The 72089-nt window shown below is 41.5% G+C and overlaps 1 long non-coding RNA gene across 1 annotated transcript; it reads right to left on the minus strand.

Moving 5' to 3' along the window:
* Nucleotides 1-26869: 26869 nt before the first annotated feature.
* Nucleotides 26870-49573, minus strand: LOC311595420. Its single transcript, XR_014778439.1, has 3 exons — nucleotides 49459-49573; nucleotides 46128-46267; nucleotides 26870-26918 (listed from the first exon to the last, which is right to left on the minus strand). It is a non-coding gene; the product is annotated as an uncharacterized lncRNA (long non-coding RNA).
* Nucleotides 49574-72089: the final 22516 nt, after the last annotated feature.

A 72089-nucleotide genomic window follows, 5' to 3' on the forward strand; every position in this document is an offset into this window, starting at 1 on the left:
TTGGACAAAAAGAAAAGCAAGCAAATTAGAGGTTGAAGAGAGTTTTTTCAGTACCCTGCTTCCCTGAGAACATAAAGACTTGAGCTAGAGTCCCAAAACTCATATTTTGTTTGTTTGCTTGGTTGGTTGGTTGCTTGGTTTCCTAAGTGTGATGTGAGGCTGTGAAGGTGGCTCAGTACGTAAGAACGTTTGCTGCCTAAACAAGAGGTCCTGAGATCAAATTTCCATCATCCATGTAAAAACCTGGGTGTGGATGCACAAGACCAGTAACCTCAGCACTGGGGCGGGATCCACCAGCAGGGCTTCCTGTGTAGATAGAGACCTTATCCTCTGGGAATAAGAGGAAGAATGACAGAACAGGACACCCAGCAATCTCCTCTGCTTCTGGATATACCTGCACACACATGTACATACACTATACCACTACACACACACACACACACACACACACACACACACACACACGAAGAGAGAGGGGGGAGGGGGAAAAGGAGGAGGGGAAGAAATACCTAAGAAATCCCAGCACACAAGGAGAAAGAGACAGACCCACTCCCTGGCCAGCCTAGCCTAACTGAGTCATCTTGAGGCTAGTCGGAGACTGTGTCAGGAAACAAGGTAGGCAGGCTCTTGAGAGGCAACACTAAGGATGATCTCTAGCATATGCATACACGAGTGCACGCACACATGAGCGCATGCACACATGAGCACACACGTGCGCACACACATGCATGCTCACATGCATGCACACATACATGCCAGCCAGAGAATAACCATACAAACCAGGCATTCTTAAACAACTATGACACTACAGACAAGATGTTATGCCACCCAACCCTAAACTCTCTCTCGTGTTGAAAACCTAATCAACAATGTGGTAGCATTAGGCAGGCCTTAGAGAGGTGATAATGGGGTTGCTGGGATTAAGTCCTCATAGGAGATTTGTCCTTTTCTACCAGGACTAATTACAGGACTGTCACCAGACACTGAATCTGCCAGGACCTTGGCCAATACGTTTCTCTTATTAAACCACTCCACTTATGATACTTTTGTGGCAGCTCAAATAGACTAAAGCAAAAGGATGAACCCTTCAGAGAACAGAAGATGAAGGAGCACTTAGGGAAGAAGGTTGAGTGTAGGGATGAATGGGAGGAGGGTCATGTTTGGAATGCGGACTTGGAGGCGGGCTGGGCTGAAAGCTCTTCAGTAGAGAAATAAGACAAGCATTCCCTGCCCCTCCCCCAACCCTGAACTAACATGACTTTGAGATTCTCTCTACAGCATTAGGGCAACTTTGTCCAGTCATGCTAGTCCCTTCAGTAGCCTCTAAATCCTCAGTTCCTTCCTGCGCCCTTGTTTCCTTGCTGTGCCTCCAGGACACAGCCTGTCTCATTTTCAAGGTCACAGAAAGCCTCACTTCTTACAATGCCCTCATGGTTGGCTCATGGGAAGCTCTGATTCCTATACAGTGTTGGACGGCAGCTACACAGCTTACACAATTATGTAGGTTGCAAGTTTTGAATGAACAGGTGTCATGCCTTCTACTTCTTGTGGGTCACACAGCTTGCTCACAACAACACTGGATGTGTTGCAGGTTCTCCACAATTACTTCCTGGACAAATCATAAAAGGAAGCCTTTCTTCCAGCTCCCTGTATATCTGTCCTTGGACAGAGCCGGAATCCACAGGAGTGGACCTGAGATACAAAATAATGATGGTGATATCAATGACAACGAAACTTAATTGGTTTTTTTTTTTTGGTGTGTGCATGTGCAAATGTGTGTGTGTGTGTGTGTGTGTGTGTGTGTGTGTGTGTGTGTGTGATGGCATGTGCCTGTGTGTTCATGTACACCCACCTATGGACATATGTGTGGAGGCCAGAGGATGGATATTGGGTATGTTGCTTTTTCGTTGTCTACCTTATTTATTTTGAGAAAAGGTCTCACACAGAACCTGGGGCTCACCATTCTAGCTAGAGGAGCTTGTAGAAAAGTTCCAGTCTCTTCCAGCCTTCATCTTTCAGGTACCAGATTACAGTCCTATATGTACTTTCATGCCTAGATGCTAAGTTGGTACCAGAGATCTGAACCTTAGTCAATGGAAAGCCACACATCCAAGAATATACGGGCAGCATGAATTGGTCTTGATGGGTTAAAAAGAAAAAGGCACAAAGTTGGGTAGATAGGGGAGTAGGGTGTGTCTGGAAGGAGTTGGTGGGGGAATTAATACAATCAAAACACAAAGTATAAAGTTTTCAAAGAAATTGGGCATCAAATGCTGATCATAAGAAGCCAACTTCTTTTTCCTGTACCAATGCATCTTCTAATGGGTATAGTGCATACACAACCTTGAGTTTTAAATTCATTTATATTTTTTTAAACATAGGGAATACTTGTTCCCCCTCCCCACATTTAACCCTTATTCTACATTTAGGCTTTCTTTATCCACAGGAAAGCAGACATGGGTAAAGACTCTAGCAACCTGTAAGTCCTTGAACTAGAAATCCTTCACCACCAGTTCTCTGCCTGCTCCCTCTCTGGCCCCTCCTACTCTCACCAAGGAAAAAGTGAGATTTCTGAGTAAAATTTTTGAGAGGAGTTTCTGAGCAGGTGCAGCTGGACCCTTCTTTTTATTACCCGGTCTCTGCAAGCTGTGTACCATTTGCTCAGTTCTCTCAGGACCTGTGTTGAGTAGCACAGACTGCGCTGATGAGCTGGTGAAAAGCATGGAGTCTGAACATTACTTAGAGACCAAGTCCATAACCCTAACTCTGAAGGTTAGGGCGAAGAGCACACTGTTGTCAAAGGTCTGCGCCAAGATTTCAATAATCCCAGCAGAAATGCAAGCAACGCTGGAGTTGTGCTCTGCCCGCCTCCCTCCCTAGTGTTCAAGACATTTGCCATTGGTTATGGTGCTAGCGAGCAGAGATGTTCATTTAGCTGTCTAAAAACTCTGCAGTGAACTAAAAGTGTTTTGTTTTGTTTTTACATACAAGAGGAATTGACAATAAGAGTGTTTAAGGCCAACGCTCACATTCAGTATTTAATGGTTCATTTTCTTAGCCAATATTTTGTTTACTCTTTGCATCTACTCCATCAAACACTTTTATAAAAACCACACTGTTGGAAAACAGTTTTGACTCTTAATACTTTCTGAATCTGTTTTCACCACTTATTTTTCTTTCCTAGAATGATATCTACTCTGTATACATATAGCTGCTTTTTGCACCGCAAATGCTTTGTGCCATGTGAAATGTAAATTTAGTATTCAAATAGGAAAAAAAGGGAAAAAGATGAATATTGTATTCCCATAATAAGCAAATAATGCTGCTTTCAAATGTTACCGTATTAAAAATCTACACTTGAATCTTTTTCAATATTATAAATGTATTTTAATATTATGCTATGTCAACCACACATAAAACGTCCTCATTTAGGTATTTTTTGGTCCTATAAAAATTATAATTCCTATTTATTTCATTTAAGACAGACATTAGCAAAAATGCAACAATTCTGTGTTTGTGGAATTATACAAAAAAAAAATTTTAAGCCTCAGACTGACAAGAACAAAGAGTCACTTTGCTAGCTAATGTATTAAATATGTTGTCTATTTATATAGTAATTGTTTGATGGAAAATCCGTCTCTTTTGTTCCTTCTTATCTTTTTCTTTCCTCTTGTCCGTGTGGTGCATCTATGAATTATGCATGGGACCATAATTAAAAGTAACAATTGGTGAATTGCACTCCACGGACATTGTTCTATGTTTCAAGTCTTATTTAGACTAAACCAAATTTATGCAAAGAGGAGAGTTTCTAATTAAATTCATAACCATCCTTTCTGGGAAAAGTTTCCTCTGTGTAAAAAAAAAAAAAAGTGTTACTTGCTAGAGGCCATTTCTCTGACCAAAGGCTTTACATGCCATCTTTAAAATAAATAAATAAATAAATAAAATAAGCCAAGAGCACACAACTTAGCAGCAATGCATTTCTTCCCAACGAAGGCTTCTTACAGCTGGGCTAGCCACCATTCTTTATCCCGGAGCAGGGTTAGTCTCAGCCTTGTGCAACTGTTAGAAATCAGCTCCTCCCGTGACTTTGTTATTTGAAAACTCAGATAACAGACAAAACAGAGAATGATGGATGAGATCTGTTCTTCAGGATTCTTTGATTATGCCCACCAGTGCCCCTGGCACTTTTGATTGTTTTTTTTTCTTGCTTGTTTGTGTTTGTGTTTTAAGTACAGGAATTCTGGCCAGGCAAAAGTCAGCTGAAACATTCAGGAAGATCATGTCCTGGGCCCAGGAACACTTATTTGTGTGTGGAAAAGAGAGCGCTGTAAATATCATCCCAGGTCCAAGCTTTTTCTTTCATCATTTGCATGTATTTTAAGTATTCTGTTTTATGTTATTTTTTTTAGGATGAGGCATTTTATTAAGTGATTCTATTGCTCTCAGACTCTGACCAAAACCCTCAGCTTAATTAGCCTCATGCCCACATTTATTGAGAGTCAGTCGCCTGTACTTCATCATCTATGGAAGCCTGGAATACTCTGCTCAGATTCCATCCCCATATTTTACTATCACATACTGGGAGAATCTGTTTCCTGACCTACGTCATCCTTAGCAATTTCTCTCTCTACTCTTACTATGTTCCTGAAGCAAGCAAGCAAGCAAGCAAACAAACAAGCAATCTCTCCCTTAAAGATGCCACATGATGGATTTGTAGTAACTGATAGGCTCTTTCGTCCCACTGTCAGAAAATGATCACTTCTGAGTCTAAGTCCATTGCTCTGTGATATGGCGATGCCCTGTGGACGGATAGACCTGAAGCAACCACAGGAAGGCTGCTAAAGTGACGGAAGTACGTGATGTGCTGTCACTACATTTGGCACTGCTTTTCAAAGTGCGGTTCGGCCTCCTCCCTCCTTCCCCCCGCCTCTGCTCTTCTTTTCAGCCATGAATTGAAATATGTCATGTTTAAAAGCTTTGGCTGGCCCACCGTGTCATCCACTTGCTCCATCATCATCACAGTTCATCTTTCTCTCTATTAAAACTGAGATATTTGTATTTCTAGATGAAATGAGAGAAACCTGGGACTGACAAATGACTTCCTGCTGTCACGACTGCTTGATTGTGTAATATTGGAAGGGGGTACAGCCATGATCTAGTGGCTCTGCCTTCTGGCCTGCCAGCCAGACTGTCACTCATAGGTGCCTCCTGTAAAGTTCATTTTTAAGAGTCAAATTGTTAATACAAACATCACACATCAAAAGGTAGTGGCAGGTGACACAGGACAAAGGTGACACAGCTTACTGAGGAGAAGCAAGGGTTCGCTGAAGTTACCCCCAAAGTCTGGGCAGTTGAGTGGAGTTGTGTTTCTTATAGATCTTAGAAGATTGAAACAATTGTTCCGGGTAGTGGTAGTGTTTCAAAGTACTGTTGTGTTTGTCCCAGAAACCCCTTGGCATTGGGGGATGTAACCGCATCATACTAAAGACCCTCATCAGAGTCCAGAGTGCAGACATACTGTGACCCTTTGCAATGGCCCAGTGGTCCAGAAGAGAACCTTGGAAAACACTAGACACAGCAGTCAATACCTTGAATCCCACAGCAAGGAAAACTTCCAGGCTTCCTCTTTTCATCCCTGCCCAGCCTACCAGTTAGACCTGGGAGCTCTCCTTTATCACACAGCTCATGAACAGAGCTTCGACACCCTGGTGGGATCTGGGTAAAACTTGGCAGTGACAGTGTACATTTTATTTTCTTTGCCGTTACCTTTTATTTATTTTAAGCAAAACCAGGGTTCTGGTTATGAGAATCCTGTGAGGTTTCTCTATGAACTCATTTAAGCTAAAAAAAAAAAAAAAACCAAAAATCCGGTGAATTTAAGTACAATATGGGCAATAATAAACTGAGTAAAATTCTCAGTTTTAATAAACTCATTGAAGGAGATACAAAATTTAAGTACTTGGAAAAAATGATTAAGACTCTACATAAGTGAATGAAATCTGGAATATTCTGGCTTAGAGTAAAACCAAAATACTTGTAAAATGTGTGTCAAAAGCACACAGAAGACTGTGTTTATTCCCTTACACAGGGATGAGAATACCAGAAAACAACGCAAAATACATGCTGATCCCTCTCAGCGGGTAAAGGTGCCTCAGGCCAAGAGAGAACCAATTCCCCAAGTTCTCCTCTGACCTCCACATGTGCACTGTAACACACACACACACACACACACACACACACACACACACACACACACACACTTTTTAAAAAGACAGTTTAAAATCAAATCAGTACTGATGTCATGGAGAAAGGGCCTGATGTTTCAAGCTCTGTTCACAGGGTGTCACTTACAGTTATTAGGTGGATGTAATAACATAGGTAAGATGTTTTCCAACATCTAATGAAAGTGTTAGGAGTATTTAATTCTTTGTGCTTCCTGTATTACAGCTTATGGAGAAACTTAGGACACTCAGTTCATTCTTACCTGGAGGTGGGAAGTCCAGGGTAAGAGCTTTACTTTAAATTCAGGGCCATTCAGTACAGGAAGGCATAACAAAGAGAGAGAGCTTGATAGAGTCCTCTTCCTCTGCTCTGAAAGCCCGGATGTTAACAGTACCATTTCTTCTTTCCTCAAAGAAACATCGTCCTTGCTAAGCTACCATCTGACCTCAGAGGTCACCCACACTGCCTCAACTCCGGGGACCCATCCAGCATCTCAGCCACGCGCTGCGGCATTTGTAAACACTGAATGAAGAAAGGGTAAATAAATGAATGAACTTTACGTTTTCGTGCAAGCTCCAGTCCTGTGAGCAGAACAACGTAAGAAAACTAGTACTACTTCCTATGCCAGAAAATATTAACCACGGAAGCCACCAGTATCTCCTACACACACACACACACACACACACAGACACACACACACACACACACACACACACACTATGGATCTTAAAAGTGAAGGTAGGGGTCATGGTAGTTCAGTCTCTGCTTTATGCTCGGGACACGAGTTTTGTTCATCTCTCTGTGAAGCTGAAAAGATTATAATGAAAATGCCCAAAGAGAGAAGGGAGGGACAATTGTAAATAGTTTTCCTCTGACAACTGGTATCAGCATTCTCTCATAGCCTCCCAATTGTTCAGACTAGAATGACAAACGTATTACAAAGAATAAATGAGATCTTTCTGTCTGGATGTGGATTAAAAATTAAAAAAAAAAAAAAAACAACAATACTGTACTGATTTTTCTCTCTAAGCATTGTCTGCTCCCCACAATGGCTGAACACTAGCGGAGCTCGGCTGTTAACACCATTGATAGGAAACAAAGCAAAACTCGGGTGACATGGGACAGCCCAATGCTTGTGAATGCCTTAGATTTACAGCGCAGCTTGGCTCCACCCCCACAGGCCTTCACTATTCTGCCAGTTGCCATCAGAAAACTGCATCTTTTCCTCCTGGTCACTCATTTAGTGTTTTCTCAAAGAAATTCCTACTGGTCTGGGACTCCTTTCAGCTTGAAGAAGCCTCTTGGGTGTCACGAATCCCCGTTTCCTGAGGCTTCCCTGTGGTCCTAAAAATAAAGTAGAACACACAGGCCATCATTCTGCAAACCGGAAGGACCCTGAGCATCCCCCAACATGGACTCTCTCTTTTTTTGCTTCCCTTTGGCTTCCTGTCTGCAGAACACATTTTTACCAGCTGTCCATGAAAGCACCACTTGAGGAGAGTCTGATGTGTACTTCAGTATATCCTAAACAGACATGGAAGCAACTGGACTATGTGTGTAAACTACAGCATGCTGGACAATAAGCTAGCTCTAAGATTCCTCGGACGGTTGCCCTACAGTTGAGCTTTCAATATAGGCACAGTGATTTTCTCTGACCCAGGCAGCGTAGTGACCAGCAAGGCTCCAAATAACCTACACACAGCCCTGCAAACTATTGGACTTTCATTTCCTGACGAGTCATCCACAAGGAGCCAGGAGAGTCTTCTAGGCCAAATGAGTCACCACCAAGTCCTTGCAATACGCAGGGCTGCAATCAGTCACGCCGCTGTGGAAGGGAAGGGGTGATTGCAGGGTGCTTTTCAGTTGCTCTCAGCAACTTTTTTTTTAATGCATAAAAGGCTACAGTTTTGAAGATCAAGATGCCCATTCACCCTACCAGAGTCTGAGGACTCCAGCAGGCCTGGCTTCAAACTGACTTGTCCAAACGTCTCTTTGAAACGATGCTTCAGTAAGCAAGGACCAGCTCGGGCGTGGTGGCACATGCCTTTAATTCCAGCATTTGGGAGGCAGAGGCAGGCGAATCCCTGAGAGTTCGAAGCCAGCCTGGTTTACAAAGGGAGTCTAGTACAGTCAAGGCTACACAGAGAAACCCTGTCTTGAAAAAAGAAAAAGAAGAAAACAAGGATCCTCTTTGGAGATGCTACATATACCTCATGAGAATATAGATGCTGGCACCTTGAAGTCTAAGCTTTTTTTTTTTTTTTTTTTTTTTTTTTTGTCTTAGGCAAACACTAACACAATTTGATAGCACCTCTGTTTTCTCGTTTGCAAGTGCTAGGGTGGGACACAGTAACCATGCTGCAATTGTGTCTACAATGCCAATTGGGTTCAAGGAGTTTTGTTAACCATTACACCATGAGTAGTGTATTTTCTTAAAGGTGTAGATGAACGTGGCTGTCTCTGTTTGTCTGTTTTCCAAATCACCCTGCCCAATTCTGCCTTTGGTGTGTTTAATGAATTGCACTTGCATGATATTTCACAATAGTGCCTTGGTTTCCTGACTGTTGTATAACTGACAGTTAGGACATTGCCTAACACAAATGCTGTTCTTCCTTCCTGAGTTAGACCTCCAGTTATAATCTCCCAGAATGCCCTGTGCTCACATTTGAAAGCACTTGCCTGTTTTAAGGTTATGTGGCATATGCCCAGTTTGATTGGCCACTAGACAGCAGACGAGCCTTCAGGTACCTCATAGCTTAGCAACTGAGACATGGCATGTCCCCTTAATGCCAGCCAGCAAATAGTCAATCTGAGAAACAGATCTGGCTTTGGTGGAAACATCAAGCCAGTTTTATTTCTTCAGAGACATTTGTTATGGTTCATTTGTTTTTTTTCCCCCTTCCACCAATAATGGTCCATTTTTATTTCAGTCTCCCTGTGTATTGGATACCATGATCTCGTCACCTATTGGATGATCAAAACCTCACTCTATAACACAACTGCTGACTCCTTAGTTGGGATTTCTTTAAAATGACAAATAGTAAGTTTGCCTTTACCCCCTGTTTAGTCTTTTCAAGTAGCTAGCAGAATTTCTTTTCCTTTTTTTTTTTTTTTACAAAGCACTCAACACTCCTAAGATACAATGGTTCTCTGTCAAGCCAGCCTTCTGAGTTCATGAGGAGGGCTCTTCCTAATCAGAACGGCTGCTTAAAGTGCACATTCTCCCAGGATCCATCTTTCTCCTAGGGCTGCAGTGTGAAGCCGGGCTGATCAACCACTTAGAGAAGAATCCACATTTCCCCTCCTTGACTGATGTGGAGACGGGAATGACTCCGCATCAAATACTGACTACAGAGATAAGAGGTACATGCTGAAGAAATAATAATTAGTCTGTGCTATGCTCCCGGCATCTTTAGTTCATCTATATTTTCATTATTTGGCTGCACAAATCTCTTCTGAGAACATGCTCAGAATATAAAAAAAAAATCATTTCGTGTATCTGTCACACAAGTATATCTGGATAATCTATGCAAGCCCATTTTCCCGTGGCTTTTGCCATGCCCACCCCCCTCATGGGAAGAAGCCAACATTTCTTCTTCCCATAAAGATGATTAAAAGCCAATGAGATCTTCTCAGAAGTCCTTGCTTTTTCCTTCCCATCCTTACAAAACACACTCTGCTGAGTTTCACTTTAACATAAGACACCAAATAAGTTCACAGAAGTCTAATAAGACCAGGTCAGGGCAACAAGCAGGATAGATCCGCTAATGTCAACCTCTGAAGTCAATAGCAAGCAACAACAAACTTTCTCCAAGAGTTAAAACACTAAGGTTCACAACAGTTCCAGTCAGACATAAGTTTATGGAGACTTCTGCCCTGGGACAAACAGCATAGCAGACTCCTTTTATAACCTCACCTAAAAGAAATAAGAAACCAGACAAATACCAGACTATTAGGTAATAAATGATCATGATCCCTGAGAAAGAGGAAATAAATAAGATGTTTGTCCCTGTTTTCTGCCTTGACAGTACATAGCTATAGTGTAGAGAAAACAGGAGAAGCCCAGCTAAATCTTTTGAGACTAAGAGACAGAGCTGAGAAGTTGGAGGGACCAAGGTGTCTAGCAGTGAGCTCCCTCTGAGTATGCAGGACATTGCTGTTCTGTGTTACACTTGAGCAAACTGGCTGTGGATGGTTTCTTGTGAAGGGTAGGATACAGGGTCTGGTCCCACCAGCCAGCCTGAAAATCTTATAATTCACACAGTATTGGGTAGATTACATAGAACTGTCTCACGGTTATAGTAAGAAAATACTTAGCCCTAGGCTAAAAAAATACCCTAGGCCCACCTAACAAATATAAGTAGGAGGTTTAAAAATACCAAGCTGTTTCCAAGTAACATAACTATTTCCCATAACCAAATTCAAAGCTATTTATAGAAGCTCAGGAAGAGCCAACACTTAATGAGGTGCATTTACAGTAGCTGTCATCCAATAAAGATCAGGCACCCAAAGAAGGAGAAAAATAAAATACACCATTAAAAAGAAAAATAAAAGCTGACTTGGATGTGAGAATTAGTAGTTGTAGATAAGAATGTTCAAGGAGCTGGTGTTGTGTCTTATGCTCTAAAAACTAAGTAGAAAAGAAGGCCTTTCTAAATGCCCCAGTTGGCATTGTGGTAGTGCCAGCTACCACTTCTGAGGTAAAAAAACAAAAAACAAAAAACAAAAAACAAAAAAACAAAAACAAAAAAAAAAACTATCCTGGACAGGAATATTGGAAAGTATAAAACACTGCAGAACCCAAGAGGAGGGGAGTTTGAGAACACACAAAGAAAAATATCCCTCATGAAAGTAACAATAAGACTAAAATGATCAGAGAAGTAAAATGTAGGATAAGTTCCTGTTGTCAAACACACACACACACAAGATAAAGATACAGATATAGATTAGATGTAGATATGGATGTAGATATTTGACTGAACTCACTGAAGAAATACAAAGAAACACATGGGCAGGAGCAGAACTTGAGTGTAGAATAGCCTCCAAATTTTAAATTTTAGGAATCCATGAAACTCAAGGGATTCCATGTCTGGAGGAAGAAGGGGTGGGGGAAGGGAAGGAGAAAGGGAGAGGAAATTATCAGAGATTCATAATATCTACTCAAAAACTGGTGGTAAACTACAAGACCCCTGAAAGTACCTACAGAAACAAGGATAAGAATAACACACATTTCTTCACCTGTAAAGTAAATAAGACAGAAGAGCAACACCATTAAGAAAAAAAGAAAACAGTACCACTGTAGATTTCTGTTGCAGTAGCATTTTTTAAAACATAATCAAACATAGAGAAGATAGGAGAGGTCACCTGCTTCCCACCCTCAACACGGGAAATGCTATACAAAGTCCTACAAGGAAAAAAGTAAAATTATTCAATATAGAACACACCCCTACACCCCCACCAAAAATGAACAAAACACACACACACACACACACACACACACACACACACACACACACATATATATATGAATGCATATATACAAAGATTTTCCTCGCTGTTCACCTTTAGAATATAATTGACAATTTAATGCTTAAACTACAAACATGTAGCATGAGATATGAAAATACCGAAGATAATAAAAGCATAAAGGCCAAGAAGATGAAAATAGCAGTATACTATTATAACGGTCATATACTATGTTTAGAATAGTATTCTATCACTAGAAAATAAAGGCTAGTAGACTATATTCAAACACCCATTAAATTAATAAACAAGAATGATAGCCAACAAATAAACAGGAGAGATTAAATCAAACCATGATCCCAATGATGAAAAAGAAGACAAGAAAGAGCAAAAGAGAAACAAAGAAAAGATGACACAGATGAACAAAACCCAAAGGTGATGGATAGCCCTGCCATGATAGTATTCACATTAAGAATATACTATATAATCTACTAATTTAAAGGACTAGACTGTCACAATGGTTTAAAAAGTGAGACTCTACTAAACACTGAATGTCAGAAACACATGAACAATTGTTGGGGTTGGTCTGGTGTATTTTGACGCTAATTAATAAAAAGCCATCCCAACTGGGCAGGGCAGCTAAAATAGAGGTGTGGCTAAGGTTCCCAGCCTGGAAGGACAGCGGAATCCTGGAAGGAAGAAAGGGAGAGGCCCGAGGATGAGGAGAAAGGAAGGTCATCATGGGTTAGGTGGAAGAAAAGCACGTGGCCGGCATGGATGGAAGATTAGGCCCAGGTCAAGAACATGAGCAAGTATTTGGGATTGTGGATGGGAGGTAGCTTGATAGAAGTTATTAGAAGCAGATGGCATTGGATTATGGAAGGTACCACATACCTGCCCCACTATGGGAGGTAGTTTCGAGGATTAATGTCTGCCCTGCCCCAGGTTATCTAAGGCTATTTTAAAATATAGCAAGTGTCGGTGTCTTCATTGATTGCTAGTCAGGCATACTAATAATACACATAATTTTAAAACTACAAGTGGTGCCCAAAGTAGAACACAAACGCATGACCCTGAGATTAAAAGCCTCATGCTCTACCAACTGACTTTTACTTGGACAGAAAAGAGGAATTGTTGGGGGATGGCCTGATGTAATTTGATGCTAATTAATAAAAAGCCATCCCATCTGGGCAGGGCAACTGAGATAGGTGTCCCTAAGGTTCCCAGGCTTAGAGAGAAAGTCAGAAAGGAATCCTGGGAAGAACAAGAGACTGAAGAAAGAGAAGAGGAATGACCCGAGGGTCCCAAGAAGAGAGGAGAGGAAAGTCGCCATGGGTTAGATGGAAGAAAAGCACGTGGCTGGCATGGATGTAAGATTTGGCCCAGATGAAGAACATTACCAAGTATTTGAGATTATGGTAAAGAGGCAGCTTGATAGCCACTGTTAGAAACAGAAGGCATGGGACTGAAGCAAGTATGGGATGCCTGCCCCACTATGGGAGGTAGTTTAGAGGATTGATATCTGCCCTGCCCCAGGTTAACTAAGGCTATTTTAAAATATAACAAGTGTCAGGGTCTTGATTGATTGCTATCGGGGCATACTGAGCTAATAATATTGATCATACAGATAACTTCAAAACAACAAACAATAAATACGTACATTAGGTAAAAGTGAAGAGTGGAAACATGTGTTGTATTGATGTAAGTCAATAGAAAGCTCGGGTGTCTATAGTAATATCAAAGACATTGTAGGACAAAGCCTTTGATCAAGAATAGAGAAAGCCCTCAACCAGAAGTAATGGAGTTCATCAGCAAGACACAATTCCAAAGGTTTACACGAGTAACAATATAGCTGCAGAAGACATGAGGCAAAGCAGAGAGCTCAGATATAAAAAGCAGGAAGATCCACAGGATAATTACAAAAGCATTCTTTCCACATCAAGTACACAGAAGATATAGACAACAGTGTCAGTCAGGGTGACTTAATAGATGTTTCTTAAACACCTTACTTGATTTCAGTCATACTTTCTTTTCAAGCACACAAGTTGCTCACAAAGATATGCCATATTCTAGCCCCTAAAAGGGAGCTCACTACACTTCAAAGGTTTCGGGAAAATGAGTTATGTTTGCTGAACTATCTGGTAAAGGTCAAATAGAAACAAATGACAAAAAGAACTCTGGGAAATTCCCACGTATTTAGAAACAAAATAGCACAGTTCTAATACCCCATAGGCCAGAGGTGAAATGACAAGGGGTGTCATAAAAGCATTGGAACTGAAGGAATACAATCGCCTCATGCCGAAAAATGTGGGACTTTGCTAAAGTAGCATATTTGGGGGAAATTTATAGCATCAAACTTTATTGGAGATAGAAGAGGAGGGAGGGAGGTGACAAAGAAAAGAGAGAGGAAGGAAGAGAAAAATATAAAACCAAAGTAATAGTGATCAGAAGCGCACAGCACGAAACAAAACAATAGACAAATATGGAACCTAAAGATGATACCTTGAGCTCACCATATTGGTAAACATCCACTCACAGTAACCAGTACTCCACTCATTTGTCTTTTGAAAAAGTCTAAAAGGTCTAGGAGATGGTTCCATGAGTGAAGAGCTTGGTGCAGACCTGAGTTTGGTGCCCGAGACCCTCTGTTAAAAGACTGAGCATGGGAGCATGGGAGCATGCTTGGGATTCCCCACGCTGAGGAGGCAAGTGTTGTTCTCTGAGTTCACTAACCAGCCAGCCTAGATGGAAAAACCTTGTCTCAAACAAACAAGCAAAACAACAAACAACAACCATGGTGGATGGATGGCTCCTGGAGAATGGCACTCAAGGGTAACATGTGCAAGTTTATATACAAGTACAGCTGCATGTGCACATGTACCCATGTGAACATGAACCCACATGTACATACACACAGATACAAAGATCCCTGAAAGAAGCACATGACTGTCTCTATAATATAACTTGTAATCCTAGTACTGGGGTGGGGGGTGACAAATGAAAAAGTGAGGCATTTCGAGGCCAGCTAGCTGTGTCATAATATGCTTTCTTAATAACAATGAGGATAGTGGTGTGGCTATTCTAGACTACTTCACGATGATTCATTTGAGATTTATTACATTATTATTATTATTATTATTATTATTATTATTATTATTAATTTAGGGGGAGTTTTTTGAAACAAGGTTTCTCTGTCTTACCTTGGCTATCCTTGACACTATGAAAACAGTAAAAAGAAAAAAACTCAAGTAGGTCAAAGTGAAGAAAGCAAAGGGGTAGATGGAGAAAAGGTAGAAACATAAAAATAAAATCAAAGTATTATATAAGATATTATAGTGATAGGAATATGTCACAATATAACTAATCAAAGTCCAAAAGATACACAATGCTACAGCTAACACTAATGCAACCTGTGGCTTTGGGTAATAATCATATGTCCAGATCATATGCCCAACTCCAGTGTGGAATATTGACAAATGGGGATGCTGTGTGTATGCCCTAGCATATGGGAGTTTTCATGTGTTGTGACTCTAAACATGCTCCAAGAGAAAGAATTAATCAAAAGTGCATTAGGAGCCAGGCATGGTAGGGCATGCCTTTAATCCCAGCACTCAGGAGGTGGAGACAGGTGAATCTCTGTGAGTTTGAGGCCAGCGTGGTCTACAAAGTAAGGCCAAGACAACCAGGACTATTACCCAGAGAAACCCTATATCAGAAAACAAGCAAACAAACAAACAAAAATGCGCTTTAGGAAGGGATCATGTTGACGCTAAGAAATTGAGAAGAAGCTGGAAGCCAGGCTGGAGAACCACAGCCTTCACTATTCTCATTTACCAAAGCAGGTGCCTCAATAGACTTACATGCCTAGAGGTCAAGATCAGAGGGATGTGCACTCTAGGAGAACGTGGTTTGCCTCTGCCTTACCTCTGAACTCAATGCTGAAACCCAATTAGAAGACCTTCGCTTTGGCTGGAGGCAGGCTCAGGACTAAGGAATATGCTGGCCGGCTGTATCTGCCTCTCTTCAATAATAACACCCACTGAACACCCTAAATTTCTTTGAGCTATCTTCTTTTTTTATAGACAAATAGATAGCAGCCACCAGAATGACATCTGATTGCTGATAAGCTGAACTCGTTGATAATATCAAATTTGCCAACTAAAGAGTATGTACTGTGCCCTGTCGTGCTGGCTGGTTTTGTGTTAACTTGACAAAAGCTACAGTCATCAGAGAGGAAGGAGCCTCAGTTGACCAAATGCCTCCATGAGATCCAGCGGCAAGGCATTTTCTCAATCAGTGATCAATGCAGGAGGGCCCGACCCATTGTAGGTGGTGTCATCCCTGGGTTGGTGGTCCTGGTTCTATAAGAAGGCAGCCTGAGCAAGCCAGGAGAAGCAAGCAAGTAAGCTGCATCACTCCATGGCTTCTGCATCAGCTCCTCATGCCTCCAGGTTCCTGTCCTGTTTCAGTTCCTATCCTAACTTTATTTTGAAGAACAGTGCTGTGAAAGTTTTAGCCGAATTAACCCTTTTCTCCCCAACTTGCCTCTTGGTTATGGGTGTTTTCATGGCAGCAATACAACCTGTAGCTAAGACACCTGTGGAAATGACAAATGGGAATTGAACGAAAGTTTGGGAAAGAGAGAGCCCACCGGGTGCTATTTGTGGGTCCCCCCTTCTTTCCCATCTAGATTAAATCAGTTGGTAATATTTTGCCAGAAAGCTGCTTTCCACTCTGTGTTTCCTGCCTTCCAAATCCTAGTCCACAGGATTAACTGGAGCACATAGAGACCCTCGGGAACCAGAGTCTCCTCGGTGATTGGCTTGGCTTTGCCTGCACGTTACTCACTGTATGTTCCACACTGCAGAAACCACACAAAAAAAGAGCAACCCGTGTGTTTAACAATGCTAAGTAAAGGCAATTATGGCAAGAGTGAAATTCAGAAGAAACATTCTTGAGCAATTACAACCACACTGGCTCTCTCTGTTCCTTATTACAAATTATTTCTTAAACCACATCTCTGATCCTCAGACCAAATGGATCACGGCCAACACTTGGTTCTCAATGTGTAGTTCCGAATCTAAATCACCTGCTTCCTGCTACCCCCTACACCCCCAACCCAGACTTGCTTTTGACACACTCATTAGCCAGCTCTCCTTGGCAGATTTAGGTTGTACACACAAACGTCCACATCCCAGGTGTCCATCAAGTCAGGTGGTGGCCTTCGTCATACGTAGCTTCATTTTGTTGTTACCAGCAGAGACAGCCCTTCCTTTCAGCCCCACACTGGGCAGATTCACTTACCTTCCCAGGGCCCCTATATTTTTTTTTTTATTACCGAACTCAGTATGGTCATTTCTGTTATCTGGTACTCACTGGAACTTAATATGTGCTAATGATGTTGGTCCATACCTGCTAGCTCATCAAACGAGAAATGTTCTAGTAGACCCCAGCCTTTCTATGTTTCTTTCATGGACCAAAAGAAGATATTCCTAAACAGGAACTTTGGAAAGCTACTTGGCAGTGCTGACAAAAGTTGAATACATGCACACGTTAGGACTCAGCCTTCTCTGTGTTAGGTGTGTACCCATCAGAAATGCTCACATATATTCATCCAAATAAGGATGCTCAGAGCTGTGTTCATGATAACATGTCAAACCAAACAGCCAGCCTATGGCCCTCTACAACAAAGTAGATAATGAATCCCAGCCACAAGATGCAATTATACGGAGCAAAGAGGATGACACACAACAATGAGTGATCATCTGACACCAAAAAAAAAAAAAAATGGTTTACCTCCATTTATACTGGGTGTAAAAACAGCTGTTCGTAAACTGTGGCTCTGGACGCAGGAACAGCAGCTACTGGTGATGAGGAGGTGATTGGCTGGGAAGGACATGGAGTCCACTAAACTCTGATGCTTGGTCTGGATGTTGGACTGGCTGTGTGGGTGTTCACTCATGACGTCATGCTCTGTGATGCATTCATGTGAGCAGCGCCTGCTGCATTGTGACACTATTATCTTACATTTTAATGAGTGACTTGAAGTTACAAAATATAGTAAATGACCTTATAAGAACTTACTGACGGGTCTTTCTCAGACCTATTGCTGCTATCCCAGCATATAGGATCTCATCAAGGAAAGAAGGGGGAGGCAGGGAAAGAAGCATCTTTTAAAGAAACAAAAACAAAACATCACCAGTTAATTTAGTTTCACAGATGAGAAACATTGGAATCAAGATCTTGGAGAGGACAGAAATAATTCTCTGAAGGTTTAAAAAAAAGTTTTTTTTTTAAATGGTAAAGTTAGACTAGAAGCCAGTTGCTATGACTCAGCCCAGAATTCTTGGACATAATAAGATTTTGCTGGATACAAAAACATCTTGAAATTCTCTACTAAATCATTGAGGCTTTTAAATTCAATACATTTTCCTTCTATCAGATATATAAATATTTTAACATTTTTTTTTTGCATAATGTGAAATCTTTGGGGCCTGAGGGGGATGACCATAGTTAATAAAGTGCTTGTCATGTAAGCAAGAGAAGAGTTCATTCTCCTAGTGCTCATGTCAAAAGCCAGGTACAGTGATGTGCATCTGCCATCCCAGTCCTGGGGAGGCAGAGACAGGAGATCCCTCAAATTTTCTGGCCAGATAATCTCCCTAACCCAGTGACCTCTTTGCTCACCAAGAGACTGTTTCAAAACACAAGGTACAGAGTGATTGATGAAGACAACCAATTCTAATCTCTAGCAGGCACACAAACGTGTTCATACACCCCCACACACATGTGAACACACACACACACACACACACACACACACACACACACACACACACACACTGAGACAAAAGGGAAGATAGTTTTCCAATTGTAGATGCCATAATACTATAAATGTCCCAACCACATACAATGGTTCTTCAATTCTGGTTGAAGCACAAGGTTTGGACCCAAACCCTTCTCCACATCTGCCTTTATTAAAAAAACAAAAAACAAAAAACAAAAAGAAAAAGAAAAAAACAGTGTCTGAAAAAATGGCAATAATCAGTCAAGGTGACTTGATTTATTTAACCAAATTGGTTTTTGTCGTTGGTGTTTTAAGTTAATTACCTTTTTGGTTGGTTGGTTGGTTGGTTGGTTGGTTGGTTGGTTGCTTGCTTGCTTGCTTGCTTGCTTGCTTGACTGTCACAGGGCAGGAGCCTCAGAGCTCAGGATGTGAATGCAAGCAGTTCACTAGGGAATTGTTCCCAGGAGAGCAGGTAACAGGATAAAGACAAGAGAAGAGTGAAGAAGGATGTGATTTCATGTGAAGTCTAGCTATAGCCTGATGGCAATCAAACTGTGGGAGCATAAAGTGCACCTTGTCTGACGTCAATTAATGAGCTCAGCCATTGCACTGCTGACCCTGTCTGTCACTGGCTAAAGGCAGGAAGGAAAAAGTATAACTTCTAAGAAGTCTCTGAGAGTTGGTGCAGAAAAAACTCATAAGCATAAAGAGGAAAAAATGCTAAGGCATCTTGGCAGGCTGCTGTAACTTCCTAGAGCTGAGTTAGTGAAATCTGTTGCCAGCTCGTCAAGGTCAGTGTCTACTGGTGTGAGCTTGTCTATCAGCATTCTTCCTAGGCCTGTTTGCCTTAGACCTAGTTGTGTCTTCTGGACCCTATCCTCCATTTGTCAGTCCCATGAGAATCGCTGCTTTTTAGACCAAATTCTGAAACGACATAACCAGATAACCTGGCTTTCCCCATCCAGTCTTGCTTCTCCACTCAGTCGCCAGCAGCAAAGTTGGCTCTTAGTTGTAAATGGAGAGTTCCAGATAACTATTTTGAGTTTATTTATGCAATCATATTAGCCCTACACTTTACTTAGAAAAGCATATGCAACCATATTTTATTCACTAAGTACACAAACCTATGAAGGTATAAGTGTGGAAGCAGTCACACGAAGAAAACAATTGATAACTTAATACTAGCATTCGTTGGACCAGGGAAATAACTTTAGACAAATACACCAGAACAAAAATATACAATATCAAACCTGGCACATACAAACAATGAAAAATGAATCAAAGTTATGTAACAAAAATCAATTCTCCTCGCCATAATTTATGTCGGTATTTTACATATAATAAAATCCTCCCTGAGCAGATAACTGATAAAGCAATAAAGCTGTCAGATGCAATAAACGGACCGCTTGCCTGGACTATCTGGAAATGCTCCCATTCGAAGGCAGATAGCCTGTTATATTAAAGCTACAAGAAGCAAACATTTATCAGTTGTGAGATAAGCCTGACAAGTACCTAAATCAGCTGCCTAGGAAGACTCTGGAAATGCACCATTACAAAAGATGATATTTAATTATATCACCCCGAGTGTGAGAAATAATTGCACCTATTATGTGGCAGAAACAGAAAAGGAGGGAAGCGAAATTAACTTCCACTGAACAACAAAGCAATTATCTATTATTGAAGATAAGGTGGAACATCCCCATTGTATCTTATGACTGGATTCATTCATCGGGGTTTCTGCTGCTCCCTTTACATCTGCATGCCCTAAAAAGAAGGTCAACCCAACCACTAACCTATGAAATAACTGAAACTTCTTTATGTCTAGAGATAGCCACTGATGTGAGCTTTGAACATCTCAAGCCCAACATTCTGGCATTGGCTATTTTTTCTGGGCCTATCACTTTCTATTTCTGATTACCTGTGTTAGATAATTTGGAATTATCATCAATTTCTTATAGTACTTGAATATTAACCCTTAAAATCCTGAGATCTAAACTCTTAGCAGTTACATGCCTGCTCTCCAGTCTCTGGTTCTACCGTCCTATTTTATTTTTTATAATATTTTGTGTATGTCATGCATGCGTGTATGTGTATATTCACATGTGTGTGGTTGCATCTACGTTCAGGTTTCAGTGCACACATGAATAGGGAGGGCTCAAACTTGTCATTAAGTACCATCCTCAATTGCTCTCCATTTTATTTATTAAGGCATGGCCTCTCTCTGAACCCAGAGCTCACTAATTCCAGCTAGTCTGGCTAACTACCTCACTCCAGGAAACCCCTATTTCTACCTTCCAAGTGCTGGTGTTAAAGGTAGCTACCAAGCCTGCCTGGCTTTTTACATACGTTCTGTGATCCAAACTCCAGCCAGTCATCATGATTACACAGTAAGTGCTTTTATATGCTGAACCATCTCCTTACCCCCCCACCACCAACACCCTGTTAGGTCAGGTTATTTCTTATCATATATGTTGTATCTGCCTTTTGCTGAAGTATGTGATCCCATCTGTTATGCTCCATGGGATACTTGCAGAACATAGAAATCTTAATATTCTTATTTGATGTCTGTTGCTATGATGAAACATTCTGACCAGAAGCAATTTGAGGGAATGGGAGCGTTTACTTCAGATTACAGATCCGTCATTTAAGAAAGTCAGGCAGGAACCATGGAAGAATGCTGTTGCTGGCTGGCTGGCTCACAGCGCCATGCCTAGCTAGCTGAAAGAATTTCATGTGCAAAGACACGAAAGTGTGAATGAATTTGAGGTGGCCATTATGGCTGGAGGGAAGAGTGTAAGGCAGTGAAAAGTAAGGAGAGCCAGAGGAGCGAGAGATGCCTAGAGATGAGGCTAACAGAAGTTGAGGCCATATTGTGAAGATCGGGTAACCAGAACAACACCATAGAAATGTTTAGCTGGGTTTTAAAATATTTTCATGAAGGAAGTAAACACATACAAATAACCCAAAGATCTGAAATCTGAAAGCCTTCAATATCTGAAATTTATTTTTGCCTCGTTCCTTAGTAAACGCCATCACACGCATTAAAGCCAAAGAGAAATGCCACACCATAATTTAAGCCTTCCTGCCACTATCCTCATGGCCATCGTGATCCATCCCCTGGCTCGACACTACATTTTGTCCCTAAGCCATCACAGCACAGGCCACACTCAATTGTGAGTTGATATCTATGCCATGTCTCTATACACTTAACAAACCTTAGCAGAAGCTCAAACCACCCACTCCCTAGCGAAGGCATCCCATAGGTACTGAGCAGATTTTCTTCTGTTGTATCAGTGCATAATACTTTCTACCCTGTGAGGCGATCTTAAGGACAGTGTTGGGACAGGCAGAGATTGAGAAAATGGAATGAAGCCAAGTCCTTTCAATGATATCCAGAGGAACCAAGGGAGACGCAAGGAGTTGCAATGTAGAACACAGGCTTAAGTCCAAAGACCACGCATTCTTTCTACGCAGTTGATGGTCCTTGTCCACAGTTATGTTCTATAAAGTTGACTCAGGGAGCAAAAAGCTAGATCTGTATATCTATACATAGTATTAGGCACCTGAGTGTCTGGCGACAACCTTTCCATAAGTCAATACATGGTTCATTTCATATATATATATATATATTACCAATGCCTTATTCATTATATTGTTGGTTTATTAACCTTGAACCCAAGGTCTGAGATACAAAAACTAATGACTGAACACAGTTTAGTCAATATACATATTTTCTCCACTGGAAACTTATTGTACTTAAGGACTCTTAGATGATGCATCAATGCTTTGCTATTTAAAGTTTTAAAAATCACAAAAATGAGAAAGTGTATCATTAAGTATACTTCAGGAAAGGCACACGTTTACATCACAAGAGCTGAGAAAGAAAAGAAGTCAGGAGATCATGCAGGCTGTCGTCCTTAACTCTGTGTCACCTGGGAGTATGGCATCATGGAAGATTCCCCTGGCTCTGTGCATCAGCTTACCCACAAGTGACCACTGCCACACAGGCGAGCTTTAGTTTGGGAAGCACACATGAAATTTAAAGATGTCCTCTATGTATGTGTGAGTGCCCTGTGTGTCAAAGCCGAGGTGCACTAAGAAGAGAATGCCCAAACCCCACAACTGGAGTTCTCCACAGTTGTGAGCTCCCATGTGGGTGTGGGAACCGAACCTAGGACCTCTGCAGAAGCAGCCAAACACTCTTAACTACTGAGTCATCTCTCCAAGCCCAAACAGGTGAATTTTAGTCAGTTTTGCAAGTATGAAAATATAAAATCCATAAATAACAGGGGTGAGCAGGTCTTTAATGCTCAACCCCATTTTTGGAGAGTGGAAACAAAGACGGAGCGCTGGCTTAGCTGACATCATACGGCTGATACAGGGGAAACTCAGGGTTTAAAACTGAGACTCGCGGCCTAGAAAGTGTACTCTCTGCCCCCTGCAGGCTAATCATGGCTGGCTCTTGGAAAACTGGTTTAGGGGCTTGCCTACAGGCTTGGGGGTCATAATTTCTGTTTTCTTTTGTTGAAGTTTTTTTTAACCTAGGAGCACATTTAACTTCTGTCAACCTCTCAGACTCTGTGTGGATAGTATTATTGACAGATTTCTCTCCTTGATGATTTTCCATTTGCTTTCATGTTACTAACAGATGATTTCAAGGAAATTGCATGTTCTTATTCAAGGTAAAATTCTCCCCCAAAAGATAACTTATAAATCTTCATTAATCTGACATTTGAGAGTTTATTAATCATTTTTTGATGTTAATTAGTAGAAACCCGGTAAAGATTTTGTGTCCTTTTAAGTATTAGTCTATTGACTTGATTGACCTTGAATCTTTAAAACTGCGAGAGTATGTGCTTTCTTTGAGTTAATCTCATAGCTCTCGCACAGAGGAACACATAAAAGGGAGAATGCTTGCACACAGAAACATTGCCTGTGAAGTATGGCCCATGGGCAGTGAGAGGGTTGAGGGTCAATATGTGTGCTTCTAGACCTGGCTTGCTTTCCCAGTAACTACAAATTAGTGAAAGTTAGATGATTTCTCCATAAACTTATGATGGACAAAATGTTTTACATACTATGTGTTCCAATTGAAATGTTTATCATAAAATAAAATTGCCTTAGAAAATAATTTTTGCAAAATATAAAAGTCTGAGGCCTAATCCGTAGACCAGGTATGGGCTAAATTCCTAATAAATATTATTCTGTCAATCTGTTCTAACTTACATTCTCTTTAATGTTTTCAAGATTATGATATCCAAATGATTGAGTTACAGAGCTACATAAAGCAGTAACCACAGAATTCTACCATGGTTGCTTAGAATCAGGTTTCGCAAGGTTACTGAAATAAGATAAAATAAAACCAATCCACACTTCAACTCCACCCAAGTCAAAGCTTAGTGCATCTCATCTTTGACTCTGGAAAAACTTAAAAAGGAAAGAGAAAAATAGAATTTAGCTGCTAATTGGAAAAGCAATATATTTAAATCCTTTGCAATTCTTTTTTTGGCCAACTTTCGTCTCTTAAGACAACTAAATCCCACTGAACATTAGCCATTTTCACTTTGGATAGCTCTCAAAAGATACCAAACAGTACAATGGGTGAACATTTTATTTAATTTTCATTAGAATCAGAACCAAGTAACTTCATTTACTCTGCTTAACACCAGCCAAGTGACATTCCTTCTGTCCTCTAATGATGGAACCAAGCCCTTGACACAATCTGAAGTCATTCTGAGTACTTTGGTACCTAAGTTTACAAAGCTTGAGTCTCATTATTCTGAAAATGGCAAATGTTTGGGTTTTGTTGTTTCGTTTTGCTTTAGCACTGGCTGCTATCACAGGTTAAGAAAATATTTGTAAAAAATCAGCCGTGAGCACAGAAAAGCCAACCGCTCATTAATGACAAGTTACTTTATGTGCGGGATTGTGCGGGGGGTTCAGATTCAGGGCTTAGGCAAAAGTATTTTCCTGTAACTTCTCTATAAATGAGCACATTAAAGTCACAGAAAGAACAATGCCTTCAACATAATTCATAGTTTTCTGAAAGCTAAATGACCCTTAAAAAATTTCTTGGCCTCAAGATGTGATAAAAATGGAAGGGATATGAATCTTTACAATGCAGTAATGAATTGTAAATGGCTTAGTAATCCACATCCAGGCTCACAGATCCTGTCACAAACCATCTACCTATTCATACATCCTACCATCCAACAACGGCTCCTTCTCCTGGTATCTGAATCCTATAACAAATTGAAAAACTATTCAAGTTACCAAAAAAAAAAAAAAAAAAAAAAAAAAAGTCTTTTCTAGAACGAGCGCGGTATGTTTCTTTGCTGTTTACTGTATCTACTTTAAAATTCACTCTAACATCTCAAATGGTAAGCTGTAGATCAAAATGAATGCGTTCTCTTAGTGAGGCCCGCTCCATTAACTTCACATTTTAAGAAAACTTATTCGATACCCCAGCTTCCTGCGTCTCTCCCCGAAGGAAGGACTCGTGGAGCTTGGGAGGTGCTCTGAGTGGAGAACCCAGATCGTTCCAGTCCCTAAGTCATGCTGTCTGTCATTCATTCTTGTTCCCCAGCAACACAGGCCGGTGCTCAAGGACTCTTATCAGATGGCGGCAGCATTCCAGTGCTCGACTTTAGGTCTTGCTGCCAAAAAAAAAAAAAAAAAAAACGAGTTGTGAGCTCGCCAGGGGCCTTTTGGGCAAGAGCTCCGGGTGCTCTCTCTGGGCTTCTAAGTTCTTGTGCTCTCTCCTGCACTGTGCTCCGGTCACTGTGATGATAAAAAGAAATGATTTTGAGGTATCTGCCATTGTAGTTCAACTGGATCCTGATCTCAGGGGGCAGGATGTGGCCACATCCTTCTACAAAGCTCCCCTGGGTTAAAGGCCCTCCTGTCTTTGCGTTGTTCTCCTTTACAGAACGTTGTCCTATAAATAAAGTGCCACAGGCCTGTGTGTCCTCAGGCTTGACGCTAAGGAAGGAGGAGACAGCAGGGCTCCCTTACTGCTTTATTTCTCAGGCTGGAAGTTAGGAGCAAGCTGGTATCTCCAGGAACCGACTCTAGTAAGCCCACCTCCACCCCAGCCCACCTCCACCCCAGCCCACCGCACACCCCAGCCCACCGCCACCCCACCCCAGCCCACCGCACACCCCACCCCAGCCCACCGCCACCCCAGCCCACCGCCACCCCAGCCCACCCCACCCCAGCCCACCCCACCCCAGCCCACCTCCACCCCAGCCCACCGCCACCCCAGCCCACCCCACCCCAGCCCACCCCACCCCAGCCCACCCCACCCCAGCCCACCGCCACCCCAGCCCACCGCCACCCCAGCCCACCCCACCCCAGCCCACCCCACCCCAGCCCACCGCCACCCCAGCCCACCTCCACCCCAGCCCACCGCACACCCCACCCCAGCCCACCGCCACCCCAGCCCACCGCCACCCCAGCCCACCGCACACCCCACCCCAGCCCACCGCCACCCCAGCCCACCGCCACCCCAGCCCACCGCACACCCCACCCCAGCCCACCGCCACCCCAGCCCACCGCACACCCCACCCCAGCCCACCGCACACCCCAGCCCACCTCCACCCCAGCCCACCTCCACCCCACCCCAGCCCACCGCACACCCCACCCCAGCCCACCTCCACCCCAGCCCACCGCACACCCCACCCCAGCCCACCGCCACCCCAGCCCACCGCACACCCCACCCCAGCCCACCGCACACCCCAGCCCACCTCCACCCCAGCCCACCTCCACCCCACCCCAGCCCACCTCCACCCCACCCCAGCCCACCGCACACCCCACCCCAGCCCACCGCCACCCCAGCCCACCGCACACCCCACCCCAGCCCACCGCCACCCCAGCCCACCTCCACCCCAGCCCACCGCACACCCCACCCCAGCCCACCGCCACCCCAGCCCACCGCCACCCCAGCCCACCGCACACCCCACCCCAGCCCACCGCACACCCCACCCCAGCCCACCTCCACCCCAGCCCACCTCCACCCCACCCCAGCCCACCTCCACCCCAGCCCACCGCACACCCCACCCCAGCCCACCTCCACCCCACCCCAGCCCACCGCCACCCCAGCCCACCTCCACCCCACCCCAGCCCACCTCCACCCCAGCCCACCGCACACCGCCACCCCAGCCCACCGCACACCCCAAGGGATGCTTGATCAACTCATTTACACAGGCAGGAAGCAAGGAGAAGAGAAAGACCCAAAAGATACATACCTGGTTGAAAGTTGGTTTGTTTGGCACCAGGATTTATGTAACCCAGAAGTTATCATGGATAATTATATAATATATATTTTACTGAAAAAATTTAAAAATTTATCCTTAGCGATTTCTATGCCACAAGCATAGGCTTTGTTAGATAACTTACTTGTGGCAGATCTCCTTCCATTTAATACAGCATGTCGGTGGGTCTTCTGTAATAAAAAGGAAGGCCCTAGGGCAGCATTGGGATGATAAACAATACTGAAAAACAGGAGTCACGCTGCCTTGTGTTCCACCTTGTGACTGTGACATGATTTATTATTTGTTCCCTGCTAATAGACATTTTTGTTGCTTGTACAAACACACACACACACACACACACACACACACACACACACACACACACTTCTATTATATAGATCACAGCAGGTGAGACTTCATCAACATAGGACATCACTTTTTAACCTTCACAGGCAGATGAATCGCCAGGGGTTTGTAGAGATGCAGATTCTGACTGGGGAGGTGAGGGACCTTATGGAACGTTCCTGTTCTCACAAGTTCCCAGGATGCCATGGCTGCCTCCAGTGCCTATGTAACAGGGCTCTTCTGTTGCAGTAGTCATTACAATGAGGTAAAGACTGAACATAAAATGTAGGAGAGGGAAGAACAGTGTCGCCTCTAACTGCTTCTGGAAGCTTCAGATTCCCTTTAATGAGCTACTGCTTTAGACACACACACACACACACACACACACACACACACACACACACACACACACACTGTCACACGAGGAAAAACTGGAAAACACAGCATAGACAATAATATTTAGTAAGTAACAAGTAAAGGAAACTTTCTTTTTCCACTTCCTGGTAATGGGCAGGTAGCATTCATCATCTCATGGTATTATAAAAGAATCTTTAAAATATTGCTATAAAATTGCCTTTAAAGTTTTTTAATTTATATATTTATTCACTTTACATCCTGGTCAAAGCCCTCCTCCTCTCATTCAAGTCCCCTCTGCTCACACACCCTTCCTCCCATTTTCCCCTCTCCTTCTCCTCAAAGAAGGGGGAAGTTCCCAGTTGATACCAACCCACCCTGGCTCATTAAGTCCCTCCAGGACTAGGTGTATCCTCTCCCACTGAAGCCAGACAAGGCAGCCCAGTTGGGGGAAAGGGATTCTAAGGCAGTCCTCAGAGTCAAAGAAGGCCGCCACGCCAGTTGCTGGGGAGCCCCCATGAAGACCAAGCTGCACATCTGCTGCATATTTGCAGGGGGCCTAGGACCACTCCGTGTATGCTCTTTGGTTGTTGGTTCAGTCTCTCTGGGCTCCCATGGGTTAGTTGACTCTGTAGGTCTCCTTGTGGAATCCTAGACCCCTCTAGCTTCTTCAGTCACTCCCCCAACTCTTCCATAGGACTCCCCGAGCTCTGTCTAATGTTTGGCTGTGGGTCTCTGCATCTGTTTCCATCAGCTGCTGGGTGAAGCCTCTCGGAGGAGTTAGGCTCCTATCTACAAGCATAGCAGAGTAACATTAGTAGTGTCAGGGGTTGGTTCTCTCCCATGGGGACGGGTCTCAAGTAGGACCAGTCTTCGGTTGGCCGTTCCCTCAGTCATCTTTGTCCCTGCACATCTTGTAGGCAGGACAAATGTTGTGTCAAAGGTTTGGTGGGTGTGTTGTGTCCTTATTCCTCCACTGGAAGTCCTGTCTGGTCACAAGATGTGGCCAGTTCAGGCTCCATATCCCCTGCTGCTAGGCGTCTCAGCCAGGGTGACCCCCATAGGCTTCTCAGGTCCTCTCTATCCCGGGTCTCTGGCCAGTCCCAGAAATGCCCCCCATCTTTGATTTTTTTCATTCTCTCACCAGGCCATCTCTCCCCTGCTCTCCCTATCCTAATCCCCACCTCTGCTCCTCTCATCATATCCTCTTCTACCCAGTTCCCTCCCTCCATCCACCTCCACTGGCTACTTTATTTCTCCTTCTGAATGAGATTCAAGCATCCTCCCTTGGGCTCTCCTTCTTACTTAGCTTCTTTGGGTCTGTGGATTATTGAATGGTTATCTTGTACTTTACGGCTAATATCCACTTCCAAGTGAGTACATACCATATATGTCTTTCTGGGTGTGGATTACCTCACTCAGGATGATCTTTTCTAGTTCCACCCGTTTGCCTGAAATTTTCATGGTGTCTTTGTTTTTAATGGCTGAGTAGTATTCCATTGTGTAAACGTACCACAGTTTTCTTGTCCATTCTTTAGTTGAGGGACATCTAGGTTTTTTCCAGATTCTGACTATTACGAATAAGGCTGCTATGAATATAGTCTAGCAAATGTCCTTGTTGTATGGTGGAGCATCTTTTGGGTATATGCCCAGAAGTGGAATAGCTGGGTCTTGAGGCAGAACTATTCTCACTTTTCTAAGGAACAGCCAAATTGATTTCCAGAGCGGTTGAATGGATGAGTGTTCTGCTTTCTTTACATCCTCACCACCATATAGTGTCACTTGAGTTTTTTTTTTATCTTAACCATTTAGATGAGTGTAAGATAGAATCTCAGAATCATTTCTGTTTCCCTACCTCTGCTTCAGACTAACATCTTTCAGATCTCCCTACACACACACACACACACACACACACACACACACACACACACACACACACAATCAGCATTGCCTTGCTAGACATCTCCCTCCGGGTCCACAGACAATGTAGGATTAATTCTCCCAGGCAAAGGCAGAGATGGTGGTACTCCAGGGGGTAGGGGTAGGTATGCATCCACTGCCAAGGTTGGCTCACAAGATTCTGAGAGTTTAAAGTCCTCAGCTTCATCAGGCTCCTCCCACACATCTTCATCTCAGCTTCCCAGATCTCACTCTTTTATAACCAGTGTCTTCACTGTAACTTCTGGAACCTTTCAAGTCTAAGACTTTAAGCTTGTGCTGTAAGTAAGTCAGTCACTGGGTTTGAGTTTGGTAACTTGAGTCCTCTGGTTGCTAGAGAGATTTCCTGCCAAGATTCACTTAGAAATCACTATCTTGTTTACACGTATCTGGACCTGGGAAGCTTTATCTCTGGCTCATTCTTTTTGTTGTTGTTGTTGTTTCTGCTGTTGCTGTTGTTTAATGTATCCAGAGATGAGCATATTCTTGGCTTCTCCACAAAAGATTAAAAGTTTTATTTATAGAGTCACTACATTCCATGCTCCTCACAGGAGGTGAATTAGGAGCTTCAGATGAATTTTTCTTACACAGTTCTTTATCCATTACACACTACGAATTACCAGGACTTTCCATCCTACCAGAAAAGTCCTTAATAATGATAGGTTTCATTGAGTTGGGAGCTAGCTCCAGATAACATCAAGTTCACTAAACAACCATATCTGTTCCTGGCCCCATAATTAGTACTAGCCAAGGTTCTGTGGAGGAAGAAAACTGATCAAATGAAGGAGATTTATTAGATTGGCTTTCATGATACAGGCTGGGTAGTCCAACAACAGTAGTTTATGTGTTGTAGAGGCTGAGAACCAACTGTGTAGTAGCTCCATCCTCAGGGCTGGATCCCACAGTAGTCCCAGTCTCTCGGCGAATGCCTGAAGCATTCCTGATGTCAGTGAAGGACGACAGCAATGGAGACAGTAGCAACACAGTAGATGCACTCACCAGCAAGATGTGAGGGCTGGCAAATCACAGCAATGTTCCTTTTCTCTCAGATCTGTTTATATTGGAGCCAGGATTAGAAATTGATGTTCTTCCTCAATAAGTGTCTTCTTCTCCTCTGCTAATACTTCCATGAATTACTCTCACATATCAGTCCAGGTGCATGTCTCTTCGCTGTTTCTAGATCTAACCTAGTTGGCAACTAAAATTAAAGATCACAGTAGGTGGGGAAAGTATCTAATTTGCATAAGTTAAAGCAGGGGGTAAGTACCTAATTTGCATAAATGAAAGCCCACAAGAAATATGAAAATTTAAAGGAGGCTTCAAAATGATTTCTGAGATGAGGAAAAAAAAAAAAACCAGGCTCACCTTCATGTTCAGTCTAAACAAAGTAAACATTAAGGCCAGTGACTAATTTGAAGATGTGGTTGATGCACTGACTGATGTTACACAGCCTGGAGAATACCACTTGACTTTGAGTCTTTGTGTGGATGTAGCCTGTTGGACAGCTGCCAGTCAAATGGATTGAGCCTGGGTGGAACATACCATTACTGCCTCATTCTCTAGCCAGCAAAGAGGCAGGTGGTGTTGCCAATGACCAGACCTTAGGCAATATAAAAGTCAGTGGTTAGTTACTCCATTGCAAGATTGGTTGGCACTTTATCTGCTAAAACTTAGAAGGCCCAAGAGGAAGATAACATCTTATAGCTTATAAACTGAACATAGGAGCTCAGTGGAACCCTAAGAGATACAATGATCTCTCTCTCTCTCTCTCTCTCACACACACACACACACACACACACACACACACACACACACACACATACACACACACACACACAATTCTTTGAAATGAGAACACTCTCCTGGCTATAAGAGTCAGCCACTGAGGAAAAAAAAAGGAAGATAAATTCCCTGTCCGTCTGTCTCTCTCTCTCTCTCTGTCTCTCTCTCGTGTGTGTGTGTGTGTGTGTGTGTGTGTGTGTGTGTGTGTGTGTGGTGTGTGTGCGCGCGCGTGTGTTCTACAGAGACAGAACATGATTTGTAGGTATCTATAAATCTTAGATAAGGAGAGCAGGTTATACCAGTTGCTTTTCTTTAGACTTTCTGAACAGCGATGCATCACACAATGACATCAGCGTACAGAGTAGAACACCACAAGGCTAGTCAGGAAGTCCTATCACTGTGTATATCACAAAAAGATGAACTTCAGTAGATGGATGGGGTCATGAGCCTTAGTCAGACAATCTCAGATGTTCACATCCCATTTTCTTCTCTAGACTACTCTTGTTTCTACCCTCTCGTTATAGACTGAGCTCACTCTGGCAATATGATCACAGTTGAACAATTATATCATAAAAGAATGATACCCAGCAACCTTTTCAGCTTCACTAGGAGACAGTGAAACTGGAAACTGCCTTCCAATCAAAGACACTACATGCTGAAGTAGCTGCAATAAACTGAAACCATTAGAGCTATTTGCAATCTAAGTGGATGTGTCTTTGTTAAAATTTGATGTTTATTTTTAATATGATTGCCTGCCCTTCTCTATTTGAACAGCTCATTACACCTTAAATATAAACCACATGTGCACCAGAGCATTTGGGTAATTTTCTGGGGCAAAGAATTTGGGCTATGATCCAACACGAAAAATATATTACTTTAATATTTATTTGCATCTGTTTGGTATTGTCATGATCCATACAGGACTGAATCATTTTGCCTTTCTTTTTAGAAAAAAAAAACAAAGTAAAAGGAAGAAAGCTGTGTTCACAGACTACTTGTAGTCGAGTGGATTTGAAAAGCTTCATTAGAGATTCAGGGGCTCTTTGCAGATATTAGCATTGTGAGCATTGGTGAAGAATAATGTGACGATCAAGGAGCTTTGAACAATACTGCGGCTGATTTGGTAAAGCTATGTTTTGGGCTTAAACAATAGGACGTTTGATCAAATCAACCACAGAGGAGGAAATGGTACCGCAAACGAGAAGTTTCTAATTGAGACAGACAATGAACTGTGCATCAGAAACAGCTGCAGGGGAATGGCCCCCACTGCTAAATCCCCACATCAGACCACCACAATTTTGATTCCTAAGATGACCAGGTGCCTTTACATCTGCACGATATATTTAGAAAAGAAGACAAATCAGACAGCATTTTCTATTCATAATTTGCCTTCTTGAGGGTTTTTCTTATTAATTTCATTATCTGTCTAACATGTGCACATAAGGACAGATTGTTCAACAATGAGATTTTTTTTTTTTGTAAACTCAGATATGACATACTTCCTCCCTTTTCCATGCAGAGGGATGTATACATTGTATAATGTCTACATTTGACATTCCTATGGTATGTTAAAAGAAGCTCAGAAACATTTCTATGAATAAAGTGCTTGAACTGAACAAAGAATGCTGACAAAACGAAGACCTCAACATAGTAAGATTAATGTGTCTCTCATGGGATGCCCAGCACAGTATAGTGCTGGAGACCTGCTGCTGCACCCTCCCTAAAGGTGCTAGGTAATATCACCATGACTACGGGCATATGGTACTCAAGAGTGCCAGACCATGGGTGGACAACATGGACAATACAAGCTCACCCTTAAATCTGCACTGACTAGAATCACGCTGAATCACAGGGCATTGGCCAGAGCTGGCCATAGGCTGCCTATAAGAGGGGACAAAGAAATGTAGAGGAGCAATAGAGGATTTGAACATTAGTGCCCCTGTCATAGCTCTTCTTTTTTATTTCTTTTATTGAAAATAGCTTTTTTATTATATAATCTATCTTGATTATGGTTTCTCCTCCCATCTGGATCTGCCCAACCCCTTTCTGTCTCCCATTAGAAAGCAAGTAATTAATCAGATAAGACAATAACACATCAGAATAACACAAAACAGAACAAGAAAAGGCCCAAGAAGCAGATATAGATGTGCAGACCCACTCATTCATATACTCATAAACGCGTCAAAACATTAAATTGGACCGGACCTGTAAACATGCAAAGGACCTGTAGGGTAAAAAGGGAGAAGATAAATTTTACATAAACAAAATTAAAATTAAAAAATAAATTATGTGCTTGCATTGCATTGGTATATATCGCAGTCAGGACACCACTGTAGGTCAAAAGGTTTGGGCCCTTGGGAATATGTACTTTCCTATACCAAAGACACTAGAGTACTTTCCTATACCAAAGACACTAGAATGTAGAGGTGAAAGCTCTATATAAACACCAGCTCAGCTTCTCCATGTTCAGTGAGTTGTGTGGGTGTCATCTTCAGCAAGAGGGTCTTGCTGTCAGTTTGTAGAGAGCAACCTATAGTCTTGATAATAGCTGGGGTTGTTTAGGGCCTCCCATGGGGCTCCTTTGGCCAACAACCCAATTAGAAGTTACCCAATCCCATTGCTGGAAGCTTCATTTGATGACTACATAACCAGTTGGGGCTCTGTCTTTCACATTATTTAGTGATGCCATTTAGATTGCCTTCATATGTGCATATAGTCTAGGAAGCTATAGATGGAATTAGGTTTCCATACTACCCCTCAAATGGCCCTTATTTTAGCTGCCTTTCCTCATATTTCCTCTCATCACCCTCTTCTCTCGCTCTTCCCACTTGATCCTCCCACTCCAGTTCTCCTCCCCACCCCACCCATGATCTATGCAGAGCTATCTATTCTGTTTTCCTTCCCTAATGAGGTCTGTATGTATCTGCCAGTCCGTTACTCCATACCTAACCTCTGTTGCTCTATGGATTGTGACTTGGTTATCAGTTTCTACCCCAACCTTATATCAGAAGCACTCTCTAATTGATAATCACTTGCAAATAAAAATTTAGTTTTTTCCAAGGGAGTCTCATTGGGGAAACAAATCATTCTTACAGGTAGGATGCATGCCCAGCAGTAGACGCCTGACAGGAAATGAATGAAATCATTGGTATCTCTGGAAGTTCTTTGTCTCATAATGTCATTCCAGGGCTTATTCATATATGTGAATGTATACCATATTTCTCTTTTCTGTCTAGGTTACCAAACTTAGGATATTTTTTTCCTACTTTCAACCACTTACTTGCAAATTTCATGTTTTAATGGCTGAGTGATAGTTCATTGTGTAAATATACCACATTTTCTTTACCCATTCTTCTGTTGAGGGACGTCTAGGTTATTTCCAGTTTCTTGGTTTTATTAATAGAGCAGCAATGATTATGATTAAGCAATGTCTCCAAAGTACGATAAAATGGTCTTTGGGTATATGGCCAAGAGCAGAGTAGCTATGTCTTGAGGTTGATCAATTCCCGTCTCTCTGAGGAACCACCACACTGACTGGCATGGTGGCTGCACAAGTTTGCAGTCTCACCAGCAATGGCCAGCTGTTCCCCTGGCTCCACATCTTTGCCAACATGATCTGCCATTTGTTATATGGATCTTAGCCATTCTGTCGGGTGTAAGATGAAATCTCAAAGTAATTCTGATTTGCATATCCCTGATGACTAAGGATTTTAAACATTTTTTAAGTGTTTCTCGTTCATTTATGTTTACGCTTGAGAATTCTGTTTATCTGTACCCCATTGTTAAACTTAGGCTATTTGTTTTCTTGATATCTGGCTTTTGAGTTCTTTATATACTTTAAATACTTGCCTTCTATCTGATGAGTAATTGGTAAAAATAGTTTCTGTAGGCTGCTGCTTTGTTCAAAGAATTGTATCCTTTGAGGGTGTAGAAGCTTTTCAGTTTCATGAGGACCCATTTATTAACTGATGATCTTAGAGCTTGAGCTGCTGGTGTTCTGTTTAGACATTGTCTCCTGTCCCAATGAGTTCAAGACTATTCCCCACTTTCTTTTCTACTGGGTTCAGTGTATCTGGTTTTAGGTTGAGGCTCTGATCTACTTGGAGTGAAGTTTTCTGCAGGGTGATAAGTAAGGCTCTATTATTATTCTCCTACATCAGGTTGACAAGCACCTTTTGTTGGAGATGCTGTCATTTTTCCTGTGTGTATTTCTGGCTTCTTTATCAAAAATCAGGAGTCTGTGGGAGTATGAATTTGAGTCTGGGTTATTTACTTGATTCCATTGATCATTGGTTTTTTGGTTTGGTTTTTGTTGTTGTTGCTGTTGTTGTTATTGTTGTTTGTTTGTTTGGTGTAAATACCATGTTTTTTTTTTAATTACTATCGCTCTGTAGTACAATTTAAGGTTGGTGATGGTGATACTTCCAGCACTTCTATCGTTATCCAGGATTGTTCTTAGCTCTCCTGGGTTTCCTGAGTATTCATATCAAGCTGAAAATTGTCCTTTCAAGTGCTGTAAAGAACTGTGTTGGAATGTTGATAGGGATTTCACTTGATCTGTACATTGTATTGGGTAAGATGGTCATTTTCCCTATATCAACCTTTCTGATCCATGAACATGGGAGATCCTTCTATCTTCTGATACCTTCTTCAGTTTCCTTCTTCAGTGTCTTAAAGTTTTATTATACAAGTCTTTCACTTCCTCATCTAGAGTTATCCTGGGATGTTTGACATTTTTTGAAGCTATTGTAAAGGATGTTGTTTCCCTGATCCTTTTCTCAGGATGTTTGTTGTTTGCATCCAGGTGAGCTACTGACTTTTGTGAGTTAATTTTGTATCCATCCACTTCATTGAAAGTGTTTATCATCGGTAGCAGTTTCCCAGTGAAATTGGTAGAGTCACTTATGTATACTATCATATCAGATAAAGAAGCTTTGACTTTTTCCATTCTGATTTGTATCCCTTAATCTCCTTCAGTTGTCTTACTGCTGTTGCTAAGAAGACAAGTACTGTATTGAATAGGTTTGAAGAAAGTTATCCACTTTCCTGCTGATTTTAGCGAAACTGCTTTGTGCTTCTCTCTATTTGAGTTGATGTTGACTGTGGGATTGCTGTAAACTGCCTTTCTTATGTTGAGGGGTGTTTTTTTTTTATCCCTAATCTCTCCAGGAATTTTGTCATGAAGGGGTGTTGCATTTTGTCAAAGGCCGTTTCTGCATCTAGTGAGATAATTGCGTGATTTTTGTTTTTCAGTTTGTTTACATTGTGGATTACATTTATCAGTTTATGTGTGTTGATTCATCCCTGCAACTCTTGGATGACACCTACTTGATAATAGAGGATGATCTTTTTTATGTGTTCTTGCAATTAGTTTGTAAGTATTTTATTGAGTATTTTTTATCAATGTTCATAAGGAAATTTGGTCTGTAAGTCTCTTTTTTTGTTGAGTGCTTATGTAGTTTGGTTATCAAGGTAAGCATAGCTTTATAAAAGTAGGTGGATAATGTTTCTTCTGTTTCTATTTTATAGACTAGTTTGTGGTGTATTGGCATTAGCTTATGTTTTTTTAAATTAATTTATTCTTGTTACATCTCAATGGTTATCCCATCCCTTGTATCCTCCCATTCCTCCCTCCCTCCCATTTTCCCCTTACTCCCCTCCCCTATGACTGTGCCTGAGGGGGGACTTCCTCCCCCTTTATATGCTCATAGGGAGCATTAGCTTATCTTGGAAAGTCTGGTAGAATTCTGTGCTAAAACCATAAGGCCCTAGGTTTTTATTGGTTGGGAGACTTTTAAAAATGCTTCTATTTCACTGGGGTTTTAGATGTGTTGAAATTGCTTATCTGATCTTGATTTACCGTTGCTAAGTGGTATGTATTGGGAAAATTATTTTTTTCTTTTACATTTTTTAAGTTGATGGAGTACAGGTTTTTAAAATATGTCAATATGATTCTCTGAATTTACTTGATATCCGTTGTAATGCTTCCTTTTCACTTTTAATTCTGTTAATTTCCATATTCTCTATTCACTTTTTTGTTAACTTGGATAATGGATTGTGTCAATCTTGTTGATTTTCGCAAAGAACCAACTCTTTGTTTCATTAATTCTTTGTAATTTCTTTTTGTTATTGTTGTTTTGGGGTTTTGTTTTTCTATTTTATTTATTTCACTTTCAGTTTGTTTATTTCTTGCTGTCTATTCTGCTTGGCTGTGATTTCTTCTTTTTTTTTTCTAGAGGTTTCCAGTATGCCATTAAGTTACTAGGATAAGAGCTTTCCAGTTTGTTGTTGCTGCTCCTGGTGGTAGTGGTAGGATTTTTTTTTCTTCCTTTCTTCTTTATTCCTTCCTTCCTTTTTTCTCTGTCTTTTTATTCTCTCTCTCTCTCTCTCTCTCTCTCTCTCTCTCTCTCTCTCTCTCTCTCTCTCTCTCTCTCTCTCTCTCTCTCTCTCTCTCTCTCTCTCTCTCTCTCTCTCTCTCTCTCTCTCTCTCTCCTCTCTCTATGTAGGCACTTACTACTATGAACACACCTCTTCAAACAGCCTTCATTGTGTCCCATAAGTCTGGGTATGTTGTGTATTCATTTTCATTCAATTCTGGAAAGTCTCTGATTTCTTTCTTAAGTTCTGTCTGATTTTTCTTTCAGTTGTTTAGTTTCCATGAGTTTGTAAGCCTTCTGTTGTGTTTGTTGTTGTTACTTTCCAACTTCAATCCATGGTAGTCAGGTAGGGCATAGGGTGTTGTTTTAATTCTCTTCAGTCTGTTAAGTCTTGCTTTGTGTCTGAATATGTGGTCAATTTTATAGGAACTTCCATGAGGTGCTGAGAAGAAGGTATGTTCTTTTGTGTTTGGGTGAAATGTTCTGCAGATATCAGTTATGTCCATTTGGTTTATAATGTGTTAGCTCCAACATTTCTCTGTTTAATTTTTGTCTAGACGAGCTAATTATTGGCAGGAGTGAGGTATTAAACTGTCCCGCTATGAGTGTGTGAGGGTCAATATGTGATTTTAAACTGTAATAGTATTTCTTTTCTGAACTTAGATGCCCTTGTGTTGAGTGCACAGATGTTAAGAACTGCACTGTCTTCTTGGTGGATTTTCCTTGGATGAGTATGATGTGTCCTTCTCCATCTCTTCTGAGTAGGTTTGGTTTGAACTCTCTTTTATCAGATATTAAAATCGCTACACAAACTTGATTCTCTCCATTTGCTAGGGAATACTATTTTTTCATCCCTTTTACCTTGGAGTAATGTCTATTCTTGGTGTTAAGATACATTTCTTGGATACAGCAGAAGAATGGATCTCCTTTTCTTTTCTTTTTTTTTTAAGATTTATTTATTTATTATTATGTATACAGAGCTCTGCCTACATGTACACCTGCTGGCCAGAGGAGGGCATCAGATCTCATTATAGATGGTTGTGAGCCACCATGTGGTTGCTGGGAATTGAACTCATGACCTCTGGAAGAGCAGTCAGTGCTCTTAACCGCTGAGCCATCTCTCCAGCCCCTCCTTTTCTTATCCATTCTGTTAGTCTGTGTCTTTTTGTTGAGGAATTGAGATCATTGATGTTGAGAGATATCAATCAGCACATTTGTTGATTCCTGTTCTCTTGTTATTGTGCTGTGGATTTTTTCCCATCTTTTTATTTGCTGGTCTGGGGTTATTTATCCCTTGTGTTTTGGGGAGTGTGGTTAGATTGGAGTTCTTTAGGTTGGAGTTCTCCTTCCAGTGCTTTCTGTAGGATTGGACTGGTAGACAGATAGTGCTTAAATTTAGTTTTACCATGGAAAATCTTGATTATTCCATCTGTTGTGGTTGAAAGTTTTGCTGGGTATAGTAGCCTGGGCTGGCACTTGTGGTCTATAGAACATCTGTCCAGGCCCTTCTGGCTTTTAGAAGCTCTGTAGAGAGATAAGGCATTATTCTAATAGTCCTGCCTTTCTATGTTACCTAGTCTATTTTAATATTCTTTCTTTATTCTGCATGTTTAGCATTTAAATTATCATGTGCCTAGGGGAATTTCTTTTCTGGTCCAATTTCTTTGGTGTTCTGTATGATTCTTGTATTTGTATAGGCATCTCCTTCTTTAGATTAGGACATTTTTTTTCTCTGACTTTGTTGAAAATATTTTCAGGATCTTTGACCTGTATTTCTTCTCCTTCCTCTTTCCTATTATTCTTAGATTTGATCTTTTCATGGTGTCCAATATTACCTGAATATTTTATGTTGGGAGTTTTTTAGATTTTTACATTTCCTTTGACTGAGCTATCAATTTCTTTTATCATTTCTTTCAATGCCTGAAATTCTTTCTTCTATCTCATGTAGTCTATTGGTAAGCATTGCCTCTGAGGTTCCTGTTTGAGCTCCTAAATTTTGCATTTTCAGATTTTCCTCAGATTTGTTTTCTTTCTTTCTTTCTTTCTTTCTTTCTTTTTTGTTTTTGTTTGGTTTTTTATTGTTGTTTGTTTGTTGGTTGGTTGGTTGGTTTTTGGTTTTTAGAGACAGAGTTTCTCTGTATAACAGCCCTGTATGTCCTGTACTCACTCTGTAGACTAGGCTGGCCTTAAACTCAAAGATCCACCTGCCTCTGCCTCCTGAGTGCTGGGATTAGAGGTGTGTACCACCGTGGCCGGCTCCAGTTTGATTTCCTTTATTGATTCTATTTCCATTTTCAGGTCTTAAGTTGTTTCATTCATTTCCTTCCACTTTTTGTATGTGTTTTCATAGATTTCTTTAAAGAATGTATTCATTTCCTCTTTGAGGACCTCTGTCACACCCACAAAGGCTATACTAATATCTTTATCTGGTGCTTCAGCCATGTTGCAGTTCTCAGGACACAGTGGTGGAAGGGGTGCTGGGCTCTGATGAAGATTTTGTCTTGGCTGGTATTGATTATGTTTTTACATTGGCATCTAGGCATCTGGGTTTGGGATGATTACAGTCATCAGTGTTGCTATCAGATCTTGTCTTTGTTGGGTAGCTATTTTGTTCCCTAGCTTCTGTTTCCTTCCTGGTTCTTAGGAAAGTGTGGTAGTTTTGTGTTGCCTGGTAAGGAATTATCCTAGGCTCCTGGTAGGTGTGGCCACTGGATTTTCGGGGAAGAATGTGTTTCTGGGTATTGAGATCTGACACTTAGGAATGGGAGTGGGCTAGGAAAAGAAGTGCTGAGGGGGTCCACAGGAGGGAAGAAAGCAGGATGTTCCACCAGGATCTCATTACAGCTACAGAGCTGGGGTGGAGGCTGAAGGATTGGCTATGGAGGAGAGGAGGGAGCATAAAGATGTGAAGCTAGCCAGCCTGTTTCGCTGCCTCCTGGCTTCTCTGGCACGCTTGGCTGGCTGGTTCCTAGGGAACACCTGCTGGAGGTGGGGGCTGAAATAAAGTGATGAATAGGAAGAAGGGAATTTGGAGGGTAAGTTCTGGGTGATCCCACCGAAGTTTGGCACAGATGGGAAGGGGAGGCCACAGGGGTCTGCTACAGAGCTGGGGAAGAGACAGGGGGGATAGGAATTAAAGGAAAGGAGGAAGAGGTGAAGATCTACAGTTAGCCTGGTTGCTTTCTGGGCTGGAGCGGCCTCCACTTATCATCTATATATTTCAATCGTCAGAAGTCCAGATCAATAGTCTCCTGCAGCAGAATGCACTGTGTTGGGAGTCAATGTAACCTCTTTACCCACTATCAAATATTATATATCTAATGAATCCAATGTCAATTTTCTATGGACTGATTATGACTAATAAGGAGCTGCAGAGTGAAGCTATATGTCACTAACAGAAATTATCTTTATGGGGGGAAGCAGGAGGGAGGGAGGAATGGGAGGATACAAAGGATTGACTAACAATTGAGATGTAATATGAATAAATTAATAAAATATTTTAAAAGAAATTACCTTTCTAATATATTCTGTTGGATTTTGTAGATTTTTTTTTTATTTCCAAAAAGTGTTTCTTAGTGTGTATCTAATACTCCTCTTTGCACAGAGTCAAAGTGTTTGAATGAGATGGTCCCACGGGCTTATATATTTGAACACATAATCCCTAGTTGGCTGAACTATTTTGGGAAAAATTAAGAAGTGTGACCTTGAAGGAAGAGGTATGCCATCAGAGTTGGAATTGTGGCTTCAAAAGCCCATCCAGACCCAGTCTCCCCCTGCCCTCTCTCTCTCTGCATCAGGTTTGTAGAACAGATGCAAGCCCTCAGCTGCTGCTCCAGCACCACATCTACCTGCTGTTGCCATGCTCTTTCCATTACAGTCATGGACCCCCCACTCTGAAACTGAGAGCAAGCACTCAATCAATCAATTCTTTTATAAGTTGTCTTACTCATGATGCATTTTCACAGCAATAAAAAAAAATAACTAAGACACAGAAAACCATAAACTTGGTGAAAGTATTAGCAGTTCCCCTGAATAGCATCTATAGCAAGTTTTATGAGACATTTCCATCATGTGTTAAAAACAAACCATTGATATCTATCTATTCTAACTTTGAAAAAAAATGAATTGAAACTCATTCTCCTTCAAAGAGATGCAAGCAAGTTTTAATCTAGCATTCATCAGTGAGCCTGTGAACATGGAACAAACAAATCCCGGAGGCAAATGACATATATATATATATATACACTGATATCAATGGAGGCCTCCACTCAGTGGTGTCTCTACGACTTCTGCTGTGGGATATCAGATAAAGAGAGGCAACTTCGTAAAGCGTGCCTGTCATGAGACATGGGAAGGAGTCTAGGGTAACTGGAGAAATTAACTTATGCTTAGAGGCATTCCTCAGCAAGAAACAAGTGGAAACTCATATTGACAAGCAGCTTATGCTAGCCCAAAGGATGGAGGATGGGAAGAGGATGTCAGCCAGAAGGACAGGTACACATCCGGACCAAAGGGTGGATGGACACACTCTGATTCACCAGTGGGAGTTGAGCTTAGAGTAAAGGCTTTGACTGTAAGTCATTGTCTAGGCAAATGGTTACTTGGTTTAAGGGGAAGCATTTTCTTGCCTTCAAAAATGTCTTAGTGCCATAGAAAAATGTAAACTATGTTGGAATTTTTATAACCTCTAAATCTTATGGCAGGCACCACTAACAGTTTTCTCTTTCAACACCTGTTAGCAAATCATAACATTTTAGTTAAACTGGCAAATGGAAGTCTAAGCGTGAACTCAATGTAAAATCATTTTGATAATTATTTTTCCATCCTGTAGATATTAATAGCTGTTTAGCATTCTAATGTGACTTAAACACTTTTTATCATGTCTTCATGCACTATACTGAAGTAAGTTGTATCCATTTCTAACTTTGCCATGGGGAAGGGGCCTTTCTGAAAACAAGGTCAATGGCTTGTTCTCTGAATCAGCTCCATCCCAGATGAGTACATTCAGTCCTCAATAAATTCTTTACCAGACTCACTAACACAGAGTTTAATGCTGAACCTGCATTTATTCCATTAGGTTCAGAATCTCTTGGTGACAGATAGCTTGCAAATCCCCATCTTTGGAAGAAAAAGAAATACTTTAAATAAAAGATTAGTCAGAAATAAACTGCCAGCTTTTTTAAAATTGGAATTGTTCCTCAAGAATTTCTCAGGTCAGAGGTGACTGAATACCATCTAGCCTGATTAGCACTATCATTGAGTATTATTTAAAAATTTTATAGTTCAGGGCATGGTTTTCTGAAGGCATCCCAGAAAGAATAACAATGACTAACAAAGATATTTGGCCCCCTTCTTTGTCATAAAGTCACAAAAGTGGTCAAAAGGCTCTCCAAAGAAAATAGGTCACTTTTCCCAATAGGACTTTCAAAATTCAGAAATCTAAACTCAACCAAAATTAGGACAAAGCAAGGGATAGCCATGTCACATGCTTAGGAGTGACAGATGGGAACAGACAAGTTCTGAGACTCTCCAGTGATTCAGGTCACAGATGACGGTCACATGGCCCTCCTGGACCACAGCGATGGTCACTGGAACACATGGTGCTAAATGGGTGATGACTTGTATATGAGAGTTACAGTGATTTGAATGTTCATTCCCTCTCTAAAAGCCACGTGGAGGTGCAACTGTTGACATGATAATATTGGAAAGTGGGGCCTTTAAGGGGTGATTAGATCATGAGGGTTCCACTCACAGGTTATGATCTCTTTACAATGGCTCTCTTTCATCGTCCTTCTGCCTTCCACCATGAGATAAAACAGCACAAAGCCCTCACTAGACGCTGGCTGCTTGGCCTTGGACTCCTCAACCACTCTCTTTCTATTCATTTTATATCACTTAGTCTCAGACATTCTGTTAGAGCAGCAGCAGATGACCCATTTGCCTGCAAATTTCATGATTTCCTTGTTTTTAATAGCTGAGTAGTATTCCATAGTGTAAATGTACTACAGTTTTTTTTTGTTTGTTTGTTTTTGTTTTTTATCCATTCTTCAACTGAGGGACATCTACATTGTTTCCAGATTCTGGCTATTACAAGTAAGGCTGCTATGAACATGGTTGAGCATATGTCCTTGTTGTGTGGTGGAACATCTTTTTATTTATTTTAAATGATTACTTATTTATTTATTTATTATATATGAATACTTATTTTCACACTGCAAATAATTTAAATAGTCTCCTAGAACTGACAGCCACCATAGCTGGCAAAATACATGTGAGCAGTTCCCATCAGTGAGTAAGCTTGCAGAGTATCATACTACTCTGGGCTCTGTACATTTAGAATATGTGCAGGAACATCCATGCCCCAACCAACTGACCATACATCTTAGCAAATGACATCTCTCCTCCTCCAGGCTCCTCCCAGCCCATCACTTGCTCACTTGCAAACGTCTTAAGGAAATTCCTTTTTATAACATTTATGTAAGCTTAAATACATGTAATGTACTATTATGTAACTCAATAATTATAAATACTAATAGTTCATTATGACAGAGTCCCCACAAACTCTTCCAGACTCTATCCTCCCCCACCTCTGCTTCCCAAAGAGAAACCACCATCTTGAAATGATGTTTATCATTTCAAGTCAGGCTTTTAACGTTTTCTATATATAAACAAAGAGAAAATTCTTCAAGTGAGTCTAAGACCATAGCATGCCCCCTCGGATGGCTGGAGTCTTAACTGGTAGAGAGAGTTTATAACATTGTAAAACATCAGTGTTTTTACAAACCAGATGATATCTGGGAAGTGTTCACAAGTAGTGGAGCAAGCCAGAGATCATAAAGTCTATCATGGGAGAAAAGCTCAAGCTTAGAATTATTTAAACCTAGCGGAGCAATGGAAGGGCATAGCTTCAAGAAAGAAATGCCATGGCAGACCTCATAGCTTCAAGAAAGGAGTGCCATGGCTGTCTTCACAAGCTAAATAAATCTCAAGAACAAAGAAAATTACCCAATAACTAGACAGAGTCCCGGTCCAGAGGCAGAGCTATTAAATGGCTAGATCTTTCTTGGGATGTTCAGATTTTCTAATTAGGACTTTCATTCCTCCCATCCCCTCACCCTTCCCTGGGTGGATTTGGTTTTAGTTACCTCAAATGCCCAGACCCTTCTCATCTTCAACTCCAATAAACCATTTATGCATCAGGCTGGTTCTCCAGAAAGTGATGCTTAGAATCAGATATGTGTACAAGTAACATCCAAGGCAGAGGCTCCCAGGAGACACAAATAGGGCTGGGGAGCAGGACTGAGAGGCAAATAGGATGAACCCATAGAGAAATTGCAGAGAGTAAGCTACTCCTCAGAATTGTCCCTATCCTACTGGAGGTTGAGAATTGGGTTTTCAAAGCTGCACACTAAAGATAATAGTCTGTAGGTCACCAGGCAAGTAGGACCCAAACCATCAGACAGGTCCTTTCTCTATAGCTTTGCAGAAGCAAAGCATATCCTGTAGGGTCAGCTTTGTGTCTTTAGGACTGATGGTACGTTGTTGAAGTCAGAGGGACCCCACAGGCATGATAGTAGTCTGAGAACGTTGGAGCCGTGCCCGCAGTGTATGTGTGACACAGGCAGATCAAGCTATTGAGCTAAAGGGGGGTTCAGAATTTCAGATAGCAGGCATGTTGACTTGAAAGGTCCTCTACCATCTGCACTTTTCCAAAGACTTCCACACTAGCTTATGAAAATCGACTGAAATTAGCCATTCAATAAGCCCTGCTGTGAATCAAAACCACAGTGGGCCAGGAAACTTAGACAAAAGCCATTCTGCCTTCTGCAACTGCCAGGGATTTCATTCACACTCATGAAGCCAATACTAGACCAACCATATCCTGAAATAACCTCAGTGATAGTCCTGCAGTATGCGTTGAGACTATCTCGCAGTGGCACACGGTATATTAGTTTCATCATCCCCTTTCATCCATGGGCAGCTAGGATCTGGCTTACTTCAGTACTGTCCATATGTTAACCATAAATTCAGCCTTCCCTTGGTCTGGAGCTGGATGGCCTAGTAAAATCCAAAAATGTCTTTGTAGAGGACAGACCCTGACATGAAGCCAAATGCACCTGGATGCTCTCTCAGATATGCAAATGCACCAGGGATGGTTTCTCAGATATGCAAATGCACAGGTAAAATGAGGTCTTCATCTAAGAGTCCTGCTTAGGGATGTTTGAGCTGTCAGCTTTGGTGAATTGTGAAATAGGGTCAGGCATCAATTAAGTACCAATCAAACTATTTGGGGGCTTGTCTGTTCAGACTCACAAGCTGACTCACCACCAAAGAGGCATTCTCAATACACATCAGCAAATTGGCACACTGACTGGAAGTCATCTTACGGAAATGGGAAAACATCCACCCCTAAGAGATATTTTGTCACGGGCCCAATAAACTACATCATGGTATCTCAGAGGGGAGAGAAAACGCCTCTGGAGGACTGAGGCAAATGGACTTCTTAGTCATAACTCTGTCTGCAGTCAGTCCCGTACACTCTCCGCATAGTTAAAACACCGTGTCCTGAACTGAACTGGGAAAAGGCTAGAAGCAAGTGCTTACCCATAGTATAAATAATATCACAGCTGGGCGCAGAGGGCTGAACAACAGGCTGGCTCAAGCAATTCTGCCCTGCTCTCTATTCTACATCCACAGAGGTAATTTTAGTCTTCATTATTCCTGACGATGAGTCTTTGTGATATCTGCAAAACACACAGAAAACTGAACACCAGACGCCTAGGCCCATGGTATCACGATCAAACCAATGCGATTGTACCTTGTTCATGACATTAAAAGGAAGCATTAGCTTGAATACAATTTTTCTTTCATCTTATTTCAAAAATCCTTCCAATCATAATATTATGAAACTCTTTCCTCCAGTTCCTTGTGGACTTTTGCCAGCTTCTCATCTCAACTTTTGTTGCTAAATCCATCTGCAATTTGTTTCTTTATATTAAAAGGGAATCTCGCTTTATTTTTTTTTCCTATGTGGGTTATAAAATTATTTTCAATTGGCCAAGCCTTCCTCCACTGATTTTTGTAAACATGTGTTTATTGATTTAATATTGATTTAATGTATGGGGAGAGCACACATACCATGATGTACATAGTGAGGCCAGTGGATAGTGTGTAGGAGCTGGTTTTCTCCTTCTACCATGTAGGACCAGGAATTAAACTCAGATTGGCAGCCTTGTCAGCAAGTGCCACCACCCTCAGTGCCATCACTCATTCACACACACACACACACACACACACACACACACACACACATACACACACACACACACACACACACATACACACACACACACAGAGAGAGAGAGGGGGGGGGGAGAGGGAGAGAGACAGACAGACAGACAGAGACAGAGACAGAGAGAAACACAGACACACACATACCACATCAATTTTTTTTTTATGCCACCTATGTCATATGCTGTCTCCCCGAGTTAAATCTGTCATTAGGCCCTGTTCCTCTGTTCCTGATGGGTCTAATTTTGTCGTCAGTATTCTAGCCTATATGTCCAGACTTTATGCTGTATTTATGGCTGTTTGGGTTTTTTGTTTCTTTTCTTTTCTCTCCTTTTCTCTTCTTTTCCTTTTTCATTTCTTTTCTTGAGACAGAGTTTGGCTGGGCCCTCTGCTTTTCAGTGGAAAAACATTTCCCTGGGGTGTTCGTAAGGATCTGTTGTATATTTGGTTGGGGTATTATTGTTATTTTAAATTAAAGAAGAGAGACGCCCCATCCTTGCAGGGCCAATGCTACAGCTAAAGAAGATGCTTCACGTTGCCTAACAGGAATTTTCAGACTTATAATGCTCCTCATCCCCTGCTCAGATTCTCACCGACATTGCTATTTCCACATTGTTAAAGGCCCTCCCTTTGATTACCTTCCACTGGCTTGTTCACACACGGAATACGATTCGTTTCCATATTCTTATCTCATACCTAACAATTTTTTAAAACTCTTCTACTGGTTTGTAAACTGCTGATTGCCCACACAAACAAAACACTGTATGTGAATAATAAAATCTTTCCGGGAGAACTCCACACGGGGTGGTTTGATTATATTCATGGCCCCAGCTCCTCTCTTATCAAGCCATCATCGCCACCTCCTCTCTCTTTTTGTCTAGGTTGAGCTTCTGAGGGCTTGTGCATGCTATCACGATGGCTCCGTGTTTGTATGTGTAGTGTCTTAGCCGATTCAGTCAATATACATTAGAAAAATGTATATAAATACTATTTTCTTAGTTCTAATAGGATAATACTAAAAGCTTGTACCATATTTGTTTTTCAGTTTATTAATTTCTAACCTAATGCTTGGCTTATTCAGATTCTTCCTTTTTTTTTTTTCCTTAGGATTATATAATTAATATTCATTCTTCCCTTTTCTCTAAATTGACATTTTAATGCTCGACAGGTAACTCTCTCTCTAACTATCACTTTAGTTACTTTTGGTCAATGCACTTATTATCCAAATAGTTTCTTATGAGTGTTCGCAATTATAGGAATGGACAGATATTTGCCCTTCCCTTCCTGGCACTGAAACGATATATTCGTAATAGTCTTAGTATTTTACCTAATTTTTCTAAGTACTTGTGCTAAAAGTTCTCAAGTGTTCTCTTTTCCTGCCTTCGTTTCCTGAATTTGCTATGTTGCTAGAGTAGATAAGTAATGCAAATTGTTTGCTTATCATAGTTTCACTGTGTAGCCCAGGCTAGCCTCAAACTCACAGCAATCATGCTACGTCTGCCCTCAGATCTGTGGGTGGGCATAGTTTTGTAATACTCCTCTGCACTATCCTTTGTATATTCCTTTCTGCTATATTCAAAAAAATTTGTTCCTTTAGGTATTTTAAGCATCCCACAGCCTTGGCCTCTAGTGAAGAGGATGCAACTGAGAACTGAGAAGTTCATCAAGCCATTTACAGAACAGAGAGTCGTCCCTACAAAAACCTGGTGGGAAAACAATTTTGATTTCCCAATAAGAGCAATGACACTGCAGGCAGTGTATTTTGATATAGGTCATGTTGGGGGCCATCTCCTGTTCTGCCCAACCTAATTAGTCCATGTCTGTAGTTTTCCATAAAAGGATACTCTTAGGAGGCCTCTGCTGAGTTTCTCCTTTCATGTGTGCTAATTACTATACCTACTATCACATAATCAACCTCTCGGGTTGTAAGGAAAAACAAGGGTGTGAGTGGTTAATTGCAAAAGCAAGGAGCCCATTGCTTGTGCAATCAGGAGGCCTCCAACATTAAATGTGGTGCCCTGTTGCAGCATAAATAGAAGTGGAAAGAGTTTTCTTTTAAAGACTGATTCCACAAATTCACTTGGAATTGTCTCAAACTCATCAAGGCTTTGCAACTCTTGTTTGTATGTTTGTTTGTTTTTGTTTGTTTCGTTTTGTTTTTCCAAGACAGAGTTTCTCTGTGTAGCCTTGGCGGTCCTGGACTCACTCTGTAGACTAGGCTGGCCTCAAACTCACAGAGATCTGCCTGCCTCTGCCTCCCAGAGTGCCAGGATTATAGGTGTGTGCTACTGTGCCTGGCTTTAAGGGCACAAACAAGAAGTGCACAAGAAAGGCCCGTCACTGGCCCACCTAATGAACTCATCTGCCCAGTTGGAAAACTGTGTCTATTGCTTCCTCCAATCCAGAAGCTGAAAATGGAAATGAACCATTAACAAAGTTTGCACCCTGTTTTAATATTTTAATGCTATAACACAATCCAATTACATCTCTTGGGCATAAGAGCTGTTTTCAGTGTTACTTGCTGAATTTATCACACCAGATCTTAGGTAGAAAATAGTAGTTAGCTATAAATAGAGCTAATAGTATTCTTCCCGGGATAGATCCAATGAGGCTCAACTCTCCACAATGATTTGACAGTATTTACCTGAGTGATGAAGCTCAGTCTCCTCTGCCCCACATGTATAGCACTGCTGGACAGCGGACGTCCTCCAGATGGACACTGAAGTACCTGTGTCAGTCATTCCAAAGGTGAACTGACAGAGAGAGGGGGAGGAGCTGGTTTATTTCTTAAATTTATTTGATTTCATTAAATTTATTTAGAACAACCAAATCAGCTTTAGCCTCCTCTGAAAGAACCTTTATAGGATAGTTATAAAAATAACTTTAAAAACAACATTTAATGTTTCCAAAACAAGTACGAGTAGGCAGGATTTATGATCAGCATATTAACATATAAGCCTAGGGTCCCTTGAATAATTTTGAGAGAGGGTTAACACCATGGCATCTCAGTTCCTCCTTCTGAAAAATGGGGGGTTAAGCAACAGCTCAATTCCACCTGAAAGGGTAATGGTTTTAGGCTTTCTACAAGAGGGAAGCATACAGGAGTTCTTATGTATGAAGATAACTTAACACTGAAACTAATCCGGAATTTTATGAAACCACACTTCAGTTGAGTCCACTATAGCATGCTTACCAATGAACATTTAGCCTCTGGCTTGCCTTCACTCTGAGGTTTGAAGGAGAGATAAACTTGTTTTTTTATGATCCCAAATGTGGGATCGGAATGGTCTAGTGAGAGAACAGGTGATGTTAATTCACTAGAAGACCAACCACCTCCTGTGGGAGCTTAATTGTTGCCAGCTGAAAAGATCTCGTTGAACAGACTCTGGGAGGAGATATATAAATGAGCCCCAAACTGGAGGTGGGGCCTTTGGGGACTTGGGATTGTTTTGGCTGTTCATCGCTCCTCTTTGAGACACTCCTAGAATGAACCATTCGAGGGAAGGTTTTGGGCCTCTGGCTCCTGCTGAGATTCCGGGTTCTAGTTACTCCAGGTTCCAGCAGAAGAAATCCTGATGATAATGCCAAGAGAATCGTTCCTTGGAACTGATATCCTTACGGTTTTATTATTGTGTTCCTTAATCCTCTTTTCCTATTGTTTTGGTTAGTCGGGTTATAAGTGACATATGCTCGGTTAATAAGTTATAATAGAACATATTGGTTAAGAAAATTGAGCCTCCAGGGGTTAATGTCAGCATCCCTGTATGAAGGCACCTCTTTTGAGTAGGTTTGTGGTAATTCTCCCACTTTTATGCCTATCTTTCAAAAAACAAATTGATCACATTGTAACATTCAATAATTAAAGATACTAGCTCAAATCTTTAAGAATCGGTGTTGAAAGGGCCTCAGAGGTTGCTCAGCCAGGAAAAGGCTTTCTACACAAGATGGGGAATCTGATTTCAATCCTCACCAGCCATATGAAAGATGGCAGCACACACTTGTAATCCTGGTGCTTCAGAGGTAGAGACAAAAGAATCCATAAGGCTTGCTGGCCAGCCAATCTAGTCAAATAGACAAGGGAGCTGCTTTAAGCACAGGAATTCCATTAGCAGAGAAGAGTTTCAAACTCCTTATATCACCTTTTAAGGACAGTTTTATTCGTATGTATCATCTGGAAAAAAATTAATGGGTCTTACTTATTGTGACACTTTACATCCATGTCTACACCGTATCGATGTTCTTTTCTTTTAACCTGGTTTTCTACTCTCACTCTTCTCCTTTCTTCTTTCTCTTGATCCTCTTCCTCACCCCTAAAGGTCCTCCTTTTTTTTTTTTTTTTTAACTTCTTTTTGTTTCTAAATTCCGTATGTTGAGTTCATATTCTCTTCGGAAAGAAATTCTTTTGTGTGCCTGTCTTAATCCATTTTGTGATGCTATAACAGAACACCTGAGGCAGGGCACTTACAAAATAAAGAGGTTGACTTGGGCTCACAGATTTAGACATCAGAAAGCACAAACTCAAGCAGTTGTTCCTTAAGAGAACCTCACAGTAGCTCAGAACACAACAGGTGGCAACATGCTGTGAAAGAGGCAAAGCATGTGAGTAGTTTCACCTTATAGCAGCTACTCTGAAGGCAACCAATCAACTACTGTGAAATCTAACACAGTCCTTTCTCGGGACAGTGCCTCTGTCACTTCCCCTCTAAATGCCAGAAAAGGACGTCCTGAGGACACTCTATATGGAAAGGCAGGAAGGAGCATGGCAGATATTTGGTGTGTTTAGAATACCTTAGGGGCAAAATTCTGTGGAAGGAAAGCAATGCATGTTGAGGCCCAAGCCTATGAAATCTTAGATCTGTGGTTCTCAGCCTATGAAATCTTAGATCACTAGTCCTCAGCCTTCCTAACACAGTGACCCTTTAATACAGTTCCTCATGTTGTGGTGACCCCCAACCAGAAAAACATTTCATTGCTACTTCATAACTGTAACTTTGCTACTGCTATGAATCATCATATGAATATCTGATATGTGACCCCAAAGAGGTCATGACTCACAGGTTGAGATCCACTGCGTTAGAGACTAAAGTAATACATAACAGGACAAACAATGGTTTGGTTCTTATTCTAAAGGACCCCCATTGCCTAAGTCATTGGGACACTTCTAGACAAAGACAAGCCATTCTGTATCCACAGCCTGGCTTCCAATGAGCTTGGGCTTCCAAAATGAAAAATAAATATATAACAGTTTGCTGCCTGAACAGTCACCCAAAACTATCTATAATGTTGGAGCATCATCTCTAGCCTTCTGGCCCAATATATCTGGCAGACATATTTGTGAAGCAGGAACTATTGAGAATTTGCTTACCCTGTCTTGGTAGAGTTTGGCTGTTGACTCTATCTGTATTCAAACTTGTCCATTTTTAGTCAGAATTCTGTCTGTGACAGAAATGAGGATGTTTTTGCCCAGTGGCTTGTTTGCCACATTTGAAGCCATCTCCATAATGAGGTTCTTTGATGCCCATCATCTTTTTTAGATAGGCTGGGTGAGTTAACCTCTCGTGCCGGGCGTGGTGGCGCATGCCTTTAATCCCAGCACTCGGGAGGCAGAGGCAGGCGGATAGCTATGAGTTCGAGGCCAGCCTGGTCTACAAAGCTAGTCCAGGACAGCCAAGGCTACATAGAGAAACCCTGCCTCAGAAAAAAAAAAAAAGAGTTAACCTCTCTTGCTGTCAAAGAATCTTTAAAATATCAAGTGTCTTTAAATTCCATATTATGTAAGTCTCTGGGGCTTTGAAGACCTTATATAACTATTGGTCTTGTTCAGAGAGGAAATGAGTTTGGACTCAGGGATGTCTGTTTTTTCCTTTATCTCTCTTTCATAGATATGGAGAAAGTGTTGAAAAGAAAGAAGGGGGGTGTATAGAAATAAATAGGGATGATAGGATAAAAAGTAGATTACTGAATCTACTCCTCAGCCTAAGGCCTATTTGTTACTAACAAATAAGGTTATTTTTAATTCATTGGTATGAAGTTTGATGTTGATAAATTTAGTTTTGAAATAATGTATAGAATTCAAATTTGAGATTATTTTCCATACACCTTATATATATTTCTACTCTAATATGAGGTATTGGACCCATATAACTCAATTATATTACAAAGCTCACTTCCAATACCTTAAAAGTGCTATACTGCAGGCTACTTAGGATAATTAAGTAATACAAGCTAATTGTTAGTTGATCAAATCATGGTCATGTCAACTACCTGTCAATTTTTATCATAAGAATATACATCCTAGGTTTTACAGATAGATATGATCCTATATAGAGATAAGGTAAAAGAGAATACAACTTTTTCTGTCTGGGCCATATAAATGACTGTGATGGTCTCAAAATATTTGATAGCAGCAAATGTTTCCCAAACACACAATGACAAAAAATGTATTTAAAATCAAACATATAATGCCAATGCTCCACTTTTCAAGTAGAAAAAGGAAGCGAAGGACCAGTGAATATTCATTCACTCATGCACATATTCTATTTAATCTATTTCATTTCTTAAATTAATTCCATCTATACATTCATTCATTCAACACGTAGTAATTGTGCAGCTATGAATAGGATACCCCAGTCCCCCAAAGCCTACAACGAAACAAAGGCTGGCTGTCTTCTAGAAACTTCCTTTCCCACAGCAACATGTAGATTAGCAGCACATGGCACCAAGATCACTGGGGCTTAACAAAGACAGCACAGTCCATCTCCTTAGCATCAAGGCCTCTGGCATGATCCTGACCTAATTAGCAAGCTGTTGGCTATTGCAGAAATGATGATTTTACTTTCAACATCAGACAGAAGGCAAACTGGATCAGGATGGTGGGGAGAGAACTCCATTTAAATCTCAGCTCTCCACCTCCGACAATCCAGAGACAGCAAATAAAGTAACTCCCTTAACTCTGGGGTATCTAATACAAAATGAGAGAAAGGAATAGATGTAGAATCAATGTGTTTAAAAATTACTCTTTGAACCCCTGTTATGTGTTTGAATTTTCCTATTCATAAGAATATACAGTTGATTTAAACTTTATTCTCTGCACTAGAAAACTGAAGGCAAGTGGTGTTAAATGAACAAAGATACAGAGCACTATTGGGGGGGGTTCAGTTTAAACACAGGGCTTCTGATTGGAAGGAAACCCTGGCTATCTAAGATTCTTCCAGATCAAGCAAGCTCTTCTGTGGCCTTTTCTCCTTAGTTACTTCTTGTTTATTCCGAGACAATTATTTAGCCAAGGCTGACTGATGTATTCAAACCTTTGCATAAATATGCTTTCTTTTGCTTGTATCTCTCTCTTCCCCCTCCCTCTTAGAACTTCGGCCACTGAACTGAACAAACCCTCAGTTTTATTCTTTACTGCTGGCAGGGTAACTTGCCTCATTCATGGACCTAAGATTTTTCTCATTTAAGCACAAGCTGTGTTGCATGTGTGAAAAGTCACACAACAAAACAACACACCCTGGGGCTTTATATAAATCAATGTAGTCAAAAATCCCACTAGAGGCAAACGTAGTAAAAGTCCAAGGTACTGCCCTAGGAATGGATAGTAACAGGAAGATTTTCCAGATAACTCTAAAGAGAACAAAAATATTATAGATGTTAAAAACAATGGCTAATTTACACCTCCCTCTCCTATGTAAGAAACGAGAGCATTAAGGATATAAAATTCGTACACTGGGTCAAGTGTTTTAGCTTCTGAAAAGGTTTCTCAGTTAGTCACAGCTACACGCTAAGACCTAACTAGACCATCAGTAAATAATCACCTGGCACACAACAGCAACCCCAAACTAGCCGATACCCCAGTCCCACGGAATCCTGTCTCTGTCTTAACAGGAGCAAAGCCTAGAAGCCGCCCCAAATCCTAAGGCCAAAGAGCAGGACGGAAGTGAGAGGGAAAACGCGATGGAAAAGAGTTCCACCATGTTAACTTTCACGGCCGCTGCTTATCTGTAATGGGATTGTTTTAAAAGCCAACTTACCAAAACACATCATTTAATTGGCTCCAGAGAGGTTGGAGAGGAAACTAGGAAGCAGGGGTGCTACTCAAAGCTACTAGTCCGTACTCTCACCACCCCCATGTACCCCCACCTCTCTTTTACACAGAGCCTTGTCTTCTGGAACGGTAAGCCTAAACGCCAGTCATTTTGTCAGATGCATCTCAAATACCAACTGCTCCACGGAGTGTGTCATGATTGTCCAGCCGTGCATAGCTTAGGTCATTCTGGGTCGTTCTCATCGTTTCAGTTACAACATCCCTGACATGTTTATCTTTATCTTCATCCCTAAAGCATATTACATGGTAACGTCTTCTCTTAACTGATCAGGACCCCCATGCCTTAACCCTCACACCCTGCGGCCAGACACAAAGCCCTGTTCATTTGACAGAGCTATCTGTTGGGGTTTCCAAGGATGACCTGCCGAATAATGCCACATTGATAAATGTGAATCAAAGAATTTCATAAGACAGGCCAAAAGAGCATTGGCACTTTGGATATAAATTATATAAACAGTAGTTTACAATTGTGAGGGTCTTTTGAGTGACTTCCCTGGTCACCACTGAGTTACAGCACAGCAGACCACTTGGTCATCATCACAATGGGAAAGGAGCCCACAACCAAGCCAGAGCCCATCTGTGAAAGTTTGGCAAGGTACTTACTCCCCACCAGTTGTTCCTTCCCAAGAAGAACAAGTAGAAAGTAAAGAGGATGGTTATAATTTTTTTAAAGATTTACTTATTTTATTATATATATGTATGTTTGTGTGTGTGTGTGTGTGTGTGTGCGTGTGTGCGCGCGTGCACACACCTGGCTGCATATATGCACACAGCATGCCAGCAGGAGCTGGGGGAGACCAGAAAACATTGTCAAACCCTCCAGAGTTGTAGGTGGTTGTGAGTCATCCTCTGTGGGTTCTGGGAACTGAGCCCAGGTCCTCTCTAAGAGTACCAAGTGCTCCTAACCTCCAAGCCATCTCTCTAGCCCCAAGTATGATATATTGCCAATAGAGTCATTCATTTTAATTGCCTAGAGGCCATAGGAAAAAGCCAAAAGGCATACCAATAAATTTCCCCACAATGGAAAGGGCCTGGGAGATAGAAGTCTCCATTGAACATATCTGCCTCTGGTTGTCTTTCTTTAGTTGAATTAAACACAATGCTAGTGCTTAGCCAGGGTGCTCATGTTCACTTAGAGCAGCAGTTCTCAACCTTCCTAATGCTGTGACCCTTTAGTACAATTCCTCATGTTGTGGTGACCTCAACCATAACATTATTTCATTGCTACTTCATAGCTGTGATTTTTCTACTGTTATGAATCGATGTAAATCTCTGCTATGCAGGATATCTGATATCTGAGCCCTGTGAAAGGGTCGTTTGACCCCTAAAGGGGTTGCAACCCAGAGGTTTAGAACCACTGCATTAAAGAAAGACATCAGCGGTCTACAGCTGCAACCCCACCTCTGCTCCCATGAAGCCACCTTCCCGATATCAAGCATGTGTTCTGTGGCTGTCTTCTGCTATCGCTGTTTACATTTTTGTTTACATTTTGTTCCAGGTAGAGATGGCCCAAGGCTTCAACAAAGGGATATATTAATTAAATCATCTCCAAGGCAACACCTTCCTAAAGACAGAAAATATATTCTTTACTCTGTTTCCTACGCGGCCACATCTAGGCACCAATCCAACATAGCACTCAGTGCCCCCAGAGGAAAAAAATTAAAGGACCACATTGGAATACACTGGAGAATAAAATATAAGGACTCATCCCAGATGTAACATTAGCATCAAAATTATTATGATGATGATACCCAGAGATATAATACATACCAATTACGATGGGACACAGCTTTAATCTCAACATTCATGAGGCGGAGGCAGGTGGGTTCTGTGAGTTCGAGACTAGCCTGGTCTACATAGAGTTCCTAGCCACACAACTCTCTATAGTGAGCCAATGTCTCTCAGACAACAGCAACAAAATCAAATGAAATACTGAACTTGAAAATTCCAGCGTGAAATTCACATGTAAAAATTAAATCTCTAATAAAAGCAGATCCAGAAACATTGAAGTTCAAAGGAATTAACATTAAAATTTTGTTCTTTTACCTAGTAAAGTCTAACAGAATTAAATTCCCATGTCTGTTCTCCTCACGTCTACTCACCTTTTTTCACCAGTGGAGTCTGCTAGTGTCTTTTCCTAGCTACAGCCTGGTCTTCCTTCTTTGGTCCTGAGTGTTTTCATCCAAAGCCTTTGAAATTGTAGTCATTCACTGCTAAGCTCTGAGGAGCTGTTGTTTTAAAGGAGTTAGTAGGGCTTGGAAGAATACTCTCCCCATCAAACTTGGAGAATACTAACCTTCAGTCCCTGTCGGAGCTTCCCCAACCCTGGGAGTAGAGCATTGGCAGGACTTCGCCAATGGCTCATGGTGTCTGAGTGAAGAAAATCAAAGTAAAAGGTCTTGGCTTTGGCTGGGTCTAAGTCAGAAAGCAGATACTCACTAGTGAGAGCTTCACATTTCATGCTGTGTTCTCTGTATCCCACATCTCCTGGTTTACCCTTGAACTCCAGTACTCGGGTTACCTGAGCCCAGCCCCATATTGTCATATAGTCTATGCTTGGTGACCATGGGTATTCAGTCTGTGCCTCGGGGGCTACTTCTGCTTTAATGGATTATTTAGCCATGGATTTTGCCAGAGACTTTGACTTCTTACCTACTTCTATTTTACCTGAAATCACCTCCTAAATGTATTTCTTTTACTCTGTACATGCTTGAGATCTCATGGGGCAAATGAAGTCTAGGCCCTCAGCGCCCAGTACTCATCAAGACACTAGCTTCCACTGAATTCTACAGTTTCTTCAGGATAATGCCCACCCCCAAAAAAGAGGCTCTCTTCAAGACTCGTCTGGGGGTTCCTTAAATATGTTCTGCTCTCAAGTCTGCAGGTCACTCACATGATGCAGGGTTGATCTCCCACTGCCACTTTTTGCCCCCAAGTCCAGGATGAGACTCCTATCAGCTGACTTGACAGTGTCTATGCCAATGTCAATACTTTGAAGATGAATACTTGTGAACGTTTTGTATAGCTCAGTGCCCTAGCTTGTCCTTTAGCGTCATTCTACCTTCCACTGCCAACAAGGCTGTTGAAAAATGCTCTTTACATAAGATGGTCTTCTCAGCTTTATGGACATCAACCAGACCCTTACAAGGGAACGAGAGGCACATCCTCGACGCCTAAATGGGTCAACTGAAGCTCCTCAGCTGTGTCATCCTCCTGCTGGTGCACAACACGTCATTCACCAAGGCACTATGACCCCTTTAAATATTCTGACCTAAATCCAACTAGTTACATACAAACTATATTACTATTAAGACCCCATCTGAAGTTTGGCCAAACCTTCCCAACTCATCAAAGTCAAAGACCCATCGTTCTACTGAGTTTAATGCCAAAAGGCATCGATCTTTCATCCATTTGTTCTAATTTCTTAGTTCTACAGGCCAAAGGGGGGGGGGGGTGAAGAAAGAAAGAAAACGAAAAAAGAAAGTAAGTAAATACTGATTCTTAACTAAAATGGCATCTGTACTCCCTTTAACAAAAAATATAGCATCAAAAGGCCCAAATGAAAAATAAAAGAAAATTTAAAAGGCCCACATGGGGCAGTGCAAGCGGTGCAAGCGAAAGTAAATGCTCTCAGTAGGGAAGTGGATCCCTCAGAAGGTAGGAACCCAGCCAGTTGTTCTTTTCAAATTCCCTGATCAATAGTCTCTTAGCGTCAACAGTGAGGAACAAGTTACAGGGGAGGGAGAATCTAGGACACGTATTCAGAGAGGAGAGAAAATGCGGAGGGCTGGGTGACTTCTCCCACCACAATGGCCTATTCATCCACATCAGCGCCAAGCAAAAACCTTCCCATTTAATGGATGTTCAATATGTATGCCGTCTTGGCCTGAAACACAATTGGGAAGAGGCCTGAATGGTTTTTCCTGTTCTGTTTTAATGTCACTCAAACAGAAAAACCTTTCAAAATGAGCAAGCAGCAAGCCCACCTGGAATGACTATTAATTCTCCTCCCCCCACCCCAGCACACAGGGTTAATCAAGGGATGCAATTTTTTTTATTATTATTATTGAATTTAAGAGGCTTAATTAAAGAGTCCTTTAAAATTAAGTTCACAATCATCGTTTCTCACTCTGGCTCAGAGCATGTCTCTGACCAGCTGTTTTAACCTGCTTTCCCCAGGTGGATTAATAGGAAATACCAGAAGAGCCTTTTGCCCTGGAAACTTCACTGTACTTACTGATTTTCCAGGTGGCTGTCCTGAGGCTTAACCAAGACCAGGCTTTCCTCATATCGCCATAATTACAGCATGTTAGACTCGGAAAGGCTAACGCAAACCATCTAGGATAACGCTTTCATTACTCTAAAAGCTCAAGTCCTGTCTCAGTGAGCCAGTGACACTTCCAGGTTCCCTCCACAGCTGCTGTGACAATGCCCAGAGTGGGCCCCAGCCAAGGCGCTGTAAATCTCACTGATCATGGCTGCTTCATCATCTTTGGACCAAGCCCCATCGTTTGGGTTGCTCTGCTCTAAAAGTAGAGAAATTAACCTACAATAATGATTATTCCACTGAAACCACCTTCTGCGTTTCTCTAGGTCTGGGGAGGTGGGTACGGGGGGGGGGGGATGCTGGCAACATTCTTCATCTAAAACTGTTTGACCTCTATTTGATTGAAAGCAACATCTGGCCTCCAGGCTGCTAGGGGTGTTTCTCCTATTGAGAGATAGCCAATTGCAGACAGATGTGACATTTCCTTAACACGTTGTGTTGACACCACTGACATATACCTTATTTGAACAATGAGAAGCCAAGCTTCTCAACACCTTTAAATCTCGAGTAATTTCAGGCCAAATATAGCCCCGAACCTCTTCCCTGCACACACTGGTCCATGGAGAAGCAGGCTGAGACCAGACCCCATGCTGACCAGCTCCTGTGGTTTTTCTGCTCCATGTCCTGTCACATGCTTGAGCCCACAACCATTCCCTTTCATAAAATAAATGTGAATCACAGAACACAGAGCTGAAGTCATTCGCAGGTATATGGCCTAGGAAAAGAATGGATATACTTTACATTTCAGCCACCCTAACAGTTCCCAGACAAAACACTCTTTCTTAAGCTGTCACATAGTGGCTTAATTCTTACAGCGGCTTTCAGCCTCTCTGCAATCCCTTTTCTCCAACTTGGTTCACTGTGTCCTCAGTCCCCTGTACCTTGGGAGGTACGTGGAAGGGGACTGTTACATCTAACTGCCAAATAGGACACTTCGGTTCAAACTGGGACTGTGGGGCTGAGGACTTTATTCAGTGATCAAAGTACTTCAGGTACAAACAAGACAGCCAGAATTCAGATCCCTAGACCCCACATAAGTGCCTAGCATGTGTGGTTGATCCACCTATCACTGCAGCTGCCGAAGGCAAAGACGGGGATGCCGGAGCAAGCTAGCCAGCTAGAGTAGAGATAACAGCAAGCCACAGCTTGATATAGAGAGGTCCTTCCTGAAAGAATACAAAAGAGAGCAATAGAAGAATTAGGATCCAGATGGTCAACCTTGTGCCTCTATGTGCAATATGTGCTACCTCTGTACACCCATATACTTGTGAATATGCGTGTACACACTCATGTGCACCACACATACATACAAGCAGATGGAGAGAAAGGGTAGGATTCTGTGGGTCACAGATCATTTCAGTACATTGTAGCAAACCCAAGTCCAACTCTAGTTCCCACGTTTACTCTCACAGAACAGGGAAAGTGCCAATCGCCTGAGTCACCACTACACCATGGAAATGCTGCTATTATGTACATGACTAATAGGCATGAACGAGGACACCAGGAACTATCTCAGAAAGCCATGAGGAAGAGGCCTGCAGTGTGTGATTCACATAGCACAACGCCCACCCTTCCTATTTGCTAAATATGTAGGAATGGCATTTATTCCATGCTTATTATATGCCTGGCATTATTAAAAATGCATTACATGAGCTAACTCATTTGATCTCGGTAAGAGGAAAATTATTATTATCCACGTTTTGCAGATGAGTAAAGTCCAGCAGCTGTCGGAGTTTAACCACAGAGCTCAGAATGACTGTGACACCTTCTCGCAAGGCCCGCATCGAAGGCCCTCTCTCTGATCCAAGGATTTATGTTCAGTAGCCATTTAATTAATTCTTTAAATTGAGCTAAACCAGGAAATCACGAGAAGTGAAAATCTTACCAAAGTTTACCCTATACATCTAAGTTTCTCAACAATTTAAAATTCATTATTTTTCAAGCCTTTCAAAATCATTCAACTTAGTTTATCAAAAACAAATCCATTTTTCTAGTGGGCTCGTTTTTCAGTGATCCACAAAATTACAATAACAAGTTTTAATGGGCTTAAGTATGCTGGAGATGAAAAATGACCAAATCTTGGAAAACACACACGTTTACAATGGGCACTCAGCAAGCCAGGCAGCCTTGAGTATATACTAAAAAAAAAAAAAAAAAAAACCAAAGGAAAACATCAGTTAAACGGATGAGTTAATAAACTCTGGTGCCCCATATTTGACTACTTCCCTATGATGGGGAGGCCTGGTGGCACTCCGAGAAAGGATAAGCAGGCTACCAAGATGAGACTTGATAGATAGCCTATGACCATATAGTGGAGGAAGAGGTCCCCCTCAGTCATAGACCTAGGGGAAGGGAATAGGGTGAAAGCAGGAGGGAGGGAAGAACGGGTGGATACAAGTGAGGAGAAAACAATTGAGATGTAATCTGAATAAATTAATTAAATAATAATAATAATAAAGTAAATAAAAATATATATGTAAAAAAAACTGATGAGTTGAGTAAGTTAAAGGAACTTGTCCTATATCTAATGTCAATATACTATTATGTAATTAGACATGCCATTTCTATGCAGTGTATAATATAGTGTTGAAATTCTATTTCAAAGTGAAAATATAAGCAGGGATTCATACAAGTACCTTGACTATTGATTTAGACAAAATTATTCCAGTGGTTCATCAAAGATGTTAATCAGGTGAAGAGCAAAAGAGACTGAGGAAAAGCTGGATACAGAAAAAGAAAGGGATGGGCAGACCAGGACAGCTCTGCATGTTCATGTCTGGGCATCTGGTAGAATTAACTACCGAACGTGGAGACCATGTGGCAAAGGCAGATGACATGATGAGAGGTACTCATTTGAGGTCAGTGGGACATCAAATGAGTAGATGCCACCAGGGTCTTGGGACTGAGCACTAACTCTTGGGACTAAGGTAACGGATGGAGGGAAAGTTTTAGCATTTCCCCTCCCCTCCCCTCAGATAAGTTCTACAAGAAGATGGTAAAGGAAGATCAGAGTCTCCCCACCCAGGATATCAACACATTAAACCTAGGAATCGCAGAATGGAGTAAAGGCACAACCCACAGCTTCCTCATGGCGGCAGCTGGCACCCCTGCAAAAGCATATGAAAGTGGTTTTTTTTTTTAAGATTTTTTTTTTAGTTCATTTAGTCATATTTATTGAGCAGCATCTATGTGCTCAGCAATGAGAATACGGCAATGAATGAGATTTCTGCCCTCGTGAGATTACAATCTAGTGGCCGTCCAGTCATCTGTACCCATTCTACACAGTTTTACAGTGGTATTAAGGACAGGGAACAAAGCAACCTGCTGAGAAAACTTCTCCCATGGGAGGGGTGGGGCAGAAAAGGAAAGAAAACCGAAGGAGTATTTAGGATAATTGAGGTGGAAAGTAGAGGGATGCAGTGGACCAAGCACAGTTTCTGTGTTAACTGAGGCAAGAGGAGGCCACACGATGCGCACAACAAGTGACAAGGAGGACCGCTAGGGGACGGCATGGGCAAGGAAGGCAGTGTCTGATTTGTGCAAGGCCTTTTGCCTGTAGGGCATGAAAAACCTACTGAAGATCTTAGGCAGAAAGTAAGATGTGTAGGTCTCTGAAGGCAGAAGTAGAGATTGGAAGTCGGGAAGTTTCCTAGCAATTTGAGACAAATAAAGATGCTGTTTTATTAGGCAGATTCCAAAGGTTTTTTAGGGACAAATTGATGAGTACTTGGGAATGTAGGGAAATGCAGGGAAAGTAATGTGTTTCTAACAAGAAGTTCTGAAGTAGGCAGGTAGATCTCTGTGAGTTCCTGGCCAGTCAGAGCTAAGGAAGTAACTTTGGAAATGCCTGAGGTTCTTCCTCTACAGGGTCTTCCTCCCTCTGCCCTGTCAAGACCTAGAGGGATGGCTGCTTAGCTCAAAGGATCAGAGGGCTTTAGTGCATTGGAAAGAGAAAGTTTAAAAACAAAACAAAACAAATGAAAACACTACCCAGCCATGGAGAAAGTCCAATTATCTTTGAACATCAAAGGGACACAATTAAGGAGTCCAAGGATAAAGATTAACCCATTTTGCCTGATAATGAGTGGAGAGAGATGGCAAGTCACAGAGGCACCCACAGGGTTAAGAAGAAGACAATTACCAAGCAGGGGAGGCCAATGTCTTAGAGTGTTGCCACTGAACTTCACAGAAAGGTTTCCACCAGCCAATGAGTTGTGGGTGGATCTATGGCTGGTCCATCAGCTCCGCTAGCACAGGGAATTCAGAGACCTGCCAGCTGCTGGTCCAGTGTTTCCAGAAAAGAGATGTGATGTCCTTACTATCTGAAGATCACTATCAAAGCACAGTGGAGGCTTTCTCTTCATCCAGAGGCAAAAAGGAAAAACCCTCCCTTATAGGGCTCCACTCTACCATCAAAGAGAGCTTTTTCCTTTGGGCTCAGTGTCTCTACTATTACAGTTAGCTTTTATATGTCTGTTCCCCACCCACAGATTCCATTGAACTCAGACGGAAAGTACTGGGGACATCCAATGTAGAGATGAATTAAAGTATACAAGAGGATGCACCTGGGTTATGTGCAGACACCAAACCATTTTAAATGAGATACTTGGGCATCCTTGGGTTTTTGTATCAATGACAGAAGTGTGGGGTCCTGAAAACAAATTACCAAGGCTACTAGGATTGGGGTGGTGGTAATTGTACCATGTTGATCATGTGTTCATACCTATTATTACCTTGGCAGTGCTCTATGCCTCAAGTATCTCTCTCAACTTTCTCATCCCAGTAAGGAATGCAGCAAGCTCCCACATCTCAGTCCCCGCATCAGCATCCATTTCTACTTCAAGATGAATCATTTTCTTTCAGACAAGAGACCCATTCTCAGTTTTGCTATCTGCAGCTGTCTGTGCTTCTGGCAAGAGAAAAATAGATATAATATCTCACTTGGAATATGTCAACTGTGTTACCCTTTGCCTTCAAACATTCTTTTGGTTTTGCTGTGTGAATCAGAGCTTTAGATGGGTAAGAAAAAAACAATAAAACAAATTAATATTTAATAGTGAAAGTGCACACTCCATTTCTTCATGGAGGGTTGTCCCAGCAAGCCTTGAGGCTCTCTATCTATGTCACCATCCAGAGTTTAGTACAGCCTTTTTTATTTATTACACTCTTGCTTTGCACCTCTCCATTTTAACACTTTTGCAAAGTGAAAAGTCTAACAGCATTCCAGCACTGGGAGAAATAAATGACCCAAAATATTAGAGTTTTAGAAGGATTCATTGACCATCCATAAATTTATGACCAGTCGATGTTCCTAAGCTATCTCTGCTCAGGGTAACAAACATAGACACCATAGCTCCAGATTCTAAACTGTAATACTGTTCTTGTGAGGTGTACTACTTTTTTGCTCGCCTATAAGAGGGGGAAAATGACTTTTATTTTCAAGTAATACTGTTTGCTCATTTGGGGAAATTAGGATTAAAAATAAATTAACTAAAACCATTCAAAATCATCTATTCCTTGAAGTAGTTGACACTAATATTTTGTTATATTTATTTAATGATTGTTTTTTCATGTCACTCAGCTTTTTTTTTTTCTTTCACAAAAGGGACAGTACCATCTATACAGCCAATTTCTTGGGTGTGTATTTTAGTGGAAATACTTTCTTATACCAATTGAACTTTATCAAAAGCATTTGAAGGTCCAGTGGGAACGTTTGTCATTGAGTCAACTTCTCACTGTTGTGAGGCAGCCAGGATAGTTCCTGTGTCCTTGTCATCTATAGCACTGCCATTGACAACTCGACAGATAAATGTTCACAAACATTCATTGGCTGCTGAGGTGCAGGAAAAGTAGTTGATCTATCAGTAGAGCTTCTGTTCTGTCACTGGAAGAATGGACCCTTCACCAGGGACAACTTAAGGGATTAAGGAGTTGATATTTGCAACGTTATTAGATTAATACCTGGAACATCATAACTACCATAAAGATATTTAGTGACATCAAGAATAAGTAAAGGGGCAGTTCTGTCTACAAACAAATTGTAAGGTTGTATTTTATCTTTAATTATGTATCTGGGTTTGTGCACATAAGTGAAGAACAAATAGAAGCCAGAAGAGGATGTTGGACTCCGTGGAGCTGGAGTTACAGGAGGTTGAAAACAGACCTTTGTGTGTTGGGAACTGAACGTGGGTCCTCTAGAAGAGCAGCAACCACTCTTAACCACTAAGCCACTTCTCAACCCCGAAATATTAACTGCTATGAGTCACATAGCTCAAACACTGACTCAAAGAACATTCGGATATCAGCCCAATGTTGGTGATAAACTGCAGGAAGCTCATATCATCTCTGACCCTCCGTAAAGCATTTGATGGAGAGAATACTAAGCAGGTGACATTTCAACACTCATACCTAGAACTTAGGTGTCCACTTAGAAGAACTTAGGTTCTTCTCATAAAGAAATTTTTTTTCTATAAATCAGAAGCTTAGTAAATGGATGATTCATGTCCATAGTGGGAAATTAAAATTCTACCTCAAGTTGGGCTCAAAGGCAAATGTAGGAAATTCACATCTGTTCCCAAAACATAGTCTTTATAATATAGATTTTTATCAGCTTTTATCATGGAGTACACATATTTATAATTTATGCATGCTTATAAATATGTAGAGATATCTGTTGACAAATACATTTTAAAAACAGAAAAAAGAAGGCTACCCAAAATCTGGTTATTTCAGTACAAATATGAATATTATTTTGTTTCCCAGCATTTCAGCCTGTATTTTTGCAGATGTTTAACAAATTCATGTCCAATAACAGTTTCTATTCTATATTAGACAAACTATTTTGTAACTAGAATTATTACTTAATGTATTTCCATAGTAATATATTACATTATATTATTTTGTAGAAATCCAGTTAAAAGTACATAACTAACTTAAATTAGTACCTGTTATTACAGTTCTAGCTATTATAAGCAAGACTTTACACTACATTATGTACATTATATATCATATATGTGTGTGTGTTTTATATATGTATATACACATATCACGCATACACACACACACACACACACACACACACACACACACACACACTTCATTCTAATCCTTTCCCTTAGGGCAAGTTCCTCAAAACAAAATTGCTGATCTAATCATGTGCATATTTTCAGACTTTTGGCAAATTGCTGACCCAAGTATCAGCTCCTACTAGCAAATTAAACAGCGTCTGTTTTCCTTCACCTTTGTCAACATTGACATGTTTATTCCTGAAATGTTCAACAATGTCACCATTAAAATGTAACGTCTCATAAAAATTTATGTTTCTAACATTACTAATAAAACTTAAACTGTTAAAAGATAATTTGCTTTTTTTAAAGACACAAAGACCTTAGGAATGAAGATGCAAGGCTAAAATATCTCCCAGGTAGAGTAGTCTACCGATTGATAACAATGGTTGACAAGTGGAGCCTCATGAAAGCAAAAGGCTTCTATACAATAAAAGAAATAGTCAATCCAGCAACAGTAAAGTCCAGAGTGAAAGAAAAATCTTCCCCAGCTATATAGCTAACAAAGGATTAATATCTAGAAATGAAAAAAATATTTTTAGGTTTTTTTTGGAGACAGGGTTTCTCTGTGTAGACTTGGCTGTCCCAGAATTGCTTTGTAGACCAAGCTGGCCTCAAACTCACAGAGATCTGCCTGCCCCTGCCTCCCTGAGTGCTGGAATTACAGGCGTGTGCCGCTGTGCCTGGCAAGAAAAAAGAATTTTAATCATCAAGAAAACAAACACCCCCCCCCCCGCAAAAAAAAACTGGCCTTTACATCTGAACATCGAGTGGAAAGAAAGAAAGAAAGAAAGAAAGAAAGAAAGAAAGAAAGAAAGATGTCTAAGAAATATCAAAAAGGTATTCAACATCATTAGACATCTAGATGACACAAATGAAAACAACTTTGAGATTTAGTCTTACCCTAGACAGAATGGCTAAAAGTAGGAAAACAAATGACAGCAAACGCTAGCACGGATGTGGCAGATGTAGAACCCCCTTTTTCACTGTTCTTGGAGAACAAACTGACATAGCCACCATAGAAATCAGTCTGAAGGCTCTTCACACACCAGGAATAGATGTAGAATACTATTCCAGGGTATATACCCAAAGACCGCTACATCTTACTACAGATATAATGTGCTCATTTGTAGTCACTCCTTCCCAATTTATGATATCCAGGAGTTAGAACAACCTAAATGGTCATCAATTAATGAAAGGAAAATAAAAATATAGCACATAGTCATGATGGAATTTATTTAGCAGTAACAAAATGAAATTGACAGGTAACTGGGTGGAGCAGAAAAACCAATTATACTGAGTAAAGTAACCTAATCCAAGAAAGACAAATGCTTAGTGCTCTCTCTCTCTCTCTCTCTCTCTCTCTCTCTCTCTCTCTCTCTCTCTCTCTCTCTCTCTCTCTCTCTCTCTCTCATGCACGCACACGCACGCGCGCACACACAAACACACACACACACATGTGTAGATCCTACCTTTAAACATTTGGCTTTGTGTGCTTAACTTGGAGGACTTGTAAGCAGCCAGGAAGGGAGGGAGCATAAGGCAGCCGGATAATCAAACAAAGGGGGTAAGACGGCTATTATGGGCTGCCAACTTGACTCCATCTGGAATGAACTACAATCCAGAAATGGAGGATACACCTGTGAGCCATATTTTACTCAGTTTGAAGTGGATGAAACCACTTCTAGTCTGGAACTTTGAGGTAGAAAGACAGACAACTTTAATCTAGAGCTGGAGGAAGGAAGACAAACAACCTTAATCTGGGTTGTGAGGCAGAAAGGCACACACCTTTAACTTATATCTTGAGGCAGAGGCAGAAAGACACACATGTCTGTGTGTGTGTATGTGAGTGTGTGTCTGTGTGTGTGTGTGTGTGTGTGTGTGTGTGTGTGAAAGAAAGACAGACAGAGATTCATTCTTTAAGTTCTGTTGCTCTAGAGAAACCAGACTAACATAAGCAGTGTGAAGGGGGAAAGGTTAAGTAGTGGAAGGATGGTTTAAGTGGGGAGAGGGAAAAGGAAAAAATACAAGAGGTTCAAGGAGGGATAACTAATACTTAGGATATCTGAAAAAGCCATGTGAAAATCAACAATTTACACACAACGCACCCAACACACAGACACAGACATAGAGGGCAGGAGGAAGAAAGGGAAGGAAGGAGGGAGGGAAGGAGGGAGGGAGGGAAGGAGGGAGGGAGGGAGGGTGGGAGGTTAATTATAATTACCCCACCCAGGAAGTCAATACTCTTCCCAGAAGCTTTAACTTATTAAACAAAAGCCCAATACCAGATATAAGATGCCTCTGTGACGGTTTAAATAAAAATTGCCACCATAGGCCCACCGAAAGTGGCTCTATTAGGAGGTGTGGGTTTGTTGAAATAGGTGTGGTCTTGTTGGGAAAGTGTGTCACTGTGGGAGAGCCTTGAGGCTTCCGGTGTTCAAGCCAGGCCGATGTCTCACTGTTTCTTCCTGCTACCCACAGATCCAGATGTCGAACTCTAGCTACACCTTAGAGCGTCCAGGCCAATGTCTGCCTGCATGCTGCCATGATGGTAATGGACTAGACCTCTGTACTGTAAGTCAACTGCTGTTTAATATTTTCCTTTATAAGAGTTGATGTGCTCATCTCTCCTCACAGAAATAGAAACCCTATGGCAGCCTCCTTTCAAGCTCCTGGCTGGACAATGATGCAGAAAGCTATTGCTTTTATCTTGGTACTACCAGAACTTGATGATAAGACCGTGTTTCTGGAGACACCACATACTTTGATCATAGCACAAGAAGTAATCAACTTGGTACTGACCTCTAAGCTTACCGTCTGCTGGCCAGATTTCCTTGTACCAGAAGATGCTGCTAGGCCAGCGCATTGTGTCAGCAACAGTCTCACCCAGCTGTAAACCCTTAGAATAATGGCTGGCCTGGCAAGATGTGCCCGCTGGTGCCATAGTGGCCTGGATGTGATAGGGGTAATCAATAGGCTTCTGCTTAGAGTTAAGGCCATTCCAATGGCTGGAACTGTAAACCTGGCCAAGAAACTGCAGCTGAGGTGGTCATATGCCCTACTACAACCATTTCTGCTAAATAGACATATCATCAAGCTGCCTTCTGCACAGATTACTCCAGCCACCAGCCTTCATCAGAGAAGCTTATTTTTGCAGTGCTATACTTAATACTGCTACTCACAATTGGTCAAAGCATAGAGAATAAGTGACTATGGAGTGCTCGTCCTGAAATGGATGATCTATGTCCCAAACCTCTTCCCAATACTTAACAAAGAAGGAGGGGAATGCTAGTGGAAGAAGAAGGGTAAGGAAGAACCAGAAATTAGGAAGAAATACTGCAAAATACAGTCTTCTAGACATTGCAGGGTGGTTCCACTCATGAACTCACAGGAGATAGGCTTGCTTGTGTAAGGCCGACCCAAGATGAAGCCAGTCAACCTTCCAGGATGGATGGTGAAAGAACTGCTGAGGTGCCACTCCTGAGGAGCTACTGACAGTTGATGGCAACTTTCTTCAAGTGTTAGGCCCCAAAGTCCATTGAATGGCACTGTACACATTTACATGTAAGTAACATTAACTGGATTCAGTGAACGACAAAAAAAGCAAGCAAGCAAGCTATTTGGGGAGTATGGGAGCAGTTTGAGAGGGGGTATTGAGAATGGATAAAAAAAATACATTATACATACGTGTGTGTGTATGTGTGTGTGTGTGTGTGTGTGTGTGTGTGTGTGTGTGTGTGTGTGTGAAATCCCAAACGAAGAAAGTTGTCAGCACACCCACAAAATGAACATATATTTTTTTCCCAGCCCTGTATAGCCTATCTACGGGCTTACGGGTATACAAAGGCATCTGCCTTAAGTGAGAACTGAGTGAGGAAGTTACAAATCCATCAAACTCCTCCCTACTTCATTGAATCCATCCATCCAGTCAGTCTGCATTTTCCAGAGGCAGTGCACAGAATTGGAATGAATCTCACCAGCAACTTCTTTGAGCCATGCTATCTTTAAACAAAGCCTCAACACAAGAAAGAAAGGCAAGTAATGGATGATCTAGGCAGATAACTCATTTATCCTCAAGGCACTTAGGGTGTAAGAGGGGAGCCTGGAACACCAGGAAAGAAGCACTGGGGGTTGAGACATTCACCTCAGGCAAGTCACATACAGCTCGTGAAGCTGTGAGCCCTTACGGCTTCTATAAAGCTTTGGGAGACGGGCGGTGAGCAGTGAGTGCAGGCAATCTCCTTTGAGAAAATCTGCTGTAAAATAGCCAATCTCCCAGAAATACATTCAGGGATAGTTATTAGCTTTTCTTACAGATTTTTCATCTGACAATGGGTTTTATTATAGGTCTCCTCTAAACAGTACCTAAGAGCATTTTTTTAAAATAATTCAATCTTCAAAAGTGTGATTTACCACCCACTTATTGTGTAAAATGTCTTGTTCTCCTGAGACTAAAGATGTTCTATGCCAATAAACTTTTAATGCATCAGCTGGGGCTCCTTCAGAGACAACAAGGCTTGATGCATGGCAGGGGTGATCCTCTGTGCTACTACTGCAGGCTGTACTCCGATGCCTAATCAATACACTGGTGTCAAGTTGAGGGACGCGGGGCAGGCACGACTAGTGGATTTCTTCCTGACTTTGACTTAGAATATTTATACTGCATGTTTCCACCACTGACCTGCGTGACGCAGTAGTTAACACACCATTCTGATTTTTATAGGTGGTATAATCTAAGGTGGTGGGCATTTGGCACTGCAAGACTAAATGTTTTCCTGCATTTGAAGGCTGTCGGGAGAAAAGACAAGTGACCATAAGTGATACATAAAGAAGAGTGTCTCTGAAGAGATGCAAGCTGGGAAAGCTACTGAAGAAACACAAAGAAGACTTTCCGGCCGTGAAGAAACGCAGCAGTCCAAAGTTTCAAAGAATTGGAGCTGAAAGGATGAAGACATCAGACCTCCACCCACGGTTTTCATGTCCAGATAAGGTATGTTCACTTATTAACTTCGTAATTGTCATTAAATACCGACTTGGAGCCAGCCCAGGTGACCCAGGGATATATGAATAAAAGTACTGTTATTTGTTTTTATGATGGATCATTTGTAATAACAGATAAGTGTTTTACTGGGGACCAAAATCCAGGGAACTCCTTTCTCAGATTCAGGAGAAGCGTGAGGATTTTTAGGAGATGATACAGCAGAAGCAGGGTTCAAAGGTCAGCCTCAACTGAGAAGATTAAGTCAGGGGGTTTCCTAAGAGTATCTGTTGGAGATGACAAGGTATTTTCCATTTACCTGTAGCTGAGTCTCTGCCTACACTTCTGCATAAGTATACAGAGAGAGAGAGAGAGAATTTTAGGATAAAGTTAAATAATATGTAAGTGGAGAATAAGGGAATTTCCTCTGTAAATCTCTAAATGTACAACAATCCCTTTGGCCTCTGGTTCACCAGGGCCTCTTTTTGACAGAGCGTATCATTCATGCATTGACGTCTCTCCCCCACCCCCACCCCCCATCATGTTCCTTCTAAGTGAATCTGTCCAAAAAAGCTGGGATACATGAATGCTTTTTAGATTATCAAATTGTAAAATAACCCGTCACTTGAGCAAGAGAAATGCATTTTCCAGAGGTCTGCTCTTGGGCATATACGTCCTTATTGAAGGACACTTTATCAAAGTCCTAAAATTCTAACTGATATATGAGGGCACTAAATTAAATTAATGTACATATTATACATGAGAGTTTTAAATAGTTTTCATTGCACAGGTGAACTCTGTT

Source organism: Acomys minous (assembly GCF_964271855.1).
Source record: "Acomys minous genome assembly, chromosome: 4".
Taxonomy (NCBI): domain Eukaryota; kingdom Metazoa; phylum Chordata; class Mammalia; order Rodentia; family Muridae; genus Acomys; species Acomys minous.